At 43.2% G+C, this 62,837-nt stretch overlaps 6 protein-coding genes and 2 long non-coding RNA genes across 19 annotated transcripts in view; 6 read left to right on the forward strand and 2 right to left on the reverse strand.

Moving 5' to 3' along the window:
* Positions 1-940, forward strand: part of LOC148316606 (clathrin coat assembly protein AP180-like) — an 18,618-nt gene extending 17,678 nt beyond the window's left edge. For all 11 annotated transcript variants that reach the window (XM_088286142.1, XM_088286132.1, XM_088286134.1 and 8 more), the window contains one exon: positions 1-940. This exon is cut by the window's left edge and continues 164 nt beyond it. The gene's annotated coding sequence lies outside the window, so the exon portion shown is untranslated.
* The window catches only part of LOC148316608 (uncharacterized), a 7,617-nt gene extending 3,099 nt beyond the window's left edge, over positions 1-4,518 (reverse strand). The window contains exon 1 of the long non-coding RNA XR_015840149.1: positions 4,404-4,518. This is a non-coding gene — a long non-coding RNA (uncharacterized LOC148316608). The remainder of the gene's footprint in view (positions 1-4,403) is intronic.
* On the reverse strand, positions 840-3,100 carry LOC148316609 (inactive serine protease 35-like). Its single transcript, XM_088286148.1, has 2 exons — positions 2,967-3,100; positions 840-2,624 (listed from the first exon to the last, which is right to left on the reverse strand). Exon 2 carries the CDS (start codon positions 2,618-2,620, stop codon positions 1,349-1,351), a length of 1,272 nt encoding a protein of 423 aa, XP_088142274.1. The 5' UTR covers positions 2,621-2,624; positions 2,967-3,100; the 3' UTR covers positions 840-1,348.
* Positions 4,519-11,513: 6,995 nt separating the features above from the next.
* Positions 11,514-13,118, forward strand: LOC148316610 (uncharacterized). Its single transcript, XR_015840245.1, has 6 exons — positions 11,514-11,654; positions 12,140-12,182; positions 12,253-12,369; positions 12,453-12,488; positions 12,599-12,675; positions 12,985-13,118. It is a non-coding gene; the product is annotated as an uncharacterized LOC148316610 (long non-coding RNA).
* A 1,046-nt stretch (positions 13,119-14,164) lies between these two features.
* On the forward strand, positions 14,165-19,390 carry LOC148316611 (terminal nucleotidyltransferase 5A-like). Its single transcript, XM_088286766.1, has 2 exons — positions 14,165-15,222; positions 16,745-19,390. Exons 1-2 carry the CDS (start codon positions 14,821-14,823, stop codon positions 17,558-17,560), a joined length of 1,218 nt encoding a protein of 405 aa, XP_088142892.1. The 5' UTR covers positions 14,165-14,820; the 3' UTR covers positions 17,561-19,390.
* An 18,161-nt stretch (positions 19,391-37,551) lies between these two features.
* elovl4b (ELOVL fatty acid elongase 4b) lies at positions 37,552-43,136 on the forward strand. Its single transcript, XM_088285858.1, has 7 exons — positions 37,552-37,822; positions 39,219-39,310; positions 39,423-39,610; positions 39,930-40,010; positions 40,740-40,911; positions 41,001-41,128; positions 41,987-43,136. The coding sequence occupies exons 2-7, from the start codon at positions 39,244-39,246 to the stop codon at positions 42,272-42,274; spliced, it is 924 nt and encodes a 307-aa protein (XP_088141984.1). The 5' UTR covers positions 37,552-37,822; positions 39,219-39,243; the 3' UTR covers positions 42,275-43,136.
* Positions 43,137-45,695: 2,559 nt separating this feature from the next.
* On the forward strand, positions 45,696-53,585 carry LOC148316613 (microtubule cross-linking factor 3-like). Of its 2 annotated transcripts, XM_088286575.1 has the most exons (9): positions 45,696-46,357; positions 47,026-47,250; positions 47,320-47,478; positions 47,968-48,030; positions 48,459-48,728; positions 48,813-49,190; positions 49,346-49,990; positions 50,223-52,153; positions 53,483-53,585. In XM_088286575.1, exons 1-8 carry the CDS (start codon positions 46,226-46,228, stop codon positions 50,331-50,333), a joined length of 1,983 nt encoding a protein of 660 aa, XP_088142701.1. In that variant the 5' UTR covers positions 45,696-46,225; the 3' UTR covers positions 50,334-52,153; positions 53,483-53,585. The 2 variants fall into 2 exon arrangements, with proteins under 2 accessions (XP_088142701.1, XP_088142702.1); XM_088286576.1 differs by lacking the exon at positions 45,696-46,357 and having other exon boundaries at positions 47,127-47,255.
* On the forward strand, positions 53,571-56,656 carry LOC148316614 (uncharacterized). Its single transcript, XM_088286577.1, has 5 exons — positions 53,571-53,769; positions 54,414-54,668; positions 54,831-54,910; positions 55,014-55,728; positions 55,889-56,656. Exons 1-5 carry the CDS (start codon positions 53,626-53,628, stop codon positions 56,129-56,131), a joined length of 1,437 nt encoding a protein of 478 aa, XP_088142703.1. The 5' UTR covers positions 53,571-53,625; the 3' UTR covers positions 56,132-56,656.
* The last annotated feature ends 6,181 nt before the right edge of the window (positions 56,657-62,837 follow it).

Here is a 62,837-nt window from a genome sequence, read left to right on the forward strand (position 1 = left end):
TGTAGCACAACTGTGAATGTGAACCCTAGATACAGAACACTGTTTTACATGCGTGTGTGTGTGTGTGTGGGTGTGTGCGTGTAAATCAGTGTTAAACTTTACTTAATATAATACGGCAGAGCGAAAAGAAAAAAAAAAAAAGAAAAATAACCCAAAAAAAAAAATGAATGCATATTTACAAAGCTGACTTGAATGGAATGGTATGGTGGTTTCTTTGCGCATCTCGAAGAAAAGGACCGTGTTGTTCATTGTGGACTGTGTTTCGGTGTGTGTAACTTCACTGGCCAACCCCCCCCCCCCCCTCCCCCCTTTATCATCCCAACTAATACTGAGCTAACTCCTCGTCGTCCCAGCTAATACTGAGCTACGTGTGTGTGATGGTTGTCCCTTCAGTATGTCAAGCTTCGCCACCCACGTTCCCCATCGGTCATGAAAAACATGCAAACATGACATTATCTACGGTTTTGATTTGGAATTTTGTCGTATGGAAACAGACGGCAATTTGTGCTCAATTTGACATATGCATTTTAGACTATTTTGATGATAGATAACACTTATTTTCTTTACTTTGAGGACAAAATACCATATATTTTAGTTACATATCTTGAGGGGAAAGCATGTAGATGTATAAAACAACATAAGTGTCAGTTTTGTAGAAGCAGTATTGATTTCCTCCCCAAAAACTGTGCTGGCTGTTTGACATGGCGCCCTCTACTGGTGTAGAGTGGCCAAGGGATGAAATTTATTTCTTAGCATTGGTGCATGCAATCGATTGGACGGCATCTGGTCCATTTGCTCACTGGGAAGACCCGCTGTAAAGCACTCACGTATATGCTGGATGTTCTGTGTGTTGTTTATTTCCAAAAAGTGACTGTATCTTAATCCATTGTGGCAATTACATGTTGAAAGAAAACGAAAATAAAGGCGACAGTGACATTTACATACCAGACAATGCAGATAGATTATGTATTGCTCAGTATTCCTGTCAAGGCTGTGTATTTTTGGGGGGTTTGGGTTTCGCGCCATTGTCCCCGACAGACCCCGCCCCCCTCCACCCATTTCCTCCTTCTTAACCTGCATGTGAGTCCTCCTATGAGATGCAATAAAAAAAATTTAAATCACCCAAACGACCCTCACAACTCGTCACTTATCCCTGTTTAGTCTGAGAACGACAGGCTGAATCATTTTGCAGGAGAGTGATAAAAAAAAAAAAAAACAGGCAATGGTTTCATAACTAACCCAAGTAATATTCTCCCCAAAAAATCAAACAAAGTGTGGAAGCATACTCAGTGGCACAAAACTTTTTTTTTTTGCGCAGAAACGCAGTTAAGACGTCATAAAATGCAATTCAAAGAGTTGCGCAGCGACTCGGGTCTCCGTGGATCCAGTGGCAGATTTGCGCATATTTGGCCTCGGTGATTCTCACGGCCACATTAAAGTCTCTCTGCTCGCCGTCCCCGACTTCCACCCGCTGATGACCCGAGAACACCCCAATCACTCTCCGCTGCCACTTCCCTTTCCCGCCTTTTTGTCCATCCTCTCGTCTCAGACGGACGTAAACGCCGGCTCCGGTGGCGCCTGGCCGAGCGTCGCAGTGCTGGTACATCAGATCGTCGGACTCCTTCACCACCGAGCAAAAGCGGTAGACCACCTTCTCACCCCCGCTGGCGGCCAGTTGGCTTTTGTCATCGTCGTAGCCCGAGAAGTGGATTCTGGCCGGGACGAAGGTGCGGGGCGCCACACCCACGGCCATGAACTTCTTCTGTTTGACGGCTCGTTTGAGTTCCAGGAGGGCGTAGTCGTAGTCGGTTGCCACGGAGGCGTTGGAGTTCCTCGAGTGGATCCATCCTTTCGGGATGCGTGTTTGTTTGACTCGTATCCAGCGAAAGACGGGCTGCTTCCTGGGGTGACTGATTCCCCTTTCCCGAGTCTTGCCGTTTCTTACCGTCTCTCCATCAATTCGAGTCTGCTCTCCGTCCTGCGTGAGCTCTCCTTTTTGCTGGTTTATTTTCCTCGCAGCCCGCTGCCGCCGCCACCTCCCTCTTTTGTTTTTGAGTTGCAGCACTCCGACTTTCAGGCTTTTCACGCTCTCCAGATAGTAACGGCCGTCATGGACGCAGTTGGCCGCCGTCAGCACGTGTTTGGGGGAGACCAGAACACCGGAGCAGCCCGTGGAGAGGCGCACGGCGGTGGCGAAAGGGTAGTTGGTGATGAAATGCCAGTCGGAGATGACGAAACGGCCGTCGGCGCCGTAAACCTGACGTTTCCTGCGAGTCGGCGACCCAACGTACGGCGCCGGTCCTGTCGTGTTCAGACGGAGCAATCTGACGTCAGTGCGTGTGCACGTGCCATTTTCGTACATCGTCTCATATCCCAGAACGTTCTCTTGATCACTCGGATTTAAAGGCACTAACCCGCTTTGACACTCTATACCGCAGAGTTTCTTAACTTCGCCTCCCTTCTCATCGTCCAATGGTCCTCTGAATAAAGTCTTCTCTTGACGCTCTGTTTTTTCATCCATCAGCACCGGGAGCTTCTGCCTGGTCCACTTGTGCGCCTCGGTGCTTTCATTATTAACACTCGCATAAAGCAGCAGACAAAGGAACTTCAGGAGGCCCATGGCTCTTAAAAAGAGAAAATCAACAATGAATAAAGTGAGTTGTGAGATGATGATGTACGAGTCATCAACCGTCGGTTTCTGCTTTGGTTTGCGAGCCAAAATTTATTATACGTTCAGCAAAAAGCAATGTCATTTAGTCGTTTTCAAACCCTTTGAGCAGCAGGTGGCGCCAATAACACCTCGGAACAACCAATTAAGAGCTCATCTATTCATCTAGCACGTAGTAAATAATCCCCGTAATAAATATCATAAACATTTGTACATGCCTTTCGAAGGTTCATTCAGGAATTATCAAAAAAAAAAAAAAACATACCATAAAAAAATGCTAACTAAATTCAAAACTTACCTGAAGTGTGAGAAAAAACGCTCAAAGAGTTTCCAGTAAAATTCTTCTAATGTTCACAAAACCGCTGCGTCCAGAAGTTCCATCTTGTCCGGACGGCTAAAAATGCAGCAAGCTTTGTGCAGGGGATCCTCACAGATATCTACTGTACTGTACATCCCACTGTCGAGGGGGAGGGCGCAGAGGAACATGTTGATCACATGAGGACATCGCATAGTGGAGCTGAAGTGGTGATATTTTGAGGATAGTGAGACAAGGCATCCATTTTTTGTACTGAGGTGAGGCAGACGATCCGATCCCGACTGACTTTATCGTGGTCGACATGATAAAATCTTTAACGTGATAGCAGAGGACCATCGAGAAACGAAACCGACAAGGAAAAAAATGTTCACTATCACTTACAGTTATGAACAATTGAAATGGAATGTCACGAATGACAGTTTTTTTTTTTGCTTCAGTTCAATGACCAACGTGCTGCACCTAATGGCGCCTGCACCCTGGCCACTTTGATGCAATACAATACAGATTTAGTGACCGTAAGTTGTTCTTTGCAAAGGATAAAGAATATATGCGTTATTTCAAACTGTGTTGCTTTCCTGTTTGTGTCCAAATATCGGTAATATTTAACTACGAGTGACAAAAATAAATACAACATGAGGGACTGTGATGCAAGTTCAACCAGAAAATTTCCTGTTTATTCTGCGTTTGGATTTTAATATGTCTATCAGATTCATATCATATTATAACTTCGGTTTTGTTATCATATTTAGGTGGGATTTATTTTCAGGTTATCGCGATGTTATCTCAGCATTGATTGTTGTCTCTGTGGGAGAGTTTCACTCACAGGAAATCAAATTAATGAATACACCGAATAAATGTTTTGGTTGGAGGGTGTCCAGAGGAACAAATGAGAAACGTGTGTTTGCTTTTTGACAAACGAGAGGGATGTGTACTTCACCCGTCCATTCATTTATTCATCAACATCCATTGAAGTGGAGATCAAAGAGGGAGATGCACCTCCACTTGGGGGTGCCGGAGTACTTGAGGGGGAGGCACGGTAGCTTTTGCTTTTTCATTTTGCAAACATTCTGAGCTATACTATCAAGGACAAAGGTTCCATTTTGAGTTGTAGTTTTAATTTCTCCTCCATGAAAAGAATTTTTATTTAAAAAAAAAAATATTTAAGGATATTGGTTGAACCTAAAATGCACTATAACCTGTGTGACCAGAAGGACTTAACTGTTAAAGTCGTCAGCTGCAGTAGAAAATTATCATTCACTCACCAATTAATTTATTTAGATTTGATGTTGCATTCCGCAGTCTAGACAGCAGTGTTGTTAATTTAAAAAAAAAAAAAAAAAAAAGAAGCTAATTCAGCAAGCTGGGGTCAAGACAGCTGCAGCGGAGAGAGCGTGCAAGACTTTAGTGTTTGTGACTCACCCTTTATTCGCAGCTGCTGCCCTCACGCTCTGGACGTCCCGGCCGTGTTCCTTCAAGGCTCATCCTCTACTTGAACGTTTCTCGGGCACACCAGAACAATGCGTCAAGATCTGAAACACACAGACAACGCCTGTATCAAGATGACATCGTCTTGACATTTAAGAAACAAAAATAAGAGTTTCCGTAGCCACGTCAAAAAAAAGTCAATGGAATAAAAAGAAATAACTGAACACAACAGCAAACAAAAGATAACAATTCATTCCGATGTATTTTACAAAAGATGATCTTTTTGGCTAGCAGTTTTTGTTTTTCCCCTTGAAAATCTCAGCCATGAATAACATTTTGGTCATGAACACTGACCTTAACGGCGGCGATCTTTAGACGTGGTCCTGGCTTCCTTTGTGACTCAGAAGTTTCACCTCTATTGCGTGCTCTCTCAATGTGACAAACGTCACGTTACCATATCACTCCATCAGTAAGAGGAAGATTTGTTATGAATTTTCCCCACGCCAAAACTCTTGTTTGTGTGTCTTTGCCTGCTGTAGGTCTGTTTCATGGACGCACGTGTGTGGTCCGTCCGTTATGTTTACAGCCCATGCATTTACTCCCGTCTTCCATCGCACAACAAGACGGGCAGACCACCACGTCTGACACTTCACCAGACGAGCCTGCGCATCGATACGTCCATGCGAGGAACATATCGAGGACTGTCCAAGTGAAAGCAGCTGTGTTGTCGCAGCCGTTTTGTGGAGCTCGGGGGCCCTGATCTCTGACCGGCGATTCAAAGCTGTACACAATACACTTTATGGCTGATGGCTATATTTTCCAATCTTAAATCTTAATTTGAGCTGTGAGAAGTATGTTTGGGAATTGAGTAGCAAAGTCATGTCTGTCAGGAGAGACAGCGGGATACATTTTGGCCAATATGGACAAAGCGCTCTTCTTCCCTTTCTTCGACTTTTTACAACTGTATGAACTCATGATTAGATCCCGGGGTTTTCCCTCCAACATCCTCTTGGGGATCCATTTTTAATTTACACTTTGGTATTTTCATTTCAACAGGAAAAAAAAATAAACTATGAGCGCTGTATAATGGGCAGTGAACTCAAGTCAACTCACAAAAAGTCCCCTCAAAAAATAAATAAATAAATAAAAAAAAAAAAAAGTTTCAGGGAACCTTCTTGAAAAATTTAAGTTTAAAAGAATAAATAACGGTTTAACACGTCCTTGGGATTGAATGTCTGGTGGAGCAACATGAGACCTTAGTCACTGTGATGTCATTTTTCACTCTGCAACAAGTAGCAATATCGAACAAATACACGAATATCAAGAAACTCTCCAAAAATTATGATTATAAAAAAAATATTCTGACATCTGATGATATGGCTGATAAGAGGGAAAGGGTAAAAAATGGACTAAAAGATAATAGCGACATGATTAGTTCCATGAAAACATTGGATCTATCCATGAGAATGCTTGAAAAAAAAACAAAAAACATGCAGCTGCTGATCTCAATCTGGATTATGACGTTCCCATGGTAGCGTTTCCACAAACCGTCCAGTAGGAAATGTGTGATGAGTCGCCGCAGTACAACAAAATTGTCTCTTTGCATGTGAACCAAAATGTTGACCTAATTGCTAATTGCTGCCCAATTGAAACCACATTAATATATTGACGAAATCAAACATATCCCATCTGGCGTCATGCTGTTCGTGAATGCGCATCCTTCACCATGGTCAGTTCAAGTGCCTCATCTCAGCACCTCCAAACAGGAAAAGACTGTGATTATAAACACGCCGCAATTATTTATGACACAAGAGCGAAGAATGCGGCCTGATAAATAATTTTGATAATGCGCGAGGACACAGTGCTACATAGCTCAACCTCACTCGATTTTTAGCTCAAGTTGTTGCAGTGCGAGATAATGTCAATAATCTTTTAAAAAAAAAAAAAAAAAAGCTAAGCGCACGTGCACGCGCGCACACGCAACAGATAGCAGCAAGCATTGGTTTGTTTTCCGCCTTTGCATTGTTTGTGGACATTAATCATCGCGGGCGTCAAAACAAAGACATGCGTGTCTATCTAACACAAGACTGAGATAACACACACGAATAGAAGAGAAAGGATAAATAGCTACTGGGAAGAGAAAGAAAATTGCCATGTTTTTTGTGAGTCAGTTTGCAACGTTAGGAAAGCGATGGGAACGCGTTGCTTCAATAGAAATAAAATAGTGAAATAGTGATTTTTCCCTCAAAAGTGCCATTTAATATTTTTTCAAGGACCTCCTCCCATGTTTTTTTTAACAATAAATTAATCAATTACAAAAACAATATCAGACTATACATAAAAAATTGAAAATAAAATAAAATAACGTATATTCATGTAATATATTGAATATTCACATAAAAAAAAAAAATCAGGACTGTATTGTGAAAAAATAAATGATGATGATTTGGACTTTCAGTGCAGCTTTTTTTTTTTTTTTAAATCAGTCAGGAATACTAAGATTGACCTAAAATATTCCGAGGTAGGAAATTACAGTTTGACGTGATTCACAATGTGAGTTTAAAAAAAAGGTTGATCATTTAAAAAAGGAAACTAATTGTTCATTTGTTTTGTCAACTTTTTGAAATTGTCAAACGAAACCTTTACTTCAAGTATTAACCTGCCAAAACAAAAAAAAATGCTCCTCTAAATTAGAAAGTTGCTCCTCAAATTAAAACATTGAAGAACAAAACTGCTCCTCAAAGACAACCATTTTTTTTGAGAAGTATTGTAGATAATTCACCACAAAAGTTTTACTAAATAAAAAAAAGAACATACTAATTCAAAGTACACGACTTGAACCAGCACTTCTATTTGACCAGATTCCCATTTCAAGTCCGTTGTTTACCCAACACAGCTGTGCAAAAACATGTTCCGGCGTGGGAAAAGGGACCCGCAAATCATGGGATGAGGAAACAGCGCCACCTAGAGAGATTCAACCAAACGTGTCCGAGCGTCCTGCAGATGGCGCTGCATGTGGTTGGAAACGAGGTCTTCCGCTCGGATAGATCACATTATTGTTGGAGCAAAAACCTGAATTAGATCAGGGTCTGTTTGTGACACTTTTAGGGGGGATTATCAAAAGCTTTATTTTGGCATGCAGGAAGAATGTGTGCGTGGGAGTAGTCCCCTACGTACGTGCACGCTTTATTAAGGCAGTAATCGATCCTGGTGCAAAAAAGATGTGAAATGGGAAATGTGTTCTCATTTGACAAAGGTACACACTCAAAAGTTTTGAGTCAAAACGGATCAACGTGAACTCAGCCACACTACAGTTTACTTCCTGTTCACATTGCCGCGTTCTCGTCGACGGCTGTTCTGCTTTTTGCATGCAGAGGTGTGAAATATATGTGTGATTTGAAATAGTTGTCCAACTTTGCATGTCCGCATTAGTATGCGCACGCCTTACATCACAGATGACAAGAATACATATATACAGCAGTGGAAATATAAATATATATATATATATATTTAAAAAAAAAAAAAAAGCCTAGTTTAGAATCAATCCTCTGGAAATTACCTTGACTTACAAATGCACCAACTTTGAGCCGGTGGTCGATTTTTTTGAGGGTGTACAAACGCTTCAGAGTATTATGATGGTGCCTAAACATACTCAACATAAAACAAAGATTACAAATTGAATATATAAAGCAACAATAGCAACAGGACAATACTTACTAGAATAGATTATTTATCCTCTATGAAAAATGACTAATTGTAGACTGCTCAGTCACTTAAGAGTAGTTTGTGGCTGCATGATTGCCCCCTGGTGGCCAAAGTAGGCAGACCAGAAGGAGCAGTGCAATGTATTGAACCGATGCATTAAATTTATTTAATTATTCGCATTCTATTTAATTATTTCCTATTAATAGAATTTAGAGTGTTTTACTCCGTATTAAAAAAAAATATGATTCAGAACAGAAGCTAACATTTTGACAAGTACCTCTGGAGGAGGTTTGTGTGGTCACTAACCTTTTGGAGCTTGGTTGAACTCGCAATAAAAGGTTTAGCGGAATGCTGCTTCTCGCGGCTAATGAAAATCCAGACAAAAGAGTAAAAATAGGCGGGAACGCGGAAGAGGGTTGAAAGCATGTTCTGCTAACGGGCTCACTGTAATCTCTTAATCAACTTCCACATGGAATGGTGGGAATGGATACGGCTGGAAAATGGCAAAAGGTGGGGTGGGCCTGGATGCTGTCATTAAGAGTAAATTATGTAAGTTTTTTTTGTTCGAGGGTGTGGGTGTGGGGGGGCATTTAGTTATTCAAACCACTAACAGCGAATGCATGTCACTAAAAGCCGCAACGACACGCTCAGTAAATCGTCCATGTGGGGTACAAAAGGTGAACGCTGTGCCCCGATCCGTTTTGGCAGGCCGACGACGGGCCCTGTCAAAAATCCCCACGTCAATCCGCCAATGTCGTCAGACAGCGCAGAGCAATCCGGTGTCATCCACTTGACGGGTCAGAGGGCACATAAGTCGCCGTTTCGCGCTTAGAGTCACGAGCGCTAAGTCTGACATTGAGCCTACTGATGAATGGGGAAAAGTTGGAGAGAGCGCGGCCCGCTGTCTCGCGTCCGTCTTTGCCGCCGCAACGGCAACATTCACTCAGAAATGATTTGTTTGGCCAAGCTCAAACTGAAGTACACGACGTCGCTGTTTTTCCCACAATAGAGGGCGCTACTTGAATTTTTTTTCAAAATTGCATTCTACTACTTCGCGATGTCAATTTGAATTTAATTGCGGAAATTGTAAAGCTCTACCAGGAATCACAAGGTCCACCAGATGAGTTGCAGAGTAACTAGGAGCAAGAAGAAGAGGCAGAGAAGGTCCCCAACTAAACTGCAATAATTGTCTTGGTTCCAACAGAGCAAAAGAAAAATGACTTTGGGATCAAAAAAACAAAAAAAAAAACACTTTTGTTTAATTTTTTTAGGAACACTGGTCAAACAATTCATTTTTTTTTTTTTTGGGGTATCAGAGATGCAAGTAAACACTTCTAAATGATTTTGTTGCACTGATTCAGAATCTGCTCTTATTTTTTCTGCAGCACATCAGGTATTACAATGTAATAACAATATTATAATATGAAACAACAAATGTCATTTATGAATGAAGGGTTAGGCTCCGCGACATATGGAATTTCTTATTCTTCTAAACATAACAGCGCATGGGAAAGCCGTATTGCGCAATTTTCTATAGGTCAAACTAGATGTCCTGGGAAAAAAGTAACAATTTTTTTTTTTTAAATCAGCGTAAAAAAAAAACATTAGGCACATATAAAGCCATCTCTGATTACAATTTGCAGTTGACCTGTGCATTTAACTGCAATTATGACATGAAAACGTGCATGTGTGCGAGTCCACATGCATGCCTTTCCCTGCGCATGATACTCTGAATGTGTGTGACTGCGCGCACACACACGTGCACACACACCTGGTAATCTGCAGTAAGATGGTTTATGGGCTTGTCTGCTGTGACGCAAGTATGTTGGCTGACAGATTCTCCCTGACAACCGACAAAGGCGCAGTAGCCCGCAAGCTTGCACAGCCCACAGTTTGCAGCTGACTTCTTCCAATTGCTCCCACACAAAAGTATGGATGCTGACTATGCGTGCTGCACAAACCTCACCTTAATTCATTTATTTATAATTAGTCATAATTAAAAAAATACCTCAGTAGTTGGTCTTTGGAGTTCACGGTTAGCATGCGATTTCGAAATGATGGATTCAATTATGACAATCAACTACATTTGTTTAGGGCGTAATTTAGTTACAACAATGCAAAAGGCATTCTAAGAGGAATTAAAAACCTACTCTGACATAGAAGACAGACAGAGACTCCTAAACATCGGAACTTTATTTGGGCTGTGTGATCACTCCGATTTAACTCGAGTTTAAATGTGATTGGTTAATTCGTAACACAGTCCAGTTAGAAGAGGGTGTGCACACTTGTGCAACCACATCTAATTTTTATTCTCCCTCTTTGAAAGCTTGTGCTTTTTTTCTCCAATTACATGAATAGTGGAAAACATATCACTTTTTTTTCTCTTTTAAAATCTTGGTCTCATTTTATTGGATCACAAACTTGGCATTTGAAGAGGGTTGTGTAGACTTTTTTATATCCACTGCAGCTGCGCCACGAGCGCTATATATTCACAGGCAGAAGAATTAAAGGCACTTTTGGAGTCGATGGATTTTGTCCGGTGGTTTAGCGAGAGACTTTTTCCTATGTAAAATGTGATGTGGCTTGCTCAGTAGAGGTTAGGTACACTCTAAAAAAGGATTGGTTAAAAAAACTACCAATCTATTTGGTTAAGCTTATTTTCGTTCGATTAACCAATAGATTGGGCGGTCAATGACCAATCTGGTTGTTTATAAGCACACCAAATACATTGGTTATCCAAACAACCAATGAATTTGGTTACAGAAATAACACTTCACTAGCCCAACTGTTTTGCTACACAGTGTGTAGTGTGCGTCAGATATAGACCTACTGAATGAGTATATATTAATTCACAATTTATTTATGTTAATTTAAATTATATTATCTCTATGAGCCAACAAGAAATATTGGTGGCATTTATGTCATTAATTTAGACATAAATAGTCTGGCGTTGCATTTCACAAACCACGTTGTCGCTCATCGCAAGCTTCCATTTTGACTTTTGGATCGAGACGCTACAGGAGTGGGGGTTAGAAAACTACGTGGAAAGATTCAAGGGTGAGTATGGAGACTGTTTTTAATGCTTGTACTTCCGCTTGTATTCGCGGGGCTCTCCAAATGGCATGCGCTCCGAGATAAACATCAGACAAGTGTTTAATACTGTTTAATTTACGTATGTATAGCACTTGAAATTAATTACATCTGAGCAGTCAAAACCCTTATTTTAAATGTCGCAAATGTTAACCAGTGTTTGAATCGCTTTACACAATAGTGTTTGCATAGGTAAAATGTTAGAAATGTGTTTGGCCACCATTGGAAGCTGGCGCTGTTTCGTGTCGTTGGCACAAAAGGAAGTGAAGAAGACGAAAGGCGAAAGGCGGGAGCGGACGAAAGCAGACTTCGAGCTGTTACATGCTGTATATGGCGTCCGGCAGTCAGCGTCGGACGAAGAGTAACTGTTAACATCCGCACGGCAATACATGCCTAGTCCTGAACACAACCTGTAACGGCGAGTCCCTGAAATGTAATTGTATTCTCACGGTAAGTCTTTGTTGTCACTCTCATTCAAGCCATTCGGAGAGTGTTTGCTGTGCTGGTTTTGAAAATGTGAAAACGCCCGCCATTAAACGACGGTAATGGCTTTTCCAATGTTTTTCGTCAACTGAGCAATTTTTACTTTCGTGAGAACGGTCAGGAAAAAAAACACATAAGGCTATTGTCGTATACTGCCAAGAAATTGTATTCAAATAAAGCTAGTACACCCGCGATATCAATGTATTAGAAGTGCGTGTGGTTATCAACAACGTTGAAGCCCACAACATTAACTTAGCATATTGGCAATGTCGACGTGGTCAAGCTGCTTGTTTTGGAGGAGGACCGACACCTTCATAAGATACCCTGCGCTGATTTGTGTTCTACAATTCCCCTCACTTCCAAACCAGTAAACCTGGGGGAAACACTGAATGATATAAGTTTGTAGTGTGTATATGCACTGCCGAGAAAATAATACATTTGTTTATTTCTAGGTATTAGTGCTTGGTGTGTGATGCTTGAATCTCCATTAAAAAGGTATAGTATCAAAAGCATAATGTCATGTATAAGTACTGTGTGATAATATATTAGTTTTGTTCTTTTTCAGAGGAAGAAATTGACAAGGAGAGTTTTTTCATGTCTGACTGATGATCTGGTGAAAGACATGTTTCCCAAAGTGGTTCCACGGGCCAAGTTCATCCAAAAACTACAATACTTTCTGAAGGTGTGACATTACTTTTGGACAGTACATGTATAGAGTTGGTGTAAAGCATGGGTTTTATTTGTTTTTTTATTTCTCGGTATTAGTGCTTGGTGTGTGACGCTTGAATCTCCATTAAAAAGGTACAGTATCAAAAGCATAATGTCATGTACAAGGACTGTGTGATAATATATTCGCTTTGTTTATTTTCAGAGGAAGAAATTTACAAGGAGAGTTTTTTCATGTCTTACAGATGATCTGGTGAAAGACATGTTTCCCAAAATGGTTCCACGGGCCAAGTTCATCCAAAAACTACAATACTTTCTGAAGGTGTGACATTACTTTTGGACAGTACATGTATAGAGTTGGTGTAAAGCATGGGTTATATTTGTTTTAAGTGCCATAAAGAAATCTTTCAGGTTTCACATTTTAACAATGACAATGGTCAAGGTCTATTTGTGTTACCAAGATGCATGCATGCACACATTCCAGAAGTAGAGTTCATATTGCAAACATTTGTTAAATGCTGACCGAGCTAACGGAATGTTTTTTCAATTATTGTTTTAGTTAGTTTGTTAGTTTTCATTAACTAAAATAACCGTTTGTACAATAAACTGTATTTTTCTATTCTCATTCCAGCCTGGAACAGACCTCCTTGCCTGTCAAAGGGAATGGATGGAGGAATGTGCGAAGAGAAGGGTCACATGCCAGCCCAAATAGTTGCCTCTGGGACCACAGTCTTGTCAACAAATATTTTCTACCTCCTTTTATGACGACTAGTTTACCAGTTGGACTCTCTTATCAAAATTGGATATGATGTGGAATACCCAACAGAAGCTGCTGATGTGTGGATGTTTCTTCAGAGGTGCGTGTGTATGGCATCGCCACACCCTCTGATGTCTTAACTCCTGGGACTCGAGAACTAATTATCAAAACAAAATACAATACAGCTTTATTTATATAGCGCATTTCTCAACAGCTGGAGCTGTAAAAAAAAAAAAAAAAGCGCTTTCGATGTGGTGTAATATTAATTTGTGGGAAATTAGCACACAAATTAAAAGACATAAACGCATATACAATGGATAGAAGAACAACAACAGTCTAATGTCGAGTCGAAAACTAAAGAATAAAAATTTGTCTTCAAATGTGTTTTAAAAGTGGACAGGGAGGGGGCTCACCTAGCATTTAATGGAAGCTCATTCCATAGGGAAGGACTGGCAATTGTAACTTGTGTTTTGTTATCACTGCATTAACTGTTCCAAATGCTATTTACTAAATATTTTGTATACTGTAATGTATTTTATGTATGCATTGTAATATATAGTGTATTGTTTTTTTTTTTAATTAAACTGAACTGCATTGGTGCTTTAAACTTGCTCATTATTTTATTCCAGATACCAGTGTTAAATTCCAAGCCTGCAGTACCGATTAATAATGGTACAATTTTAACCAATTAAAATAGTCATTATGAACCAATATAGATGGTTCCAGTCCAACCAATTTATTTTGGTTGCGTGTGCACAAATTAACCAATATCTTGGTCAAAAGGACTGACGTGTATTGGTTGGAACCTATAACCAATAAACATTGGTTAAAAACGCTATCAATTCTCAATTGGTTGTTTTAACCAAAAGATCAGTCGGACACATAACTACCAACTAGATTGGTCATTTTTTTGGTTAATCTAACCAATCCTTTTTTAGAGTGTAACACCGCTCGAGTCAGTGTCATTCTCCAGCCCCGCCCCCGCTCCTCAGCTTGGAGATGGCGCCTGTCAATCAATGCGAGCCCGCCTCCCCCCTCCACCCCCCTCCCTCGTTCTGACAGTCAGACGGGAAGCCGGCCACAGGCTCGCCCTTTGCAGCTGTGCAACTTCAACCTCGATGACATCACGCGCTGTTGGCGACGGACAAACGGGGCAAAAATGTGAGCGCAAAGACGACAGAACGCCGCTTGATAAAAGTTGGTGCGGACGTGCGACAAGGCTGGACAGTCGTTTTCACGCACTTTGACACGCGTGCGTATAAGAGCGCGGAAAAGGGACCATGGAGAGATTCTTTGGACATCATGGTGGATTAAAAGTGGATGCAAAAGTGCAATTCTGCAGATGAAAAGACGAGGCTTTTTTTTTTTTGCACTTCACGACGCGTGCGTTTAAGTCCGCCGAAGCTTTGAAGCGTTGACCGAACGTCATGGACAAGTCGGGGGACTGAACGCGGACACAAAGGGCAGTTCTGCAGTTGATGCGGACCCAGTTGGCGAGGCGGTGCGCGGTGACTAATAAACCACAGGTTCTGCTGAATTCAATTTATCTGGAGAGTGTAGAACCGCAAGTAGGACAAGAATATTAGACTTCGTTCCGCCATATGCGCACAAGAGACGATTTCCAGAGCGTCAAAGTTGCCCCGGCAACTCTTGCAGGACTTTGAGGAAAAAGAAAAAAAAAAAAACTTTTGACAAGGAAAAATAAGAACGATGGGCGACAATGTGGACGGCGGGGAGAGCGTCAACCTGAGCGTGCTCAACTGGGAGCAAGTGCAGCGTCTGGATGCCATTCTGGCCGGCTCCATCCCCATCCACGGCCGCTGGAGCTTCCCCACGCTGGAGGTGAAGCCCCGCGACATCGTCAAGGCGGTGCGCAGCCGCATGGAGCGAACGCACATCCGCGTGCGCGAGGTGCGGCTCAACGGCTCGGCGGCCAGCTACGTGCTGCACGAGGACAGCGGCCTGGGCTGGAACGACCTGGACCTCATCTTCTGTGCCGAGCTCAAGGGGGAGAAGGACTTTCAGATCGTCAAAGATTTGGTGCTGGACTGCCTGCTGGATTTATTGCCCGAGGAAGTGAACAAGGAGAGGATCACGCCTTTGACGCTTAAGGTAAATATGTGCAACATCGGTGGCAAGAGCACGTATGTAACCCTGGGGAGGGAGGGGGGGGGCATTGGGTTGCAGTAGGGGCCAGTGGGTGGGCATGTGCCGCCAAAAAAATACTAGTTTACTGTTGAAAAAAAAGTAGCCGTCCCAGTAGGCTTTTCTGACATTTTCCGTCACTGCTATTTGGCAGCGCTTGACTGAGGCTCCGGTGCCATCTGATGAAAAACACCCTTGATTAGCCGTTTTTTGCAAAATGTAGCAAGGTTTAGAGGTTTTTATTGAGTTCAGGCAGACCAAGATGGAAGATTGTTGTCGTGTCTACTAAACGGCCAGCACTTGCCAGAAATTCCTGCAGCACCTTCCAGGCCATTTCGCCTCCCGAATAAATTTTTTGGCGGGACGTCCGAAGCCGAGTCTCAGAGGGGGTCGAGCCTTTTCAGTTTCCGGTCCCTCCCTTTGGAATGACCTCCCGTTAAGCCATCTTTAAAAGACATTTTTAATCTTTGGCTTTTAACACAGATTTGTTATAGTGTTTTATTGTGTTTACAGTTTTCTTTCTTTTCTTTTTTTTTTTTTTAACCGTCTTTGTTTTTCTAAGTCGGGGATTTTACTTAATGTACAGTACTTGATGTGCAGCTGTGGTTGTTCAGTTAAAATGCACACTGCCAGTTCGCCACATATCAACAGATCTTTTTCAATAATTTTAAATATTTTAAAATGTTTAAAAAAAAAAAAAAAAAAAATTCTGATGAGGGGGTGGAAAACACTTTTTTTGTGTTCCCTTTGAAAGAGGATTCCATGGAATCCAACTAAATTCAGAGTCACCGGAGTAAAGTGGCCCCGTTCAGACAGATGACAGACGAACATTACTGAGAAAAGCAAAACACAATCTATTGTCTACTCCATTCTGACTTGGACTGACACAGGAAGCGGCGTTAGGTAACACGAGCCGCCTTTATGCAACAAGAAAGAAGCTGGGCAGCTTGCTCGAAACGTTTCACCTTTATGGTTTGTCACTGGTTCTGCTTTTTTTTTTTTTTTTTTAAACACCTTGGACACGGCCCCTTTAGAATCGCGACTAACCGGCTTCTAACATTAATCGACTTTATGGTAAATTACGGGTGACCATTTTTGGTATCTTGCAAAACTACGAGAACGAGAACCATCCGAGAACCCGTTGCCAAATTCCTAGCATTGCGATGCTAACACGTTTGCTACCTAGCGTTGTGACCTCAGGGCAAAAGGGTGGAAGCGTGACCAAATTCGAGTCAGCGATGACAGGGGAAGGATCGCTTGTGGTATTGCGTTGGCTGAACTACAAACTACGAATATACGTGCGATAAATTGGTTTCGTCTTGTTAATTGGCTGGTGACCAACTTCTCAACTCGTAAATCAAGGTAACAAAAACTGTTTGAAAAACATACATTTTCCTCAGCTCGATATTGCGATTCTTTTTTGGAAGTCCTCTTCGCTTGTATTCGTTAAAAAACCAGCAATTAGTTTTCATTCTCGGTTTTCTTGCAGGAGGCCTACGTGCAAAAGATGGTCAAAGTGTGCAACGACTCGGACCGCTGGAGCCTCATCTCGCTGTACAATAACCGCGGCAAGAACGTGGAGCTCAAATTTGTGGACTCCCTGCGGCGGCAATTCGAGTTCAGCGTGGACTCCTTCCAGATCCGGCTGGACTCGCTGCTGCTCTTTTACGAGTGCTCCAAGCACCCGATGGCCGCCGCTTTCCACCCCACCGTCTTCGGCGAGAGCGTCTACGGCGACTTCCCCGTGGCCCTCGACCACCTGCGCAAGCGCCTCATCTGCACCAGGAGCCCCGAGGAAATCCGGGGCGGCGGCCTGCTCAAGTACTGCCACCTGCTGGTGCGGGGTTTCCGCGCCGCCTCCAACTCGGAGATGAAACTCTTGCAGCGCTACATGTGCTCGCGCTTCTTCATCGACTTCCCCGACGTGGCCGATCAGAAACGCAAGCTGGAGTCCTTCCTGCAGAACCACTTTGTGGATCTGGAGGACAGGAAGTACGACTACCTGGCCGTGCTGCACAAAGTGGTGCAGGAGAGCACCGTGTGCCTGATGGGCTACGAGCTGCGGCAGACGCTCGGCCTCATCTCCTCGCTGGCGTGGCGGGCGCTGGCCGAGCAGAACGCCTTCCCCAACGCCGCCAACGTCACCTGCTTTTACCAGCCCGCCCCGTACGTCTCCAACTGCAACTTTAGCAACTACTACGTGGCCCAGGTCCAGCCCCTCTTCGCCTGCCCGCCCTCGCCGCGCCGCCACTACATTCCTGCCTCGCAGCATCCCATGCGCGCCACCTGGCTGCCCTGTAACTAGAACCTGCACTTTGGCCGTGCGCTTGAGGAATTTGGCGGGAACATGCATTGCTGCTGCTGTTCCTTTGTGGGTTGACTTGGTTCTCAAACTTTTGACCACGGCCTGACCGATCAATCAGCGGGCCGATTTAATCAACTGAAATTAGCTCCTCTAAAATTGTCAAAAATCAGGGAGAAAAAAAATAAATAAATTCTCTTTACTGTAAAGTTGAAAAACTAATAAAGGACAAAGCACGGCACGGTTTCTGCCTGAAATACATATCTTCACTCTTGTAAGCATTAAGGGATTAAAAAAAAAAAAAAAAAAGTATTTTATTAAATAATCGTCCGGTTAATCAGTTTGCAATTTTTTTACTCGGCAGAATATAAAAGTAAATAACTAAATAATCCATATCGTTCAGGCCATACTTTTTACACCAAGAAACAAAATACCAATACCGTTGAAGTGAATTGTCCCACAAAAAATAAAATAATGGCACCATGCGCATTCAAAACGACAGTTTTACCTTACGAAAAAAAATTGTCATAGCTCAACGCTAACAAATAATTCAAAATGCCTTGACATGCTAACAGTTAGCATCGATAGTCGCAATTTTACAATCAACGGATATTTGAACATCAACTGTGGCGCAACACAATAAAACAGTAGTCACAGGCATGAATTCTTTATCCTCTTGGGAAAATTACGGACACTCTGAGAAGTAGAATAAGTCTCAATCACTGCACGGTTATCGTAAGCATACCACTAAAACTTTTGGAGAATCCAAGCTGCCCTTCCAACCAGGACCTTTTTGTTTACAGCACTCATGTCAGACACTTACATACAACTCATATCCTCTTTAATGGAGTAATACGCTCAAGAAGTTGAGTCACGGTCAATTCTAGCGGGGACTTTCTGTCTGTTACCACGTGACACCCTTAATAATGCAAAAAAAGGAGAAGTGACTCTTAGCCAATCCAAAAAAGCCAACAAAGGGAAACAACAAAGCAGCGCATGTTTTATTTAATTCTTACTCAGCAAGTGCCTTTAAAAAAAATAAAAAAGAGAAAAATATATTTTTGCAATTGGATGGTTGGGAAGGGGGGTCGCGAATTGTGTAATAATCATGTACTGCTAAACAAAGTTGACCAATGCAGAGTCAGGATTTTTTTTTTTACATTGAGGCATCTAGCGTTTTTTTTTTTTTTTTTTGTTTTTTTTTTGGCAGTTCTTGCGCCGATTACCAAAGAGGAAGTAACGACATAACTTTACGGAGACACGAGGAACTGAAGGGAAGCGGTAGACGTTGTGATATGAAAATGCTTATGCTAATAAAACAGTTATAGGGGGGGGAAAAAAAACAAAAAAACGATGCATTTCAGATAGTTTCATTTCTTATTAACCGGGTCATGCAAAATGCAGAGGTGGACAAAATAAAAGCGCTTAAGAGTATTGTTCCTCGCAAATGGTTGGATGCACGTATTCCAGTTTTTATGAATCAAACTGAATATTTTTTAGGGTGGTACTGTGCAGGTGTTGCCGTTGCCTTGGATGTCTCAATTAGCGCACTCCATTTTGTCTCGGTTGAATCAAGACGCCCATTCCTACTGTGAACTGTCGCAAAAAAAATATTTCTTTCCGGAAACATTTTGGAGTGGAGCTGTTTTTCTATCAATCTTCATTTTTGTACAGTTTGGTCTGTTCTATTTTTGTTTTGCTTTCAAGAGATTGTCCCTGGTGTATTGTTTTTTTTTTGGTTTGTTTTTTTCCACACACAGTAATGACAATTCTGATGGTGTGCGTGCGCTCAAATTGAATGATTAAAATAAAAAAAAATAAAAAATAAAAAAATGAGAGCCCGTCAGTTCCTTCACATTCACAAGCCGAACAGCGGAAAGTAAAAGTCGCCGTGGGGTCAACGCTCAAAGGTGCCCGCACTTGGCCTCTGCCAGCCGGTGACAGCTGAACTGAGGGATTTCCCCTGGCAGAGACGTCACCGACAAGCCAGCGGTCGTCATTGCGAGGCTCGCTAAACCTCATTAGCTTGAGTTGGCAATGGTGAACTTGATCGCGCAACACGCCTCGATGTTACTACCGCCTCCGCCTCCGCCTCCTGAGGATGCATGCAAATGGATAGTTGAAGCCCGCAGCTGTCACTTTCCCTGCAAGTAAAACATTTTCTCAAACACTAAAACTTCGATATTCTCACAAAAAGGGATTTTGAGTGAAATTTCAGGATGCTCTGAAAATCCATAGCAACCATTTTAATGCACGTCCACATGACGTTAATACTTTTTCGGATAACTTTCCATTTGAAGAGGAGCAGAATGGTAGAATGCGCATAAACGCACTTCCTGGTTTAATTAGAAATTTCCACATTTTGACATTCTATGGCCAAGATCGAAATGACCAAAAAGGATTTTTTGGTAATTAAGATTTTGGATGGACCATTCCATCAAATCTATTTAAACAACTTATTTACTTGACAGTATTCGAGGATTTGGACTAGATTGGCCAACAAATAGCCAAACTTTGCGTATAATTAATGCCATTGAAATTCAATGGAGAAGAATTAAAGCCCCCCCCCAAAATAAATCTTCCTGAAATGATGATAAATGTTCATGGAAAATGAAGGAGAGGAGGAAAAAGTAAAAAAAATAAATAAATAAAGAAAAAAACCCTGACTATATATGCTAAGAAAGCATCGATTAACAAAAATGGCAGTCGATCAGCAAATTATGACATTACAACCGATCACCGATCATGCATAAAATCTTGCAGATACGCCAACAAGAACATCAATGTCATCAGGCCTGACACTGCCACTAAATATAGAAGCCCGCCACACTCCCCTCAGCCACTGTAAAGACATTAGGCCATCTACACAAAGCTGATTATCATTCCTCGGTATGTACTGTGTCACTGCGCAAAGATTTACTGTCCACCCGCCGCAGCTCACTCTCACTGGAAAGAATAGCAACCAAAAAATGCACTCCACTTCCTTATCAAGGGTTCAACGGGAAGTGAGAACAAGGGATTGAGGTGTTTTTGCAGAGTGAGGGGAACGAGCTAACCCACCACAACAGGGAGATTTTAGTGCCAAAGATTTTAGAGGACGGATGGGTTTTCAAGACCAGCGCCGGGCAGAGGAAACTGATTTTTATTTTTTTTTTTTTTAGGAATTCAACCTTTGTACGAATGATTGGTTACCATTTCAAATGAAATAAGCATTTTTTTATTGAAAAAGTGTAAAAAGACTAACTACAAAAAAAAAAATAGCAATTTAAGGAGATCCTATAAAACGTTCTGAAAATACTTCGATCGCTCAAAAATGCGCAATACAACGGGGTGCAAAAATGAAACGGTCATAAAGCGGCTGTAGCGCGCACTACTAAAACGCATTTCTCCATTCTTTCAACGCCATCGTTCTCTGCGCACATGTCTGTGGTGATTCTCAAGAATGTTTTATAAGGGTTATGGTATGTGTCCAATTTGCATATGCACAACCACTGTCAGCACAGCGAATGTTGGCTAAGAAAGCGGAACAGCCAGTATAGTAGTTTACGTTCTCCACCCGTTCTCCACTTCAAGGGCAACCAAGGACACACACATACACGCATTATATATATATATATATATATACACATATATATATATATATATATATTACTTTATGTACACACACACGCGCGCACACCCCCACACACAAGACTGATATGCTGATAAATACCAAATTACTGTACATTCATGTGTGTGTGTGTGAATGAGACAGGAAATGTAAAACTCGATGCAGTCATCATCGCATGCACACTTTCGCACGTACAAACTCCAGTTATGTTGGAGATGGACCAGTTGGAACGGCAGCAGGGCCAAAGAGTCCAGCTCCTCCCAGCCCAGATCAGAGGTCAGCGAGTAAATCAAACAAAAGCCAGACTGTGAGAAACAACAAGTGTGTGTGCCTCTGTGTAAGAGTGGACTGAAGAGAAAGACGTTAATGCGTGCACGTGTAGTCATTGATCAAGTTTCGGTGGGGTTTGAAGCATTAAAATCTAGTGGCACCTTGAGATCAATTAAATTCCACGATTGTTTAAATCATCATTCCCTATTAAAAAGAATGGAATTGCGATTAATCGATTCAAAGTGATAACATAATTAAATATAATTTAAATCATCAAAAAGTTTCTGCATCATAATTAACGCACTGCGGCTCCTTGTTGGGTGTGAAAAGGGTGACTGTAAAATACAGTCATGTAGAAAAATTAAAGACTTTCACACAACTAACTCTAACGCACTCAAACTGTGGTAATATTACTCATTTTTTTCAAGAGAGTCGAAACATGCCTGTGAGTAATGCTTTATTGTCTCTCTACATGTGTTGCTGCACCATTTGTGCTGAAATATCCATTAGTCTATATTTCGGTGCCAATAACGCAGGAAAAACAAGTACAAACTAATTCCCATGGACACACTCCAAAACCTTGTGCACAAGCTTACAGAAGAGTGGACGTTGTTAAAGCAGCAGGACCAGGTGTCCCGAAACTTTCATGCAACAGTGTGTGAAGCTGTCCTCTTGAGTTTTCAACGGGATTCATTTACGGGCGTCGTCGCTATTAGCGATTCTTAAAAGCAGCCGTACACCAATCGCAATGAGAGTTTTCCGTGACATCAGATGGCAAACAGCCGTCTGGACTGCAGTAATAAATCAGACTCATCCACAATCTTAAGTGTTTATGCCGTCTTGTGTAAACGCTGGCCAGCTGGACGGAGGCCAGCGCTGGAACAGAGATTAGCTTGTTTCGGGCCGGAGAGCGGGCGGCCTCTGGCAACACAGCCGAAGACGTGTAACTCGACACATGGAGGTGGAAACGATTGGCTTGTGGGATCTTAATGTAAAATCAAAAAATAAATACATGAAAAAAACAAATCTAAATAGATGGGCAGTGTCTCTACCGGTGTGTCAAAAGCATCATGCAGCTTCATTTCTGGTGAGTTCTGACTGGTGGCAGGTGACTCAGCTAACTTTACAACAAGCGACAGTTTTTCCACATAATTAGCTATCTGAACACAAACGGTGCTGCAACACATGTAGACAGACTACATAGCAAATCACACAGGTATATATTTATTATCCTCTGCAAAGAACGACTAAAATTACTGCCATACTCAGCGATGAATGCCGCCCGTGGAAGATATGGAGAGAGACTAGAGCCGGCGAGAGAGCGCTAACATTCTGTGTGCGCTACTCGTCAACGGTCATACTAACATATGTTAGCGAACAGGACTTGTTTGTTTACATTCAGACGTCAACACGAGTGATATCGTGCGAACATTTTTAGAAAAAAATTGGATGAGTCATGTCCGACCATGACTGCAAACTATGGCTCAAAAACTAACTTCACAGATTGTCCTTAAAGGAAAATGCTAAAATGTTTATAAATGTGCTTGCAAAACAAGCCTGCCCGTGTATGCCTTTTCATATTTCTGCACTTGAGAGGTATAGCATAGCCCAAAAACTTTAAAAAAAAAACGAAAAAAAACTCACTTCTGCTCAACACAGACTTTATTTGAAATTGTTCACGGTGACTGACCCAGTATGTGCGAAAACCCGCAGAAAATCAGGCCAATGTGCTGGCAAAGAAAACTCAGACAACAACAAAAAAAAAAAGATGATGAAAAACCCAGTAGCATAAGTGCCAAATATAGCCGTCTCTGCGCCTGGATTCTCAAAAGTGGCTCAAAATAACCGTTCTGCCTTGAGGTTGCAAGTGACAGGCTTCGTTTTTAAAAATCGCCGATGACTCGTACCCAAAGTGTGCCAACATGCGGCACTCATTTGTGGCCAAAAATGTCATTTAGGAGTTTTATCCATGTAGCCTCTTAAATCATAGCTCTCGTTTAAGCTGTGAAGAGAGCTCGGCACGATGGAAGTCAAGCTCCAAATCAGGAAATGAAGCAATTGATCAACTAACTTCAGTACTGACCCTGCGAGGGCGCCGTGGTCAGCGCTCGTATTAGCCAACGTTCCGACCGTTGCACTGCGGTGAACTTCTGCACTACTTCACTTTTTTTTTTTTTTTTCCCCCGCCCCCTTACCTTTCTTGACATAAGCTTGAATGTTCACGGCCTCACTAAAATCTCCGCAAAAAAACCCCCAAAAACTAAATAAATATCTGTTGCAAAAGACCCAGACACAAATACTAATTAAAAAGCAATTAAAAATCATTTTCCCAGACAAACACAATGAAAGCTTGCAGTCAATGAGTAGTTGCCAATGAACATGTCACCGAGTCAAGCAGTTCACGCCCTCCTTACAAAGCAGCTCTCCAGTGACTCAGTCAAATTCGAAGCAGCCAATTGGAGAAGAAATTGCGGCAATTATTCTTTTCATAATGTTCTTCTGACAACAATAGAGTTGCGAGTCAACTCTCATGAACACAATGTGATGTATTTCTTTTGTTGTTGTCTTTTGTTGCAATCACACCTTGACTTAAGTGTTTAAAAAAATTGTTTGGCGCGGAATTAGCCAAACTAGTCCAATTTTTTTACATTTTTTTTTTTTAAACTGACTATTTCTGAAAATACGCCCATGAGTGAATTTTGGCTTTACGAAGCCCCCATTGTCGAAGCCATTGCAAAATGTAAAAGCCAAAAGGTAAGCAGAGCTGCGGTGTTGGCACAGATTAGCGTTAGCTAACAGTGTTACCAGCCCAATGTGCGGGACTTTTTATTTTGACACCCAAGAATTTTTTACACTTGAGTCATCTGTTGCCTCCCCAACTAAAAAGTAAAACTAAAAAAAAAAATTTTTTTGTCTACTGCATCAACACATTCAGCAAGAAAATTGTGTGCATGTTTGATCTCGCAACCGTTGTGATCATTGTACCAAAAAAAAAAAAAAAAAAAGTCCTTCACGCAAACGCATGCAGGAATCGCTGTCAATCAAACGTTTGTGCGCCCATAGGTGGCGTCGAGGCATGCGAGGATTGAGTGTTGCGTCAACCGTGCCAGACAGCTAAGTCAAATCCTGGAAGGAGACGTGAGCATATGGAAGGCCGTCCGGAGAGGGAGGGAGCGAGACTGGAAACACGGATTTTTATCATTATACATTCAGACAGCTGGGAATTAGGCAAGCTCCCATTTGGGAACTTTCCACGAGGAGACAGTTCTCATGACAAAAAAAAAAAAAACGAGTCGGGTTCGTGGTGAGACGCTAATTAGCAACGTGCGTGCACTTAAATGCATTCGGTTTAATTAGACAGAGCAGGTAATAGTTGTTTAATGACACCATTTGTCAATCAAGGATTACCGCTCAAATGTATTTCTTGTTAACACGCCTCAGATTATCTATCTATACATAAACTCTGGTATGTATCGTTAAATAAAGAGAGAATACATTGAAATACATCAGTTCATATTTGAAACTCAAATTGATAATGGATGGCAGAACCGCCAAATACGTTAAAATGCCCGCACCAGAACTGGCGCTCTCCCCAACATTCCAGCATGTGATCCCACCCAAAGAGCGTTCTCGCATCCACATTGCTCATGAAAGCAGCATTATACCCAACAAGCCCCGTCCTCCGCCTCCTCTCAGGTGCAGCCGGGTCCCGAGTGAGCCGCTCGAGCTGTTGGCCGGACGAGGAGGACGAGGAGGAGGAGGCCCAGGAAGTGAGGAGGGTGGGCTGTCACAAACGCATGTCGTCACATGGACAGCCGGCGGGTTATTTGTGAGCTTCTGCAGCTTTACGTGTTGACTTGAAGTTGCTTACGCGACAAAACATAACGTACACATGGACATTCAAGATTTTTTTAGTAAGGACGTGATTGCACCGGCTTTATTTTAAGGTATCAGGTATGTCGATACCAGCCACCGATACTTAAGGCAAAAACTAAATCTGACAGAGTTTAGTCCTCCTCGTCAGCAGGTGGCGCTATACAACGGCAGTGTGACTCATCACTGAAAGGTCTTAGTTGACTTTTTTTTTTGTCATCAAGTTAAATGAAATTGTATGGATCAAAAGTACAAGAGATATTCTGGATCAGTGAGTACGCAAAGCGTGAATACTCATACGGGTATCGTTCCGTAAAAAAGTGGTCTTGAACCTCACGAGAGATTCAGAGAGAAAAGAAGGCGAAACAATAGTAATTGCCGCTATTCTCCCTCACAACAAGCAGACTGAGCAGCAGGAATACTCTCATAAAAAAAAAAAAAAAAAATTAATCAGAATGTCTGCTATTGGCCCATGCCGACTTTGACATTCCTGCGGCGAGTCAGGTGATGTCAGGTGCAAAAATGCCAGATGTGCACTTTCATGGCGGTAAAAGCGCCATTGTGATTTCCACTGACTCTCCCCAACCAGCACGGCTGTTCTTAGCCAGGCCATAATGACAGTCATTATCACACTGTAATAGCAAACACACCTGACTGGTTTTCCACTCGTGCCAAAAACACACCTGTATATTTTTAAATACAGCTCTTACGCACGTCAAGTCAGTCAGTGAGCGGCCTGCGAGAAAGCACGCGGCGATAGGTTGCCGTTTACGACGTCGTAAATATCCGCATGCGCTTGACACTGACCACTTAACGCCAGGCTCGGCGAATGGGCCATGCATAGACAAAGTGTCGGCAGGAAATAAACGTTTTAGTATCTGTAATGTGGTGTGTAATAAACCCCCTAAGTGCTCTTGGAGGAGGTAACGGCCATAATCCGAGATCCCGGCTACATCCATAACATGCGGCAAAAAGCGCAGCACTTTTTCATGCTAAATGCGGCGTTTAGTCTGGGGAAACGCCGCCGCAATTATCCCGTCACACGCGGTTTACGAGCGAGGGACGAAAAAGTAAACCACCCCGATGTTAACGTCACTCGGCATACGCGCACTTCACGGGGGGGGGGGCCGGCGCGTTGCATAAATGGACATGCGACCCTAATCAGGTAAGTCCTCGCGACCCCACGTGAGCCAGCTGTGTCAACGACTTGTCTTAGAAGTTGACCTCTGTTTCTCTTCTACGAGGCTTTGGAGTGGAAGCAGGCGCCGCCAATTTTCACAGGGCGAGGTCATGTCATAAAGCCGTCGAAGGGGTTAGGGATGAGTGGAAATAAATAAATCTCAATGGGTTAATGCATGCGTGTCACTATGAGCAACACATTACGCCTTTGCAAATGAGTATGTTTGACAAATTATACTTACATAACATATATAAAGTAAACGTCTTCTAAATTTGATACGCCACAGAGAGCACCGTTAACACATTCACTGCCATTGACGGATATAGAAGCCAAAATGTATGTTAATTCTACCTGGGATGGTAGTGAATGAGTGAACAACCCGTCCAAATTGGAAGGATTAACAAAATAAAAATAGCCGAGTACGTAAAACGAGGCTTTAAAATTGTAAAGAATTTGGCCACTCTTTGCTCTCCAACGCTGGGGACCTGCATGTTAAATGCGCTTAAAACTCTGCCACGATCAACTGACAGTGAAATACCACCACCAGCACCTGGAAAAATGGATGCGAATCTAGTCCACACGTTATTTATTTATTTAATTAATTTATTTTTTTTAAATGATTTTTGTTTAAATTTATTTATTTATTTTTAAATTATTATTTTTTTAATTAATTTATTTATTTTTTTAATGAATCCATTAATGAATGTATTTATTTATCTATCACTATTATTTATTTATTTTATTTATTTCATTTATTCTCAGAGGCGCTCTAAAACGGCCACACCAGCCCAAGATGAGGTGTAGGAAATTTATTCTCAAGTCAAGGTATCGCTGTTTTCAGCTATATAGCGTTTATTGGTACGGGTTTTCACTTTCGCTGCTCATTTATTTAATTTTTTTCTTTTCTTAACACTTTAATCTTTAAACATCACCCATTTCACAAATAATTGTTCTTGAATCTATGTGGTATCTCGTTCGTTTTATTTCTGACTCCAACTGTGCTTTTGCTTCAGTTTACCTTCACACAGTACATATTGACCAACCCAAGCAGCAGCATTCATGGAAAGCGTGCAACATGCGTGATCGACGAGCAGCTGTGTGTGTGTGCGTGCGTGAGTGCTGCATGTGTCTGTTCTTCGCCATGTTTGCACAGCAAACAGTTATCCTTTTAGCTCGGCACTCAAGTTCCCATTCATAAATCAAATGCAAAGTTAAGCCTTCAAATAACAAAACGCCGTACATTTGCCAATGTGTTCTTTTGTCTTTGATTTATTTTATTTTTTTCTCGGGGGATTGCCGCATCAAATGCTTTAATGGATTAAAAAGCAGACACGCCCACAGCGTTTGAGAGCGGAGAGGCAGGCTTGATTTCATACTTGATCGTTTTTTTTGTGTTTTTTTTTGTCATTTCAATTTGGCAGGCGTTTTCACAACACCCTTCTCCGTGATGGATTAAATTTAAGAAACCGTAGTGCATTTATTTTCACGTTATAATTCGAGAGAACCCACTCACATCATGGACAAAAATTGGTGCTGACTTTATAAATAAACTTTCTCTCGCCTGGTGAAACCTTTTTTGTTTCTTCAGAACCACCACATAACTGAAGTTAGCGGAGGTGCAGTCCAGGAGCTTAGCGCACTGACATGCTTGTTTTAGTCATGACATATGCTCTTCCTACACAAGTTCTAAACTGACCCCAAGTAAAGGTTGGGCAGAGGTGAAGACAGAACAAAGGTAGAGAGGCTACCGAGTTATTATCGTGTCAACGGAAATGCAACGGTTCATTTAGGACGAGCCCGAGTGGAGGAAGTAAGCACGCGTAAACAACACAATTCAATGTAACGCTTGATGATGTCACCGTCGTAAGTCAAACAAACCATCGGTGCATAACGTCTGAGTTCAACTTGCTTTAGACAGGCTGGCATCAAAACATCCTCCCCGGTCGCCATGGAAACGCCACATTGCACAGAGCGCTATTGTGAAGGTGAAAAACACGCTAAGACTCAAGTCTGGCTCACGTTTGGCGGACCAACGACAAAGTTGAATGAGAAGTGTTATTGTGTGTTTCTTATTGAATTGATTTTGTTGAAACGTATGCAATGTTTGCAGGAAGGCTAAACTACAAAAATAAAATAAAATAAAATAATTCAAATAAAATTTAAAATTTAAAATAAAATAAAAAAATGGAAGGCCACTGGTTGTGTTGCAAGTTATTATAATTAATGACAAATATTCCATAAAAAAAACTAAAATACTAAAACTAAGAAAATGAAATGAAATGAAAATGAAGCATTTTCCAAACAAAAAATGTTTCTAAAACCAAGTGAAATTCAAAAACAGCAAAAATGAACTATAAAAAAATAATAAAAAAAATATATATATATAAGAGTCGTACACACATTTTTACTGAACACACGTGTATAGCCTCCATTTTCAGCACTTAGATGTTAACCACTTCCTCTTCGAGACCCGTTTTCAATGTTTGCCTTTCGTGGAAAAATGATGTCATACAAACAGCACTAAAACCAAATCAAGGCTAGTCCCATTCGCACCCCTTCCCTAACACTGAGTCACTCACGCTTAATGCTGCCGTACACTCTCAAAGTTTGGAAAGAAATCACGCAGTGATGAAACATAAATAAACCAACCGAGTCCCGCCACACAGTTCCGCCTTGAGTGCCAAGCAAGCGCCGCAGTCGAATCCCTTTCATATTAGTCGCAAAACTAATCCGATTAGCGGCGAAAAAACACAAACTCAAATTCTTAACCTCCGCTGACCACAAGTCGTGTTTGTCCGCGGCCACTTGGGAGCCAGCGGCATCTGTTTCATATTGACGTCACCGCAAAAGATAAGAACTGGAAGACAATAGACCTGGACTCCTCGCAATTGTGTTTGTGTGACTCAGTGGGTCGTTCGAGTGTGCGCGCGCGCATGTGCTCTCTAAAAAAGCCATCTGAGCGCAGCTGGTGAGCAGACATCTGGGGAGAAAGTGACAAAGCGAGAGATGGGGGTGACGACGGGGACAAAGGTAACTCGGGGCTTGAAAAATATGTTGGAATCGGGCGTAGAAATACGAATAAAACGATTATGGTGGCTTTCTACTTAAAGTCGAGTGCGGCCACGAACCGACAGAAGCGCTCAAGAAGGTCAAAGAGGTCATGTGTTGTCTTGTTTGGACTCCTACGCGTTGATACCTGCACCTCGAACAGGAAACGCGTTGATAAAATTAATAAGATCCAAGCCTTAAATAGCAGAGACATGTTTTTATAATACTCATACTTGCAAAAAAATAAAAAATTAAAATGCATCATTGCGTGCGCCAAAGCCAACAGATCTGCTCAATAACAAGCATGGCTCCTCCTTGCTCATAATCCGAACTTGCTGATATTTTTATTGGACTTTTTTTTTTCTCAGCAACTCAGACCCCGCAAACACAGTTTATAAGGAATGCGTGATTAGCTTTGTCGTTAGCGCCATGGTTAGCATCCCAACAAAATACAACTTTGCATTTGTGTGGAACTGAAGTTACTCAAATAGTTGTGATTTGTAGTTCTCAAGCAGACGGCAACGAAGAGCGAGCTAGAGGCGGGGCTTGACATGCTAACACCACGTGTTGTATGTTCTCCAGATTGTTGGATATTACGTAAAACCGCCGAACGCCTGGAGCGAGACGGTACAACTTGACAGTTAGCTGGAAGACGAGGTCTCAGATTGTTTATGATCCAACAACTGTGTCTCATCTCGGTTCCCAGATACATCACTGCAATTAGTTTGTTTGCCAGCGCGGTTCCTACACGCCTATCATATATCTACTGACAATTCCCGCCACCCTCTTCAATCATTTATCATTGAGTGGTGTTTGGAAGCCCGCAACTCCGGGATAAACCCATCAGCCCAGCAGCCTTTGCCTCATTTAAGCCGCATTCTTTCAACTTCTTCATTGTAGCCGTCGCCGTCGCCGCTCCGCGAGCGCTTCCAGAATTCATCTCACCGATGAAAAAACAAGCCGGCTCCTCCCACGTCGCCTCAACTGTCACGATCGTAAATAACGTGCTGATAGCTGGTGTGAAGCGCCATAAAAATATAGGAGCGCTTCCCTTCCCCTCACAAATTACAGCCTTCGAGATCCTTCAACGCTCAGTCAAATGCAGCAGTCATGAATCACGGGCGGATAGAAAGCGCCTTAATCCCTCGCTTTGATGAGTTTGCTGGTAAAAATAACGCAGGTGGCGTTTTGGATGTCTCGAGGTATCAGAGGCAGAACCACGACAAATTTGCGACTTAGTGGGTTACGTTCAGGAAGGGACATCAAACTCAAAAAACATGGATTAATAACACTATTAAATATGTTAAGAATGAAAGCATTTGTGAATCTTTTTTTTTTTAATGCCACAATTCAATTGACTGTGGTGCTTCTTCTGATGTTCTTACCTTAGCCACCAGGGGGCGAAGGGTGATTTAATATCCTGCCGTAATATTGTATTTTTGTAGGGGTGAAGTTCTAAATCGATAGTATGGATGTCAAGTGTTTTTTTCATTCTATGTTGGCATTAAGCTAGCGCCCCCCCCCCAAAAAAAAAAAACAGGACGTAGACAATTGTTTAGGTTTAGTGGGCCACAAAAAAACTAGATGGCGGGCTGGATTTGGCCCTCTGGTCTCAAGTTTGACATTTGCGATTCAAGGTGCAATTAAAAAAATGAAGAAGAAAAAAAATCGCGCCCCCCCCCCACCACCCACTCAACGCCACAACTATAAATAATACAATTTTTGTTGCAAAACAAACCTACAGTCAAGTTAATACTCGCTACACACAATGGGCAAGAAGAGCGTCACTGCCACCTACTGGGCTGGATGTGCAATTATACTTTATTGTCGTATGGCGAGAAAAAAAGCATGTTCCCCAGTGTCACACGGCCCCCTCAGCATCGCACCGTGCCCCCCCAGGGGAACCCGTCCCACTATTTGAGAAGCGCTGAGCTAGTGTGAGCCGCCCACAAAACTTCCTTGGCGGCCATAATGCAGCAGCACGCTACGAGAAAATAGGTGAGAGGGCCATTTTGTTCCTTTGTCGCGTTTCACATGAGGCAAAGTCACAAATAAAGTCCGGCCATTTCATCATTTTCCATTTTACAAGATTCTTCACTCATTTCACGACAAATTACGAGGTGCAGCTTTAAGGTCAAGTACTTTGTCGGCGTAAGTAATGTATTTGCGAGTCAAGCAGGTCAGAGAACGGAACGACAAACCTTCCCACGCATTTACAAGCAAACGGGCCGCATGCTCCAACAGCTAATCATACAAATAACAGGCCTATCTTTAGTCACAATCATAAGTGGATTTTTTTTTCTTGAGGGGGGGGGGGTGTAGAAACGAGTCAGCAAGTTTAGCCCACTCCACCCCCTTTTTTCTTTCTTTCTTGCAGTGCTGTCTGTGTAAGCGTTTACCACCACGAGTCTGTTTCATTATCGGGGAAAATAAAGGAATGCCAGTGACGACAGACGTCTGCGATGCATTCTCTTATTTTAGCACAATCTTCACGTGAGAGAATGTGCGGCCGCATATTTGACTGGCTTTTGTGCGCACACGGCGACAAAAAGGTTAACGGGCAGAAACGGCACTAAACGGATTTCAGCAGTCAGGATCAAGAGAAACTGAGTCAATCGTCCACAGCCACGACCGCTCAGGTGCACCGCTTGAACTCCAACAGAATTCGACACAGATTTGAGTTCTTTTTTTAAATTTCCTGACTCAGCGGCCACGGAGGAAATGATGGGAATGAGAGAACATGAGCGCGGTGACTCATCGGCGAGCAAAAACAGGGCAAAGTGAACAAACAAACGGGGAACGCTGATTGGAATTAACGAGTCATGCTCAAAAGACTCGGCCAGATGGCTCGCATGTGCGGGCACGCGTCCTCCTCGTCTTGCAGACATCTCGAGTCCTCCGCATAGCAAGTCGCGGCCTTGTGCTGCCGTTATTTGTGGAATTCGGCTTATGTGAGGAAATATTCGAAGGTGAAAGTTAATACTTAACACCGATCTTCCCCTTGGACGCATTTATCTTTTCTGGAAATTCTTGAGATGTTTTCGGACAATCCGTTGCTGCAAGCGTGCTTTTCCATATTCGTAATAACATTTATTTAGACGTGAAGCCAAAAGCTGCCCATTGATGTCCAACAGCTGCGTCGTCTTGTGACCTCGCATCCAATCAATAACCATCGGGAACGGTACTGGCAAATGTTGTGACACCCGGACTGACTATTTTGGAAGAAAGGGTTGAGAGCGAATGACATCAGTTGCTGCGCGTGCATTTTCCGCACACTCGTTTCCAATTCACACAATGTCTTTGTGATGTTTGATGTTGCACATTTGAGGCAGCGTCGGGCTTGAAAAAATGTCCGTCTGCCTCACGTCTTTTCAATTGTGGCCGATGTAACATGTGGCCCTTTTTGCAAAACACTTGAATCTTATTTGAATGACTCAATCTCCGCTGCGGCTTCCCAGTTCTTGGATGTACAACTGCGTGTCATGCGGACAACGTCGTCTCAGTGGGAAAATGAAACTCAGGCTTCGCTTTTTGGCCAGATTTTTTTTTTTTTTTTTTTTAAACCACTTTATATGATTCCCATGAGAAAACTGATTTAGTACATTTTCAGCACAGAGACCTCCGCTAAGAATGAGAAAATAAGCGCTAAATTCCTTCCGCCAAGTTGGCTCTAATGTTCCAATGCAATCCTGTAGGGGGCGACGTTACACATTCAAACAGGCTGAGTACAGCGGCTTCTCCGTTTATAGACGCCGCCTGAATTACAACATTTTGGAAGCGGCGTCATGATCAACTGTTGAACACGCGCACGCGGCGGCAGAGGTCACGTTCGCTCGTCTTCTTGGGTGCAAAGTCAGGCACTGGACTGAGCAGTGGCGGGGTCGCGGGCAGTGGGTCAGTTCGTTGGGACGGAGGCATCCCCTCCAGATTAACATTAACGGAACATGACAGTGCTGAGAGGCTTTGAGCTCGGCCCGGGCTAGCGGATTAAAGCGGACGACGAATACCTGCCGCGTGTAACATGCCGTCCCAATTCCATTGTGAGTATTAATACAAGGTGTCGGATTTTGACTTTGTTCCGCGTATCATTTTTAAAGTGTGCGGCTATCAGAATTTAACATCTGCGGCTTTGCAGTTCTTGTAAGCGCATTATTTTAGTTGACATTGGACCATTTTGCCACCACTTTGCATGTTGGCTGGATCAAAATCACAATGTGTCCTTAAAGCTTTGCCAACGTTGTGAGCAAAATATGCTACACTGGTTCATGCTAACAACGGAGTAAAGTGCTCGTGGCAATTCATTTTTTTTTTTCGACGACAGGAATTGGCACGAGACAACGATTTTGCCACAGATTAATTCCCGGCGCTGATAACATCAAACAATTCCCTTAAATACGGCCGCGGATGGGAAACATCTTGCTTCTCCGAAGGTGTTGCATCATCATCGTTAAAGCTCACTGGTTCATGTTCCTCCGTGTCTATTTTGTTTTCGGGCCTGCAAGTCTTCAAGATCTCAATCACTCAATCAATCAATCGAGAGCTCAACCGTGGCCGTTTATTGTTGAATGAAGAATGACCTTTTTTTGTCCAAATAAGGAGTCGAGAGTAAAGATGCCAGGGCTAAGTCAAGTGTATATGTATTTGATCACAGGAGTCATAAGTTCAAAAAGAAAAGTCACTTCTTTGCATGCACTTACTTCAAAGCGATATGAAACGGGTATCGAACGGTTTATTAGGTTAGATTTGCTTACGAGACTCGCTGGATCCCAAAAATTGAGGCTGAGGAGTTTTGGGAAGAACTGGGCTCGAAGCAACTATAATTAGTGACCACACCGCGCTGGAAGGACCTCATGTTGACATGTGACAGACAGGCCACACTTTTGCGGATCCTTTCCGCTGACGTCGGGCAAAAGCTAAAAACGATCCGAAAAACAATGATTATTTTGTAGCGGCGCTTGTTTTTGGGTGAATTTGTGGAACATCCACAGCTTTGTGTCGCCTGACTAATTCGACGGCAGCGCAGCCAAAGTCGTGAGTGGCCCACACTGGGTGCCAACTGAGGACAGATCCTGCATGGTACTCAGATTTCCTGCGGCGCTGCCAAGTCCGTGAACTAAGTGCAGTTGCCTGCAGCTCGCTCAAGTCGGGAGAGGAAAATATTTACCCTTAAAAAATATTAGCAGACTCTTTAAACATGGAAAGTTCATGTTGTAACGGCACATCCATGCTTAAGTGTCAATAACATATAACTCCGGTTGGAGTTTGAAGTCTCGCACGAACTGATGGCTGTTTTTTTTTTTTATTAAGAGGGCAGCATCGGTTTCATAGGTATGTCTGAAGCAGGGACAAAGAATGTCATTCCTTATTAAGGAAGTCGGCAGCTTGGAGCCAAGACTCGCATTTCATCAAAGAAGGGAGTGCAGTCAGTCAAGAGTCAGACCACCACCACGTCCTGAAGAACCACAACATGACCCGTGAAAATTTGCCCTCATCTGTGACTGAAAGGTACCAACGCCTGGAAGATCCCGAAGATCAATAATCAAGAACTATTTAAAAATAAAATGCATTTCTACGTGTTATTCTTTGTATTTAGTTTACCTTGTGGTATTCAATTCCTTAAGAATCATCTATATAAAGATAAATTTGCAGAAAAACAAATTAAATGAGCACTCGACGACGTTGCTGAGAGTGCCAATATCCTTAATAGGAGGCATGTGCAATTACGTCGACTTACAACGTGCTCTGACAATAATGCAGTCGTAGATTACAATATATGATTTTTTTTTTTTTATTGTTAAAAACAAAAAGCAAGCTTTATGCAAATGGACAGGTTGATCTAAAAAATACTCGCAAAAGAATGATTTGGACGTTAGCAGGTCACATGAATGTCGCAAAGACCGGGTACTCACCGGCTACCATTTGCATTTGGTGCAAGTAGAAATGGTGGAAATGGAAATAAAACTGAGGCATGAGGCTATATTTTCGCCTGTTGTTTGTTCGCCAGCAAACCACTTTCTGGTCCATGCATAATGACGCAAGACATGAGGAACAGACAGCATCAGGACTCGACCATTAGCGATATCTCATACTAACTGTCTTCTTTCCAACTTTTATTCACTGTTGAATTATTTATTTATTTTTTCAAGTCTTTTAAATTTTGCACAGATCGCCACAGGTGTGTTTTGCTCGTTGAACTTGACTTCAACAAGTGTTGCTCCAACCAACTAAATCACAGACATGCACAGTAGCTGTAAAATCTAACTGCTTAAACAAACAGTCGCGTCTGCCAGCGCTAATGATTCGGAACAACCTGGGCACATTAGATTGACGTGGGAACAAAGAGAGGCTGACACCTGGTTGGATCAAGACAAAAAAAAAAATGCCTTACATAAACAGACCGCAACCATAAGAAACTAAATAATTTCATAAAAGACACATTTGATTTTAGTGTTGGTTAGCAACGAAACAAATTTCACCACCCCGTGCCCAAATTCATCACTGAGGTCATTTTACTGTAAAATGGTTAGTTGGCCACAGGAAGCCAATAAACGAGTCGGTAAAAAGCAAAAGTGTGAGAAAGAGTGAAGGAACAGTAAAAAGTAGCGCTGCATCATCTGGGCTGCGTTAAGGCCTTTGAGCGCTCCTGGCCCCAAAAAAAAAAAAACGCAACTTCCCTTCGGCAAAAAAACAGACGACTGGAACGTAAGCTTTTATGAGGAGCAGGAAAAGAAACAGTCCTTCTCCCGAGCTTTAATGCCACATATATTGAAAACCGTGTGGACATAGAGAGGGAGCGAAAGAGATCGGCTACTGAATGGAACCAGTCAAATGTCAGCTTGATGTATTTGCCTTTCCAATTAAAACCATATGAGAAGACTGTAATGGAACACACTGGATTCAGATTACACTCTCACACGCACGCGAAAGGGGAGTGACACTCTGCAATTAGATGCAATTTGAGGGGAAAAAGACTTGCATAAATAATCTAAAATAAATACATACATATATATGTAAATATATATATATATATATATATATATATATATATATATATGTAAATATATATAACTACTATAATATTATATAAAACACCAAAGGAAAAAAAATGTACTAAAGGAGTAAATGCTATTTGGCAGTGGTGTAAACAAAGTCTGGCATGGTGACATATTTGACAAATAATACATTATAATAATTCAAATGATGCAGTTGAGTTATAGTTTTTACAATTTTTAAAATGGAAGAGTTTGGGAACTGCTAGACAGTGCTGAAAAAAAAAACTGACATATGACTAATCAACTTGAATTAGATTTGTATCGAATTATAGTCAATTACAAAAATTCGTATCATGACTTTTGAGAAACATGTGCATTATCATATTTTCCGCCTGACATCACTTTACCCATCCAACCATCCATGATCTGACCCGATTATTCTTAGGAGGGTCGCGGGCATGCTTGGAGTCTATCCCAGCTGCAGTTGGCGGGGTACACTCTGAACTGGTTGCCAGCCAATTGCAGGGCACACAAAGACAAAACCAGAAACACTCACATTCGCAGCTTGAGACAATTTACATGTATGTAAATAGACACAAAATTAAAGAGTAACTCAACAGTTATTTGAAGAATAGTGAAAAAAAGGCTTGAAATAAATTAAGATAACTAGTTAGATTCTAAATTTGGGTTAAAAATGTAACTTTAATGAAAAAACCCCAAAACAAAGCAAAACAAAAAGTGCCACTCGTGAACACCTAAGCATGGTTGAGATCAGCTCAACGTCCCCATCTAGTGTGCAAAACCGGCATTGCCAAACCGTTCGGACATTTCCGCGTAGGACGTGACCGGAAAATATATTTATAATACGAAAAAAAAAATTAAAGTATAATATTTTAATGTAAAATAATTTCTTTGTCATGTATGACTAATGAGAAGAACCAGTTTTTGGGCCGAGAAAGATGGGTGGTCAAAACTGTCAGGCCGGCGTCACGCGAGATGAGCGGCGCATGCGCAGTGACAGCCGGCTCCTCTTGAGTTGGGCTGCGAGAAGATGAGGAGGCTAAGCGGCCGGCTCGCATCTACTCCGTAAATTAGCCTGCCTTCGTTAGAAACCTTTTTAGTCGGCTTGCCTTGCTTGAGTAGTTCCTTGCATACATATATATATCAAGAGAGAAAGAAATAATAAACATTAATGTCGAGGAGTAACGGGAGCCCTGTCGTGACAGACGAGGTGTGACGGTAGGCGATCAATTGCACCGGATGTCATTGAACGCCTCTTAAATAGCAAGGAGGTAAGTACAGTACTTCCTAATTTGTCTAATTTATTTTTATTTTATTTGTCCATTTTACACGTGTTGGGTCGTCATGTGTGGAGAATTATAAGAGAGTCTTTATCAGTGTTATTAAACTAAAATTATTATTGCAAGGATACCGGTTGCGATAAAATATAGTAAAAGTTCAATTCAATCAGATTAGAACTCATATGTAAATGCATATAAATCTATATATATATTTTTGAGTCACCGAGATGGTTTGAGTGAGAAAATGCAGCCATTGGTCAGAATACGGCTAGTTTAGAAGATGGAAATGGAAAGAAATATTCAGTGGTGTGAACGCAAATGGGCTTTTTTTCCCCCTTTTGTGCGTGGAGCGTGAAACAAGCAGCGGGCATTTGTACTTAGGCCCTGCAAGCGCCTCTAAGCTCGTTGATCAATTGAATTTAAGCCTCTTGAGCGCCCCGACACAAGAACCTGCTGACGCATGCGCCGCTGTCTTTTTGTGAGTGGCCCAACCCTATTTAATGCAAGTTTTTGTGCGTGCAAAACACACACATGCAAAAATAAAACAAACTAACAAAAAAAAAAGGCATTTTTGAACGGTCGTGTCCACGTAAATAAACACGTAGGGTGATTCGAGTGAATTCAAGACAGCATTGAGGCAGTCATTGAATTATTGAAAGATGATCAGGTCTGGGGCACGGGATTAATTCTAGATTAATAAACAGACACCTGCTGTCATCACACATGCGATTACGCAACACTGCGGAGTGAATGAGGTGCACATCTCAACATACGTGGTCATTCAAATCCGATCTCAACCTATCGTACGTTATTTGCTTAAAAAAAAATTCCTATCTGCAGCTTGTGCTGAATTCGAAGCAATAACAGTGTTCCGTTGATGGCATCTTGGTCCCTAAAACCAGTTGAAGTGAGATGAGGAGCTTTATTTTGACAATACTTGCTCTTTGCCACCATCTTATGGCCGACCTAGGCAATTACAGTAATTTAGAAACCATTTCGGTAGAAGCGTCAACTATTTGCAGATTTTCACTACTTGCAACAGGGTTGGTCTGTATCGTTCATGGGAGTCACTTTATTCTTTTCTGTTGCAGTGTCATGTATTTTCATGGACTGCTTGTTGCTAGGCAGAATTTGTGGATTTGTGGAGAATTGGCGGGAAGTCGTATGGACACAAATAATGCAAAGGAAATGACTTCAGTAAAATCTCATGTGACAAGTCCAGCAAACAAAAATAATCAAATAATGGTCTCGTCTCAAATTACTCAGTGTGAAATCCGAACGCTTTTAGTTGAACATAAAACTGATACGATCTACTTGCGTCGACAGTCTGGTCAGTAATTAAATTTTTTTTCATCTTCACCTGCCTTTCCGTCCGTCTCTATCACAGTAAAATCGAGTGCAAAGGCATCGCCATGGAAGCTGTAACGCATTTGGTGAACGACACAGTAGAGTTTTACAAATGGAGCCTTACTATAGCAGGTGAGTTGGCATTTTTTTTTTTTTTTTTTTTACAAGAGCAGCACACTAACGCTTCGATCTGTGGGTCCGATCGCATTTACAAAAATGACGTGACATCAACGCCTTTTCCCAGACAAGCGTGTGGAAACGTGGCCGCTGATGTCGTCGCCCTGCCCCACGCTGGCCATCAGCTGCCTGTACCTGCTCTTCCTGTGGGCGGGGCCTAGATACATGCAGGACCGCCAGCCCTACACGCTCAGAAAGACCCTGATCGTCTACAACTTCAGCATGGTGGTCCTCAACTTCTACATCGCCAAAGAGGTCAGAATTGTTCTTCTAGGATTCATATTTGCAAAACCTTCCGCAGTTATTTTTGTCTTTTTCTCTAATCCGATTTCAGCATCTGTGTCGCCATGTGAATCTAATCTTCCAGATGCATTCAGATACAGCGGTGCTAGCTGACAACATCATAAAGGATATTAAGAAAGGGATTGTTCCTTTCCCTAGTCAGATTGCAAATTTGGCCTCACAGTCATAAAGAACGGCCTTTTTAAATAGAATGAAAAAGCAAAAGCAGGGTACTATAAATAAAGTAAGTGATGTGCGGGCTAAATGTAGACATGAATTGTCGTTCAAACAGCTCCTGCTTGCCTCGAGAGCGGCCGGCTACAGCTACCTCTGTCAACCTGTCAACTACTCCGACGATGTCAATGAAGTCAGGGTGAGCCTTCGCCATAACACGCACACGCACACACACACACACGCACACACACACACACACACACGCACACGTGCAAACAGACACTCCCTTTAACAAGTCCCAAAGACGTTTTGGAAGAAGACATTTTGTGCCTTTGTTGTAATGCACAATCATTAAAAAAATAAATAAATGGAAGCGCCTACCACCAACTGGTTTGCTGCAGTTGATGAAATCAAAATTAAAAACACATGACATTTCATTGAGTAAAATGAGACGTGGAGGCACCGGCCCGTCAGCCGAAAGCTCCGCCCCCTCTATCAGGCCACCATCGTGCTTTTTCAGGGTGGCATTAGCCCGGGATAAGAGACGCCACGGTCGCGTGGCTTACACAGAGCAACTCTGTGTTACTATGTCATAGTCCCCTGCGTACTCATCACCAGGCAGCGGTAAAAGCAGGAATCAGTGACACCAAATGCACACGCCATCATGTAACTTATGTACAAACTACACGGAAAACTGCATTTTGAAATATCAAGTGGAAGCTTGGAAAATTTGTAAAAATCGGGGCACTTGTAAGTCATGGATAAACTATTTATTATTTACATGGCTTAATTTCGCTCATATAAATACAGGAAGTAATTAACTTTAATACCAAGGCTGAACAATGTTGAAAAATATTTAGTTGCGGTTCAGCCCGATTTAAAACGGTTCAAAATGGAGCACTCACCTTTTTCCTTTCCGCGTCTTTAGATAGCATCTGCTCTTTGGTGGTACTACATCTCCAAAGGGGTGGAGTTCCTGGACACCGTCTTCTTCATCCTCAGGAAGAAGTTCAACCAGGTCAGCTTCCTCCACGTCTATCATCACTGCACCATGTTCATCCTCTGGTGGATCGGCATCAAGTGGGTCCCTGGTGGACAAGGTGAGACGGGAGTGTCAGGATAAGAAAAATAGCGGTGGTACAAGCAGCATAGGGATGGCAGGTTTATTTTTAATTTTTTCTTTCTACAGCTTTCTTTGGTGCAACCATCAACTCGGGCATCCATGTGGTCATGTACGGTTACTACGGTCTGGCTGCTTTGGGGCCACAGATGCAGAAGTACCTCTGGTGGAAGAAGTACCTCACCATCATGCAGATGGTGGGCAAAACATAAATTGCCGGCCAACTGATTAGTTTGTTCATTTTTTATTTTCATTCCTTCAAACAAACGGAGGTTCTTTTTTTTTTTTTCTTCTTTTTTTTTTTACCTCTAATAGTGTTGGCGTGCAACTGCCGCTTTGGGAGCTTTAAAAAAGTCCTCTTGATGAGCCAATCACAGCCAGGTGGCATCGCTTCCGGGTATAGAGTCACAAATTTCATCTTTTCTTTTCTTCAGACAAAAAAAGAAAACGAAAGAACCTCCGTTTGTCTGAAGAAATGTAAAAAGAAAAAAAAAATCAACTAATTAACATAAAGACAGCAAGATGAATTTCGTGACTAATTGATTAGTTGTTTAATTAATTTTAATTAATTAATTACTTGTCATAATTGAAAACATTAGTACTTCTGGGTGGCAAAAAAAAAAGTTACCAGCGCTGAACTGAATTGAAAATGGCATGTTGGGGTTGTGCCATTCTCCAAAAAGGTTCGGTATTTTTCCTTTTTTTTTTTTTACAAAACTAAAAAAAAAAATCTAAATGAATCCAGCGGAACATGGAATGGATGTGATAAATATTGATCAACCAAAAACTTTAATCAGAGATGGCTTTATGTGTCCCTAAATCTATTTTTTTTTCAAAAAAATTAAAATAATATTTGTACTTTTTTTCCCCTGAGATAATTTTTTAGATAAATTTATTTTCTGTTTGGCCTTTAAAAGTTTGCGCAATATAAATTTTACCACACATTGAAATATATATAGACATTTAAAAATATATTTAAAAAAAAAATCCACCTCTTGCTGAACCTAATCTTGAACATATTACGAAATATATGACATATTATATGTGTCCATCAGATCCAGTTCCACGTGACCATCGGCCACGCCGGCCACTCCCTCTACACGGGCTGCCCCTTTCCCAACTGGATGCAGTGGGCCCTGATCGGCTACGCCGTCACCTTCATCATCCTCTTTGCCAACTTCTACTACCACGCGTACCGACGCAAGCCGTCCCCGGCGCACAAGGGCCAAGCCAAGCCCGTCACCAACGGCGTCTCAAAGGCCACCAACGGCCACAGCAAAGCGGACGAGGTGGTGCCAGACAACGGCAAAAGGCAAAAGAAGGGACGGGCCAAGCGGGAGTAAAAAGACGGCGTGCCAGGCGATGACCGGGAGGACATATTTAACGGGCCAGCGACGGAAGATGGAGAACCGGTGAAGAGCGTGCAACATGATTGCGCTGCGGCTGCTTCACTGGCTGCCCGTCGTCTTTCGTCACACAGTTCTTTTTAAAAGCGAGCAAGGCAAAACCGCCAAACATGTAGGCTTCCACATCAAACAGTTTTTTGGACCGCGTCACAACCGGAATGTTTTGGAAAACACGCGCCAACTTACCATCTCAAAAAAGTTCACACACAACTTTTCTTACAAAGAAACCCAATCATGTTTGTTTTTTTTTCAGAGCTTCGAGAGTCTAGTTCTGATCATTTTCTAGCACGGGTCACTAACATTTTGGAAATAGAGCGACTTGGGAACTCATAAATTCCAAGGGCTACCATGGACGTGAAAACAAGAAAACGGATAAATATCAAAATGCAACAATTTTTTAGTGTTCACATTTTTAAACGATCACTTCTACAACATTGCTAAGGAAATCCCGATGTCCCTTCGCTCTTTTTAGAGCAGGCCTGCAGCCTACTCATGTGGTCCAACTTTAAAGGGGAGGGGGAGTAAGGCTTATGTTTACAAATTGTCGCTGTTTAATGAAAAGCATGTCTCTCCAAATTGTTGGATCGGCTTCATTTTGTTTGTTCAAATTTATCTGTCGTATTTTTTTTTTCCCGGTATGTTCCAATTGTAAAAATGCTAAATGTGCTTTTCATTGGACAGCAACCAAATTTCACCAAATCAATCATTTGAAAACTATTACTCCGCAACTTGTACAGAAATAGCTTGACACTGTGCTGCGTTTATGGCATTCAATTTTAAGAGGTTTTTTTTTTGGTTTTTTTTTTTATAACTGAAAAAAACTGGGTGGGGAAAGGGGGGGGGCAACTGTAGTTTCTTTTGATTTCTAGCATTTACGCATTTCTTTCCTTTGGCAACACTATTTTTGTGGGTCCTCAGGTTTTTGTTTATTTGTTTTGTTTTGCTGTGCAACGTAGCCGAGAATAAAGAGATTGAGGTTGAGCTCCGTGTTGTCTTCTCACTGCCACAACGTAGAGTCGGAGGGAACCGCTTTTGTCTGAATGGAAGCTAAATGTAACTGTCGCTGCACATAACCACTGACAAAAAAAAATAAAAATCATAAATAATAATAATAAAGGACAGTGACAGCCAAGCTTATAGATTGTCTCCGCTCCTTTTTTATGTCCCGGAAGAAGTGCATGTAAAAGCGCTACAGGCTGCCTTTGACCTGTCCAGACAGCTCTGTCCTAATCTTTGGAGGCTAATTGGCTTTAGCTGCAAAAGAGCTTACTTCCACGTCACTTGACGGGCTGCCCGGGAAAGCAGGTCACTGGAGAAGAAGCCTTGGCTAATCTGCCATCAGGTCTCCTCCACGACCAAGACCTTCTGTTTCTCAAAAACTAAAATGTTTATAACTAGGTTATTACATTATTGTTCGCGTTGATTTGCATTCTCGCTGGTGTGGCCACTTTAGAGTGCCTCATTGACAGCCTTGAGTGCACGCATGTCACGAAAAAAAGCGCTGCTGTGGTCGCTTTAGAGTGCCTCGTCCTCACAAATGGAGAAACCCTGTGACGACCTGTCACTGGTAAATTAGAAAAAGTGGTATTTGATTGACAGTAGACAGTTAAGCGGGGTGTGGTTTCAGTGCATTTAGTGGACACGCCCACAGCAATTGAGCACGAAGAATACAGCTTTATTGATTTGACTATTTGAAGACTGATTTTATATACTTGATGCGTTTAATATATTAAAATTGAAAAGGATAGTTAACAACAATCTACTCTGTGGAGTTTCAAGACCAGAGGATTTTTTTTCGCTCTTTACAAGGACTTTGAGAGCCAACCTCCAAATTTGTAGGTTCTTGGTTTAGTAACATTTAATCATATATTTCCATGGAGAGTTTCCAACAATAGCAACCCCACTTGTATGATTGCATGCATACTAAAAGGTTGCTTGAATCATTGGCTCTACACTTTAAGGTTTTAAAACGGAAGGTCATGGAAAGAAGCGTGTTTGTGCTAAAGGATTCCACTCTGCTCCACTCGCCTCTATCCCATCCATCCCGGTGCATCCTCCCGTGACTTTTGGCAAATGCAAAAGGTGGTTTCCCTCAATCCGCACTTGCGGAAGGATGCCAAGGTTGAATGGTGGAGCGGACAAAATGAGTGGGTTGTATTTGTCCTCCTCCGGGGACACAGCGGATCGTAAGTCCGAGGATTTAAAAGGGATTGCAGGACGGCCGAGGCTCTCCAATCAGAGGCGTTTTAGCTGCCTGGTCACAATATCCCAGTGTGTGCCACCTCCTTGCAGGAAGCTGCCCACAATGCCTCGGATAATTGTCACCACTAAGTGGACGTGAACTTTTGTTGCAAAAATAAATATTTACCATTAATGCTGCAGAAATGTATAGGGTTGCATTGGTAGAGGCTAAAGGGTCGCCTGGAGGGAGTTAAGCCCTGCAAACCTGACCCGCCACTAGCTCATCTCATTAGCAAAGGAGCTCATTCTCTCCTTGCACAGTGGAAACAGTCAGCGTTTTATTTACTCACCCTCCTCCTCCTGTTCTTCCAATGTACAGCAGGAGTTTCGTTTATGAGTACACAGCGCTCTCTGCTGGACGAATGAGGAGCCGCAGTCCTGCGTAGGACAAAAAACGACATAAGGATATGGCAAAATAGGCGTGTTATAAAAGTCGACTTTTCGAGTCTCGTAAAGCTTCAAATGCAAATTAAATATTTTTTTATTACTGTACATCTAGAGGAAGCATATATATTTTTATAAAGCATTATGGGAAAACAAATTGCCAGGTACTACAGGTACACTTGTCCAATTTGTACCCCTTGCAGTTCGTCATTGAACAGTAATTACATTCAATGGAACTAAGAACAAAAAAGAACAAAGAGATGCAGCATATTTCAGGACCCTCCTACATGATTTTTTTAATCAAAATCAACTGACACAACTGGTGCGGTATATCATAACACATTTAAATAAAAGAGGCACTTCCATTATCTTGCCTACCTTCATTTGGGTGCAAAGTCCGAAACAGATCTCAGTGAGAAGAGCTTGAAACTGCAACCACAATAAATAAAAATAGTACACACAACTATTCGTTTTTTTCCCATTTACACCTCATTGCACAGCAAACTTGTACCTTTGTACAAACTTATCTAGCTTTACTATACATATGTTAACTACACTATTCCATTCGCTGCATTTTTATATATTTACAACATGTTTTAATTCAAATACTATTCGCTAATATTGCAATGAAATACTAACCAAATTTCACTGACAAGTGGTTGCAGCGCTTGGAGGTGCCACGTGGTGGCGCTGCTGCAAATCTCTTCATAAACAACATATGAATAAAAGGACCCTGTTGCTGCCAGCCAGGAAGTAGTGCCAAGTGCCTGGGCGAGCTCCCGGACACCCACCCGGCACGAGACTTCCTCTTTGGCGGGGAACAATTGGCCCAATCGTTGGGAGTGGGTGTGGGAAGCAGAGAAATCACGCCGGCTGAGGGACGCCGACGGCAGGGAGAGGGAGCCCGAGAGCCTCGGTGTGGTTCGACCGCTCACCCGGATGGTGCTGAAGCTGCTCACAGGAACACTGAAAAGGGCGGATGCTTCTTCGATCCGCTCGGCCCACTTGCTCATCCTTCCGCATCTTCCCATGTGAATCCTCCAACTGGATCTTTTGCATCTCTCGGTGAACGAACCGACAGAACCGCGCACGGGGAGGGGGCGGGCGGGCAGAGAGTTTAGCTTGCGTGGCTGCCCGGTGAACGCCGACGCCGGCCGGGCCTCATTCGGTTCGGCTTGACGGTGGAGCGAGAGGAGGATGCTGGCCGGGTGACTTGTAGCACGCAGATGAAAAATACGTAGGAGCAAGGAAAAGCGAAACAAAATGGAGGAGGCTGCTCTTGGAGCTTCACGGCCGGCTGCGGAGGCCACCGAGGACGGGTCCATGACACAGCAGGACGAGGCCCTGCTGGAGGAAGAGATGGAGAGACTTTTAGAGGAAAATGACTACCTTAAGGTTGGAAATGCATCCTAGATCATCTACTGCTGTTCCTTTGCTTATTTACATCGTGATTAGATAATAATCAAACTAATAACATTCAATTTACAAACGCCAACAATAATTTGACATATACATAATTCTATGAATGTATAAACTTGTTTGCAAGCGAATTAAAACCATTCCAACTTCCAAATATTCATAAAATGCTGGTAATTATTTTCACATAGAGTGAATGTGTAATAACATGCTTATTATTACAGTTGCATACATCACAATGAGGCCTGTTTCGAATATTTTGACACACTGAAATAGCTGTGGTTGCGCTCAGTGTGATGCAAACTAACATCAACATCAAAACTGTGAGGTGGATATGTTGCCTTGACTAATATTGTAAAATGCTAAAAATTCTGGCCATGATAAAACTGAACAATTGACCATGCTTCACCATTTTGTCAAAACGTGAATCCAAGCAGACATTTGACTAATTGGGTATTGATCTAACTCGTATCGATCTCCTAAGATCAATGAGATAGTATTTTGGACGACAGATGAGGCCGCTCATTAGCATATGCATCCTAATTAGTTTTTTGAATTTCTTCAATGAAATTGTGGGCGCCGGTTGTGTTGGTGTTTAGATTCCGACTTCCCGTCATTAGTAAAGTGGTGTTATATTTGCCAACCAGTGCGAGATCGAGGAGATGAGGGCCGAGATGGACGAAATGCGTGACACGTTCTACGAGGAAGACACGTGTCAGCTGCAGGACATTAAACGCGACCTGGAGCGGGCCAACAAAAACTGCCGGATCCTGCAGTACCGCCTGCGCAAGGCCGAGAGGAAGCGGCTGCGCTACGCCCACACGGGGGAGATTGACGAGGAGCTGCTTAGGAGTCTGGAACAGGACCTAAAGGTATGGTGAGTGCGCTTTGTTCATGTTTAAAAAAAAAATAAATAAATCAACATGTCGGGTCTGGGGCAGGTGGCCAAAGATGTGTCGGTGAGGCTGCACCACGAGCTGGAGAAGGTGGAGGAGATCCGCGCCAAGACGGAAGACGAGAACGAGAAGCTTAGGCAGAGCCTCATTGAGGTGGAGGTGACCAAACAAGCGCTGCAAAACGAATTAGACAAAACCAAAGAGGTGGGTATCAAATATTTAACAAGTTACATCGGGTATGGCAGTAGCGTGTTACAGATTTTTAAGCGATCAGGTTTTGTTAGTTTTCTTTTTTAAGTCCCAGTAAAGTAAATTCAGAGATTTGTTTCCAAATGTTCGATACATGTTTGACGACACTCGCTGAAGAAATTGCAGTGTACTTAATTGATGAATTATAACATTTAATATTTTTTGACCATTTGTTTTCTCTTTTTTTTGAGCGAGGAGGGGGCGTGGCTAAAAGAGTGCCATGTGACTTATGTCATCTTGGGGATAAGTCACCCCTCCCCTACCATATAAGAAGGGAACTTTTGTTCGTTTCGGAGGAATCCGGCGCAATTGTGACGTGCAGTGAGCTAGCTAGCTAGCAAACTTCCCTTAGGCTATTCCGCTGGTGTGACTGCCTTGTCGTACCTCGAGTGAGAAATTTCTTTTCATTTAAACGGGTCAACTTTCTCACTGTTTGACTTTCAGAAGAAACGAGGAGTGAAAGACCTTCAGAAGACGGACAAGAAAGCAGCGCAGACTCCGACTGAGGTGGGGACCTTCGCCCCGTTCAAGAATGGCGGCGATGTTAAACAATTTATCCGTTTTTTTAAGCACATGTCCTCAATTAGTGACCCAAAGCCCTTCGGAACTGACGTTTGGCCTTGCTTGTTGCTCCTTTTTTTTTTTTTTTTTTAAATTGATCAGAATTGCCAACTCCTTTTCCTGTTAGAATTTTTCCGTTTCAGTTTTCTTGACTGAAATCCTGAACTGCTTCTATCTTTCGGTGTGTCAGAGAAAATTCTCTCCTCCTCATAAATAAGTTCCTCAGTTGATCTTAGGCCAGTCTTTTTAAGAGGTTTTGGCTCAGAAAGATACTAAATCTTGTCTTTGCTTTAATCTTAAATCCTTTTTCTGAAAATCTTGATTACACGCACTTCATCTGGAACTCCTGAAAAACGCTTCCTGCCGTTGTACAGGAGGACAACGAGGACCTTAAGTGCCAGTTGGCCTTGATCAAGGAAGAGGCCATCCTCATGAGGAGGAAGACGGCGACCATCGACAAAGAGAAGGACCGTCTGGAGCAAGAACTGCAGAAGTACCGCTCCTTCTACGGCGAACTCGACAGCAGCCATCCCAAGGGCGAGGCCGGGGGCCCGCCCTCCACCCGTGAGTCCGAGCTCAAGCTCCGCCTCCGCTTAGTTGAGGAGGAGGCCAACATCCTTGGGAGGAAAATCGTTGAGTTGGAGGTGAGCGGGGACAATGGACTGATTTCAAACACAGCCACGGTTAGCATGTCAGACGCGCACTTTCCCCTTCGATGTCTTCTTCAGGTGGAGAACCGAGGCCTTAGAGCAGAGATGGATGACCTCCGCGGTGAGGGCGAGGGAGAGGGCAGCTCCGGGGTCGGCTCACCGGGCGGCGCGGGCTCGGGGCGAGGCCTCGGGGACGACCTGACGGAGCTCAGACAGCAGCTGCAGCTGGTGGAGGACGAAGCCGAGCTTCTGAGGAGGAACCTCGCGGACGCGGAGGAACAGAACCAGAGGGTGACCAACGAGCTGAACAAGATGCGATTCAAAGCCGGCACCCACGAGGGCGGGGCCCGGCACGGAGGAGCCTCGGGCGCAGGCGGGATGGACGCCGTGAAGGCCGAGGCTCTGCAGGAGGAATTGAAGGCAGCCAGGCTTCAGATCAATGATCTGAGTGGCAAGGTGTGACAAGTTTGTTCATTGAACGTTTTTCTTGATACATCTAGAGTGTACTAGACGATAAAGACTTTGCGTCTTGGCTGTGCTATTTCTTCATAATCCCGACTCATCCCATAAATCAGATTCAATGCGTAGTAACGTAATCTTCCAATGTTCAGGTGATGCAGTTACAATACGAGAACCGCGTCCTGCTGTCCAACATGCAGCGCTACGACCTAGCCTCCCACCTGTCCCTGCGTCCCAGCCCGAGGGACAGCGACGCCGAGAGCGATAGCGGCGGCGGGACGAGCGGCCGTCGCGAAAGCGACGAAGATTCCACGTCGTCCCGCCTGCTTCCCCCTCACCGCAAACGCGAGGGCCCCGTCGGCGGCGAGAGCGATCCGGACGAAGTCAGAAACAACAACGGCACCAGTCGCTGCGTGACGCCCACCCGGGGTCTCCTCACCCCGTCCGGACCCGAGGGGGCCTCCTCCTCCTCATTGGCTCGCTTCCTGCCCGGCGGGCGGTGCAGCCTGCGCGACAGGCAGCAGATGATCGACATCCGCGTGGAAGCGGAGAGGCTCGTCCGGACCATCGACCGGCTCATCGCCGACACGGCGGCCATCATCTCGGAGGCGAGGGTCTATATTTCCAACGGCGAGCTGGAGCAAGGCCGCGACGACGACGGGAGCCGGATCAGGGAGCATGAGCTGCTCTATCGCATCAACGCTCAAATGAAAGCCTTCAGGAAGGAACTTCAGGCCTTCATAGACCGACTGGAAGTGCCCAGGCTGGAGGACCGGGAGACTGAAGAGCCAATGTCGGTGAGAAACGAAAAAACGTCCACTTTGCAGGCCCTCCAGGATTTCAGGGAAATTGACGCTGACGATTGGTCCAACTTAAAAAAAAAAATCAAAATCCATTTTGCACAGATTGTTGGAATTTGCATCACAAATCCCTGGAGGGTCTGACTTTGAATCATTCCTTCTGACAGTCCTGTGCTGATTGTAATTCTTATTTTCTTCCTCACTTGCAACCTCATGTTCCACTTCCCAGATGTTCCAGCCTATCATTTTGCTCATCCTCATTCTCGTGTTGTTCTCCTCCCTCTCATATGCCACCATCTTTAAACTCGTCTTTCTCTTCACCCTTTTCTTTGTTCTGTGATTGTACGCCTCCCCCGCCCAGCCACTTTTTTCTTTTTTAAATCTGCATTCATTCCCTGTCGGTTCTTCTCTGTTGATTTGATATTTATTGTTCCCTTCCCTGTCACCGCATCATTTGTTGCCAAGGTTACCAAAAAACTCAGGGGAAAACTGCACTTCCCCTGCCACGTTGCCATTATCCTTAACGCCCAACCGAATAAGTCCCAGGAGAAGGTAAGAATACGTCTGATACCGTTTGTACAGATCAATTTACGGATTATTAAAAGGTCGGAAAAATTGTCGCAGTCGCAATGATGAGGAGAAAAGACGACATTCCGCCGTAATTGCTTTATGTTTGTTGATGATGGTTCCGAGGTTGGAGTCGTAAACCTAAATGACCTTTGTGTCCTGATTTAACCTTGCTTGTAAATCCATTTTGGCTTCAGAAGAGCCCGAGGACAGCCGTCAGCTCTTTGCTGTTCAAAAACATGTTACAAATCCAAGCCCCACCGCCGCTGTCATCGCCTAAAGCAGTGAAGGTTTGTTTTTATCCCTGCCTTTAACTCCTTCAGGGCCCCGTGTTCTTGTTTATTAGTGAAACGCGACAGGTGGAGGCTTGCGAAAGGGAGGATTTCGACACCCCCGATGTTTTCCAATAGCGATTAGAGGACGGGAATTAGCAAATGTGTGGCGGGGCGGATCATGCAGATGAACAGTTGCAACTGTCGGGCACGAGTTTGACTTATGGCAGGATGTGCCCTCACATTCCACACATTTCTATCGTGTTTAAACATCCCGGACGTTCGGAGTCATTCTTGGAATATTCGCTCACTTGACCCTATAATAATTTGAAAAAAGTCGATATTAATAACGGCGGTGGCAAGTAAAGTACAAATACTTTGTTTTGTACTGAACTTGATTTTTCAAGCCTCTCTACTTGAATAATTATTTGATGACATGCCAACAGTTAGCATTGATAGTTGCAGTTTTCGAACCCTTTATACAAAGAATATTTGAACACAAATTGTGGAGCAATACATGCAGACTGATAATATAATATTCACAGGCATATATTCTTTATCCTCCATAACAATACTAATATTTCAGAATCTGAAGGAGTCACTGAAAGCAGTCCTCGAAGACAAAGTTCTATTTTTCTGTGTCACTACTATACTGCCTCCCTGTGGCCAAGGCAGGAACACCACAGGGAACGATACATGAAATTAATTGCGGTACTAATCCTGATGCAAACACTAATTTTTTTCAAAACATTCTATATTACAATATTTTAGAGTGTTTTTTTTTCTCCTTAATCAAAACATTATATTCTGGTGGGAGGCTGGAACAGATTAACTGAATTTCCATGCTTTTCAAGTGTTCTGAGTTCTGACTACGTTCACGGCACAAATAAAACTCACATCTCAAAAGGCACACGTGTTTTAGATGGTGGATTTTCACCTACTGCAGGTGGGTGTGGAATGTACCCCCCGTTTGAATGTAGTGAATCAAATATAATTAGCCACCCACTAGGCGTCCGTTGGAAAAAATGGTTAGAGTCACAAGACAAAATCTGCCCGGACGCCTGCGAGCGGAGTAGCAACAGAGAAGCTGATTGGCCTGGAGACGTCGGCGGGCTTAAATAGCTATGTAAACACTTTCCCTCTCCAACTCCACAATCCCTCACCCCCACCCTTGAATAATTTTAGCCGGGATGCTGGTGACGACAGTTGTTCTATTGGAGTCTTCAGATGCTGGAATAAATTTGACATTACGATATTGAAGCCCCCACCATAACTACGACCCCCCTCCACAAAGCTCCGCCTTTCACAGATAAAGGAGGAGGTTGTTTACTCTTTTGTTCAATGACTTGACCTCAATGTGGGGGTGTGACTCTGGGGGAGAGGACGAAGCGGGAGGGGGCGGGGGGGGGGGGGTTCTCCTTTTAAAATGAGCCCACCCAGCTTTACGTAACACGAGAGAGGAAAAACAAGGGGACCGCGGCTTCAGAGAGCCACTTGACAGATTATAGGCAAGCGGGGGTGACTCAGGACCGGGGACTAGACTCGATTGAGGGATTTACTGCAGTGCAGGGACAATAATTTTTGGGGGTGTTTGCCTGGAATAAGGTAGGAGCATTTTGTAATTTAGATTTTTATCAAATTTCTAATTGTTGTTTAGGACATGAAAAGATGGGTAACCCCCGGATTGGGTGCTGGTCTATCTCAGGGCACATACAGACCCCCGAAAAGAACTAATACAAAAATATTTGCACTCCCGATCACGCCGATAAACAGTTGAGTGTTCAGTGACTCTAACATGCGTCATTTTGGAAGATGGGCTAAAGACAGAGGGGCGGCAGACGTTCTAACCATTAGGGAACTATGCTGCCTTGTAAATATTTCCTACATTTTTGTAATAACACGGGCTATTTCAAGACCACTTGGAGCCATAGTAAACGGGAAAATATTATACATAGTACATAGGTATTTACATGCTACGAACAGGTGTGGGTTCAATATATTTTGGGGTTTTTCATAGCGTTTTGGCCTACACATGGAACTATTTTTTTTTCTTACCGCCATGTCTGCTAAAGTAAAAGCAACCCATTTTAATTTTCGTGTAAATCGGTATTAACGTTCCACTGCATTCTGATTTTTTGAGAATTTTCCTTCATTTATTTACCTATTCGCTGACAGGTGTTGTCAATGCAGAGCTAAGTAGCCCGAGAAGCTAAAACGGCGCCACGTAATGCATCCAGCGCGTTCACACGTGCTGCACAAGCTGGTCTAACGCGGCTGTGAATCTAAGACTGCAACAGCATCACACAAAACTTTTGAAAGTATTCCCTCGCACCTGTCCTCACACCATCATTGTCAAAATTCGGGAGACTGTTGTATAACATCACGAAGGAAACGAAAAAGTCTTTCGTTTGCTACAATTCTATTCTCATGCGCAGTTGAAATCATAATGTTGTCTAAAAAAAAGCCTGTTAGTTTAATGCTATCAATACCAAACGCCATAGACGGGCTAACGGAAATTAGCATTGATGTGATAATTATAAACCTAATTATGAAGTCTGCGATATAAATCAATGATTTGAAAATCTGCCAGGATTTGCTTGGGTAGCTTTTTTTTCCCCGGATCCAAATGCCCATGTGTTTGTCTTTCTAGTGTTTCCCGAGTCATCCATCTCTCACTGTGACGTACAGCGGCATCCCTGCTGCCATTCAGAAACGGGGAAGTGAAACGTAAATCACCATTTGGAGAAAAGAAAAAAGAAAGAAGTGGTGCCAGGGTGTCGGGTGACCCGTGTTATGGCGGCCATTGATCTGGAGCGTGGGCTGGAACATGGCCGGCGAGTTTGGGGTAAAGAGAGGCCTGACATGATGGACAACTTTGACTCTGAGATGCAAGAGTGGGAGGACCAGCTGCAGGACATTCAGAGAAAAATAGAGGAGGTGAAAACGCCACTTGGATTTACACTTCAGTTACTCTTCTTTGGAACGGACGTGTACGGACTGACTGTCACGTGTTTGTCAAGCAGCGCAAACTAAATTAACGAGAATATAATAATGATTTGTGTGAACTGAATTGAAATGCTTATTAAATTTAAAAAAAAATAATAATAATCGACATTTTATTTGGAAAAAAATACATCTAAAATAGTTTAGAATTTGTTTAAATAAATACTTAAATTTCAATCATCACATGAAAATTAAATCAAATTTAAACCACCCAGAAAGTCGTGTTGATAAATTCATATCGCTATTTAACTCAAGTACGTGACCGTCGAAACGCGCTTTCGTCTCCAGAGCGTGTTCATTCTCATCATTAGTGTAGTATGCGCTGCTTGCGTGCGTCCTATTAGCGTGTTGGCACGAGCGTTGCGGCAATGATATAGACAAATGTTCACAGGATAATTGAACCATGTGCTGACACATGCGCTAAACGCCGTCAGACTCACACGCACATTCTTTGAAAGCCGATACCGACGGAGGTACGTCGGTTACCATGTAGAATATTGTGGGGGGATTACGACAAGCCGAGTAATATCGTGAGTATTAAAAAGAGAAGTAATCCACGTCCCATTTGCACATTTCAGCTGTACAATGAGGTCCAGGCACGTAGGGGAGGGAACGGCGTCACCGCGGAGAACCATAATAACATCAACGATGGCCCCGGGAACTACGGCAACGGCGTTTTTACACCTGCCCATCAAAGCAACCGTCACCGTGGCAACGGGCAGAGCTACCCCGCAGGGCACCAGAACGACGTTTCGGAGATCGGAGACTTACTGCAGGACTACCTGAGCCACGGGAAGCACATGAATCGGAAGAACAACGGCGCTCGCCACGTGGTAAGTGCAAAACACTCAAATTAGAAACATTCAAAAAGAGGCCGAACATGACGTTGACGGAAGGGAACGTGGTCACTGCTCCCAAAGTAGAACGCTTATTTAAAGCCTTGATTGACAGATGCAGGTAGAGTTTTTAAAAAGGCACGCATGCATCTCTTTCAGCACTTCAGCGACACCGTGAAAGTGAGTCAGGATTTCCCCGTGTACCAGAACGAGAGCGGGAGAAGAACAGCAAATCAAAGGTACCGGAGATTTTTGGGTATGATGAACCCCCGTTTGGGGTCATATGTTCCAAATTTCATTTTGGACATTACATTTTAATTCCTGTTTTTCCGCTCATTCCAGGGTGGGACATGAGCAGTTATTGGGCAGTTTTGAGGAGGTGGAAAACCGAAAGAACCGAGCGCCCCACGCGAAGAGTTGCCCCAACAAGGAAAACACAGTTGCCAAGCCCCCTCTTGGACAGAAGGAAGTCGCATCACCACGCTCCACCGCCCAGCTCGTCACAACGGAGTCTCCGACTCCAGACAGAAAGTCCTACGGCCCGGGTGTACTAGGCGACAGGAAGTGCGGCAGCCCCTCCGTCCTCAGGAAGTTTGGGGCAATGCTCCAGGAGAATGAAGGCAAAACGCTCAACGACAACGGCGTGGTGACGTCAGAGATCAAGTGCCTCAGTCCCGTGTGCCAGCGCAGGGCGGTTGTCGCAGGGCCTGGCAAGACCCCCGTCCAAAAATGTACTTCCGAAGCGGAACACGGGGCATCAGACCTCCTCAAACATCACCAGAAGGATCTGCGAGGGGGATCCCAGACCAGAGCGCCGGTTCTCGGGAGTCCAAGGACCAGGCCCAGGTCCAACAGTGACGGATTGAGGAAACCTACGTCCCATCGCGAGCAGCCCATCATGGACTACAGGATCCAGAGGGGCAGGTTGGGGGGTACGTCAGAGTTTTCGGGTTGCGGGAGCGATGAAGGACTCATTGAGTTGCTGGACATGCTGGAGATCCAACACGAGTACACTTCCAGAGCTGGATCCACGGCCTACAGGACCGATCCACAGCAGGTAGGTTTTCCAGAACAGTCTCTTAAGACCCTTACATATAATTCTTTTGAAAGCTAGACAAATATCAGGCACAAGAACATCAAGCCAGGAAAAGGATGCAAAATGTGATGTGGGCTTTCAGCGTCTGGAAGCTAACCTGTCTTCCTTCCTCTCCATCCAGGCAAACGCATCTCAGTGGTCCTCGGAGCCCAAGACGAGTTTCTCCCGTCCGACCCGGCCGGCCAACCAACGTCCTCCTTCCAGATGGGCAAGCAGAACACCCAGCGCCCCTTTGGCCCCCAACTACCGGCCCCCGAGTCCTCTCGTTCGTCCCCCCAGCCCCAAGACCAGAGTCCCCAGCCCAGTCTTCAAGCACCGACCGGCCGCTTCCTACTCGCGCCCCACCGAGACGGTCATCATGTGATTGCGTTACATTTTCCGAGACTTTCCATCCATGCCACATTCTGTGTAAATATTCTGGACGGCGCGACGAGGGCTATGATGTTCATCGAGAGCACGGGAAGCCATTTGAGAAATGATTCAATATTTTTAACACCTATCTTAAGGTTTATGTACGAGTATGTGAACCTCAAACTGGTTATCAAATATAACAAATTCTCAAAGAGCTTTTCCATATTTGAGTGACATCCAACATTCTCCATCGTTTGTGTTTTTTTTTTTTTTTTGCTGCTGCTCCCCTTTCATCAACTTTCCTGACTTTTTTTTTTTAATTAGCATTTCTTTCATTTCTATTTATGTACTCGGCGATATTGCATGCAGCCCAAGTTTTACCGGGCGGCAATGTGCTGTTAACATAACCGTGTGACTTCCAGTTTTATGTTGTCAAATTATACATATTCAGTATTTAATGTTCAAACTACTCATGTGATGAATGACGATGGTATGCCTTCATGTATTTTTTTTTTTGGTAATAAATATAATAGTGATTTGACAACGAGTCTGTCTATATTAACACTTTACACGAATCTGCTAAACAATATTAGCGCCTAACTGAAAAGGACAAAAATATAAACAGAAATAAAAAAACATTGCTGGTTTAGTGATGAGTTGCAAACAAACATTACGTTTTGATTAGTACGCAACCATGAGAGCATTCGCCTTCACACTGAAATTCAAACAGTGGCGTGTGTAAGGAAGCCCCACCCCCCTCCTCCCACGTCATTCAAACTCCTGGCGCTGTGTGGCAACTCGGGACAAAAATAGTGAGCGTGACGTGTGTTTTGGTGCCAGAAATCTTAGCCGGCAGTATAAATAAAGAGTGCGAGGGTGTGAGGGGCTCTTGGCTTCCTCATTGGTTGCTTTGTCTCAAGTTCAAGAAATACAAAATGCGTACAGTGAAATAAATGTGAAAAGTGACTACCAAGTTCATTTGTGTCCCGCAACTTTTCCCCCCTCCTGACCAAATGGAATGTTCGAAATTTCCGCCTCGCCCAAGCGTCCATCTTACAGGCTGACACCTCCTCATGCCACACGGGGGGTATTTTAACGAGGCGTCCCATTGGCCCTTCTCGCCCCTCATCTCCCCTCATTTGACCCCCCCCCCTCGTTCTTAGAAATCTGACAGCATGTAGTTTATTTGCCACTGTCACTCCGACATCTGAATTATGCTTTGTCATGCAGACAGAACAAGCGGGAAAAGACTTGGACGCTCGAGAATTTTCTAGAAGCTAACGGCCGTTTCTGTGCCTCGTTCAAGCGCCAAAGTAGCAACAATAAACAACGACATCATGTCCTTATCTCTAAGCATTTTCAAGCTGCAACCTTTTTAAGTACCAAAATTGAATATTTTATTGAGGGGCCCAAAAAAAAATTACAAATCATGATTCAGTAGGAATACGATACCATATGGTACGGCCGAAGCTTTCGTCATATTAATTAATATGCAACAAAATGTAAAAGCTATTCAAGTTATAAAGTCGAAGAATTCGGTTTGTGTGAGGATTCAAATCGTTTTTTTTTGTTACACCCCATATGTTCTTCCGAGGTACATTATAGAGCGGTATCTCCATTTAAAAAAAAAAAAAAACACATGAAAGATTTTTGCTATTTTTTTTGATTTGGGAACAGATTAATCATTTCAAAGAGCAATGATGACTTATTGAATTAAACGCGCATCAGAAGGTATAATTGTACGATCGCTATTTTTGTGGTTAAGGGGCTCGTATGACCAAAAAGGCATGGAAACACACGCGTGGTATTGGCGTGCCGCATCATAAACAATGCAAACCACACTAAAAGTTTATATAGCTGCGAGCACTCAGAGTGAAAGATTGAATGCCAGGCTGGTGCCAGGCAGACTCTCCAGGCCTCTATTCGAGTGGGTATCATATCTTCAGCGTGAGCGTGATAACGGCCGCGACATCTGTCGAGTGTGAGGTCCGGGCCGACTGACATAACGTCTCCTCGGCGCTCCGAGGTCCCCCTGGTGTCGATCCCCAGACTCGACTCTCGGTCCCCAACAATCCACCTGTCCTGCCGGCCTCTGCCCCTTCAACGCCACCCACTCCGATTGGCGCTGGAAAAGCCTCAGCGCGTCTTAGTTGCCACAGCGACGCACCTTGAAATAGACGCGCGTGTGTGAACGAGGGAAGTTCATTTATTTGAGATCCGAGGGCCATGCACTAATGCAGTCGTTTTTAAGTTTGGGAAAAGCCACCACGGTGGTCGACAATCTACAAAGTGGAATAGAGCCAAGATATCATCAAGTCCAGTCGGCCTCGCTCCACCTGTCCAAACTGTCTCCATGGAAACGAGAAATGGCCACCGATGAGTACGAGCGCCCCCCCCCAATCAAGGAAAAGCCAGGAGGTCCGCAAAGGTCTTGAGACTCCTTGGCTTCTCCGTTAAAATAGAAAACATTTCCCCCTCTTTGAAAGACGACCCGGCTCGGCTTGTCTTTCAAAACAAGAGCGTCGCGAGGGGACGGTGGGGGTTGATCTCGTCGGATTAGAGGGTGTTGCTCGACAGAAGGGCGGCACAGGCTACTTGTCATGTGACGAATGACCAATTTGAATTTGGATTGTGGGGAGCGGGCGCGACGACGTGTGGCTCCTCACACATTTAGCTCGGGGGAATTGAGAACACCAAAGTAGAGCGACGGGCACGGCAGTCGAAGCTCATTGCGAAGAGACGCATGATATCATCGGAGCGTTCCCAGCTTCAGAGCAAAAAAAAATGAGACACCTGCTGGTGTGTTCTAGAGCAAATCAAACGAGAAAGACAAACTTCCACCTTGAGTTCCTCCTTCTCATTTCAGGCGTTTAAGTACTGAAGCATCTCAGCGCTTGGGGCTCGGATTCAAATACTGAGAGTGGCGCCAAGGACAGTGTCGCCTTGATACGTTCTCTAATTCTCTTTGGAAGTCAATGTTGGACGCTCGTATGAAAAGCTGGCGTGCGGACAGATGGGGTCACAAGAACAAGTTTGAACCTCACTGACCAACGAGAACCGCTTTCAAACGGCACACGTGAGAAACAGAATCCAGGAAATCAGAACGCATTCGACCGCGCACTAAACTTGGCGCTCATATGCAACGTCACTGCTTTCAGCTCCAAATGACACATGCGGCTAATTATGTTAGCGTGACTTACACTGAAAATGAATAACAACAACGTATGAGAGAAAGCAAACATGAGGCGGCAGAACCCGGCGGGGGGCGAAAGCCGATGCTATCGGCACCGCGTTGTTCTAAATCCAGTGGCTGTAAATACTCGGTTGGACAGATTGATGGGACGCATCAAAACATGACGCCACCAAAGACACCCAGTTAGTGTCGCTTAGCACAGGCGAACACGCCCACTGCGCTCCCAACAAGTCAGTGTCCCGCGCCAAGGAACAGTCACACCATGTACCCATGCGACCAAATCAATGAGTTCTTTTTAATAACGCGCGATCGATTGCTCTGGTCTGTCGAACAGTTTGGGGGTGAAGACTGGAGTTTCGCGTCTACTATGGAAATTGTTGGATTATTTACCACCACATATATTGATGAAAGCATCGTATTATTTTACAACCAAATCGGTCACAGTATAGTTTTATAACTATATTTAATAAATTTATCATTAAGGACCTTAAATTCTAAATCCTTTAGTTGACTAGTTATATTCAGTCGACGCCCCTCAAAAAGCACTCCTTTTGTCTAAATCAGGGGTGGGCACATTTTTTGATTGGCGGGCCACAATGGGTTCTAAAATTTGACAGAGGGGCCGGGCCAAGAGCAGATGGATGGAGTGTTTCGGTAACGTCACCTCATCGAAGAAAAAAAAAACAACTTAATTTTAAATGAAAGTGAACAAAATCATTACAATAAAATATCTGTCTTTGACAGACCGCACTATTCAGAAAAGAAAACATTAACAAGGTATATTCATTTCATTTTTTTCAAGTTCAGCGGGCCGGATTAAAACGTTTAACGGGCCGCATGTGGCCCCCGGACCATATTTTGCCCACACCTGGTCTTAATGAAGCTCCTCAACTCTTCCTTAGAATCAACATCCCCTATAATTTTGTCAAAATACTAGTTTGGGCTAAATGAAGCTCCTCAAATCACTACCACAGAGGTCCTAACTTCCGAAGACACTTTTTTTTTCTCATTGAAGTTGTTCCCGAGCTGCTCTCCATAGTGTTTGAACCTACAAAAACGCACGTGGCCCAGAATACGCGCTGCCGTCATCATCATCCAATCCGCGGGCTCTACGTCCAGAATATCATCTTCAAGATTTTAGATGTCATCATAGCGGTGATGCATCGGCGTTATTCGCGGTTCGCTAGCGGCCGGCTTAGCGAGGCATGTCACTTGATAGTCGCTGATGCCGTTTGCTCGATGATAGTCACGACAGCCACAGTGAGGTCATTGCTGGCGCCAACACCCTTGACATACATTTGACATAGACGCATTTTTAAATGCTGCGGTGATGACAGATCTAAAGCAGTTGAAGCATTATGGCACACTATAAGAGTACATAATGGAGCATGATTAAAGTCATAAATAATCCCGCACAATAAAGCTATATACAGTACACACGGGCCTCCAGGTGGCAAAAGACGGACGGGTGACAGGACTATTTGGGGGACGTAGGGATACTCAATACTGTGGATTTTCTGCAGTGTGACGAGAGGAAGCCTGTGACCGCAACATAATTTGGAAAATTTGAGAAAATACACCATGAATGTCACTTAAAAATTTTTTATCAGGATTGAAGCATCTACAGGTGCATCGCAATTATTTTGAATGGAGTGGAGAGGCTAGTTTGAGCCATTTGGATGATTATTACAGCTAACAAAAAATGGATTTTTCTATGTTTTGATTTCAAATATAATGTGCAATGTTCCCAATACATTGCATTAAAGATTATTATAAAGATTATAAACATTTTGATCTTTACTCACGTACACACTGCATTATTATTACAGACACAATTCTGTATAATAAATTCGACCCAAGATGCATACAGATGATCCATTATTTAATTTTCACATGGTAAAAAAAATAAAAACAACAGGACATGCTTCACCTTATATGTTGTACTGCGCACACACACAACATGGGGTGTGATAGGATGTGTAAAATGTCTCCTGGCTGTCTGTGACCCGATCGTATATTACCACACTGTAAATATACCACATACATCACATAGCGTATGGTGCCGACTTGGAGCACTCAGCTACCTCGCTTATCATTCTGTCATTTTGACTTGGCTATCCCATCATGTCTTTGTCCATTCTTAAACATCCCGACATCACGTGTCTGCTGTCCTAACATGATACCCACAACCCCTTCCTCATCCTCATCATTTTAAATTCTTTTTTTTTTTTAAAGTGCAAAATAATATCGGCCTACAGGTCAACAGAAAACAATGGGAACCATTGTAGTTTGTGTTGAAATTGTTTTAGGATTGAACGTTACATTTTTATTGTGTTGAAATATTAAATTATACCATCAAAAAAATGTAAGTATTGATATTTACATTGGAATATTTTTTGCGTTTTTTTTTTTCCAATATTGGCAAGACATCCCTAACCAAAATAAGCAATGCGCCTGAGGTCCGGCCTCACAACCAAATTCGTGATTAGTCCAACAGCATCACCTGGTGGAGATTTACGATTACTGCACATACCTAAATCTGAACGTATGGCTGGCGTTGACACAAACTCAAATATATACAGCACAATACACAAGTTTATGAAACGGCCATTCAAATTGTTCACACACACTATGAAATAACAGCAGTTGCACAGTGGCCTACTGGCTAGCATATGCGCCTCACAGTTTTGAGTTTGAATCTCAACTCTAGGATTAATTGTTTCTCTATACTTATATGAATTCCCCTTCACATTCCAGAAACACACACACGAGTTTTGAAACAGTAGTGCATGCTTTCAACGCATCGCGGCTATTTTACTGAAATTTTTGGAGTCAGCCAGTCTTCGCTTGACTTACCCCAGCAAGGGAGGCCGCCTTCAGCTCGTGTTGACGTGGCGGCAGTGGAGAGCAGAAAATGATGAGGTAATATTACAAAGAATAAGACCCTCCATCCATCCATCATCCGGGGGCAGGTCGCAGAACACCTCACCAGGGAGGCGTCCATGAGGCATCCTAATCAGATGCCCGAGCCACTTTATCTGGCTCCTCTCAATGCGGAGAAGCAGCGGCTTGATGCCGAGTCCCTCCCGGATGGCCGAGCTTCTCACCCAATCTCAAGAGAACCCGGACACCTTGCAGAGGAAACTCATTCCGGCCGCTTGCATCCGAGATCTTGTTCTTTCGGTCATGACTCACGGCTCGTGAAAATGACCTTCAAAAATGAAATAATTGTGAGAATAGTACTTTCATTGAGATAAAAAAAATAGCCTTGAACATATTTTGAAATTAAATCATAATCCAATAAAGAATTTTGAGAAAATGCATAATATACTTTGGGAAAAAAATGCTACGATTTAAAAAAATAATCAAAAATTGTTAAGAGTCCGACAGTAACTAGCCACTCATCCATCTATATGACAATTACAAATAGATAACCATTAAATCTAATTAATAAATCGAATTAATCTGCCTGCTTGTCGCAACTCAACTATTTCCAGTAAATAAATTTAAGAGTTCATTAAAAGAC

This window comes from Idiotropiscis lumnitzeri, chromosome 21 (assembly GCF_059441095.1).
Source record: "Idiotropiscis lumnitzeri isolate Australia: NSW breed Sydney's pygmy pipehorse chromosome 21, RoL_Ilum_1.0, whole genome shotgun sequence".
NCBI lineage: Eukaryota > Metazoa > Chordata > Actinopteri > Syngnathiformes > Syngnathidae > Idiotropiscis > Idiotropiscis lumnitzeri.

Coding starts and splice junctions, on each gene's coding strand:
- LOC148316614 (XM_088286577.1), top strand. CDS start 53,626: ATGGCGGCCATTGATCTGGAGCGTGGGCTGGAACATGGCCGGCGAGTT. Junction 54,911..55,013: donor AGAAGAACAGCAAATCAAAG/GTACCGGAGATT, acceptor CGCTCATTCCAG/GGTGGGACATGAGCAGTTAT. Junction 55,729..55,888: donor ACAGGACCGATCCACAGCAG/GTAGGTTTTCCA, acceptor CTCTCCATCCAG/GCAAACGCATCTCAGTGGTC.
- LOC148316609 (XM_088286148.1), bottom strand. CDS start 2,620: ATGGGCCTCCTGAAGTTCCTTTGTCTGCTGCTTTATGCGAGTGTTAAT.
- LOC148316611 (XM_088286766.1), top strand. CDS start 14,821: ATGGGCGACAATGTGGACGGCGGGGAGAGCGTCAACCTGAGCGTGCTC. Junction 15,223..16,744: donor TCACGCCTTTGACGCTTAAG/GTAAATATGTGC, acceptor GTTTTCTTGCAG/GAGGCCTACGTGCAAAAGAT.
- LOC148316613 (XM_088286575.1), top strand. CDS start 46,226: ATGGAGGAGGCTGCTCTTGGAGCTTCACGGCCGGCTGCGGAGGCCACC. Junction 49,191..49,345: donor TCAATGATCTGAGTGGCAAG/GTGTGACAAGTT, acceptor TCCAATGTTCAG/GTGATGCAGTTACAATACGA. Junction 49,991..50,222: donor AGACTGAAGAGCCAATGTCG/GTGAGAAACGAA, acceptor TCCACTTCCCAG/ATGTTCCAGCCTATCATTTT.
- elovl4b (XM_088285858.1), top strand. CDS start 39,244: ATGGAAGCTGTAACGCATTTGGTGAACGACACAGTAGAGTTTTACAAA. Junction 39,611..39,929: donor ACTTCTACATCGCCAAAGAG/GTCAGAATTGTT, acceptor TCGTTCAAACAG/CTCCTGCTTGCCTCGAGAGC. Junction 41,129..41,986: donor ACCTCACCATCATGCAGATG/GTGGGCAAAACA, acceptor TGTGTCCATCAG/ATCCAGTTCCACGTGACCAT.